The 72,089-nt window shown below is 40.1% G+C and overlaps 1 protein-coding gene across 1 annotated transcript; it reads left to right on the top strand.

The window, feature by feature from the left end:
• Positions 1 to 32,942: 32,942 nt before the first annotated feature.
• Positions 32,943 to 65,060, top strand: LOC115755583 (putative nuclease HARBI1). Its single transcript, XM_048284802.1, has 5 exons — positions 32,943 to 33,113; positions 58,461 to 58,640; positions 63,661 to 63,886; positions 63,962 to 64,284; positions 64,625 to 65,060. The coding sequence occupies exons 1-5, from the start codon at positions 32,943 to 32,945 to the stop codon at positions 64,736 to 64,738; spliced, it is 1,014 nt and encodes a 337-aa protein (XP_048140759.1). The 3' UTR covers positions 64,739 to 65,060.
• Positions 65,061 to 72,089: the final 7,029 nt, after the last annotated feature.

Raw genomic sequence — 72,089 nt, 5'->3', positions numbered from 1 at the left:
AGGAGTATACCGCTATTATCGGGGCCAAATTTGAAGAACGTATAGCTCAACCCCCTTTGGACATGGACTCCACTCGTTCTTTATCGAGTTTTCTCCGTCTTAAAACTTCCGAGATTGAAAAAGTTTACAAGTCCAATTCTAACAAGTTCACCTTCTCGTTCCTTTTCGACAATTATTCCTCTTTACCCACCGAAACCGGTCATAAATCGGGAAAGGTGTTCATCTTGGCTTTCTTTGCATTTGTCCTATTCCCAACTTCTAGAACTACCTTTGACCCTTCCATAGCCCATATAGCCGAGACAAGCATGTTGTCGCTGGGGATTATTCGTACATGATTCTAGCTGAGACCTTTCTTTCCCTAAATCGTTCCAAAACTTCGAAAAAGGCCGTTTTCCAAGCGTCTAATGGGCTACTCCACATGTGGTTCACCTCTCATATAAAGACATTCCAACTCCGAGTAGGGTGTTATGAGATCAATGAGCACGTTCACCCTCTTAGATCCTTCCTTAAGTGTCAATCCCTTATACCCAAATACTCGTTTAAGAAGTGGGTTGAGCTATTAGAAGATTTGAAGCCTGAACATGTTAGATGGCGTTTGACTTGGCCCAAGATTGTGGAGGCTCGCATTATGGGTGTTGAAGATAGTCCTATCCCCCTATTGGGATGTCTTCGCGATGTGGCATATTACCCCATCCGAGTGGTAAGGCAATTTGGAGTTTTACAAGAAGTGCCACCGGATGTTTGTCCCGGGATTTTCTCATTCGACATGACACGAGGAAAACTTACAAAAGAAGCAAAGAAGTTATATCGGGCTCGGATCAAGCTTATTCTTCATGCTTTGAAGAATTCCCCATTGCAACAAGTTGAATGGCCGGATTATTTGGATGATGAGATGAACATTCATAGAGCCTCCAAGGAGTATATCCAGAGATTTAAGGAGTATCGCCAATCAACGGTTGAGCCATATGTACCCGAGTGCGTATCTCCTCGGATTGAAGAGGTGGAGTCATATGAGCCAGAGTACATAGTACCGTACGTACCGGGGGTAGAGCCGTACATTCCCGAGGATCCGGAGCGGTGGATGTCGGAAGAAGGAGAAGACCCATACTTGTGGGATTCCGATGGATCAGAAGAGCAAGAAGAGTGGAAGCGTCCCCGACTTGGATAGATCCATTCCCCCATTTAGATTTTACATATTTGTTATCTTTTAGATACTTTTGAACAATTTGGTTTGTAATAGATACATATTATTCCTTTTATGAGCATTTCATGCATACATATAGAAAAGTCAATTACCACGGATCAATGTCTCCAAATCCTTTAATATTTTCCATACTGATTTGATGTTACAAAAACAGGTGAGTGACAAATACGAGGACTCGTAGCAAAACGCGCAAATTAAGGATGGAACAAGAAGAGCTCGCACCTCGTGTGGGTAATCTGGAGAACCAAATGAATGTGATCGCCACAATGGTGGCGGAGATGAAAGCGATGATGATCGCTAGCCAGGGGAGATACCCCGTTGATCCTAATTCTCAAGCCCCTGCGGGGTCATCCGATGGAGCGAACGCTAATCCGGCGCCCGCCGCTAATCCCACTCCGAATCCGGAGAGACCGCCTAAGGATCCTCCCGTTGTGATAGATTTGGAAAAGAAGGAGAAACAGGTCCTCAAAATGGAAGAGGAGATCAAAAGGCTTGCTAAGATCGAAGAGTGTTTGGCAAGTCGGGGTTATGAACTCTCAAGGTTCGATAAGGTTGCACCGTTCGAAAAGATAGAGGTTCCTGCCGACTACAAGGAACCGGACTTTGTAAGGAAATATAATGGGACCGGGTGTCCCAAGGCGCACTTGAAGTATTATTTGCGCCGAATGTCGCAATTCTCGGACAACATTCCGTTCTTGGTTAACACCTTCCCGGAAAGCCTATCCGGGGCAGCCCTGGCGTGGTTCATTGAATTGGAGCCAGAGAGGCTCGCCGATTGGGACAAGCTGGCGGACGAGTTCCTTCGGCAATACAAGTTTAACACTTTGACCGCCCTCACTAGAGAGGACCTTCCGAGAACCGTAAAAGGAAAGAGCGAGGCCGTTCGCGCCTACGCCCAAAGATGGAGAGCGTTGGCTGTGCGGGTAAAACCGCCCGTCCCGGAAGAAGAACTAATAGACCTATTTCTCAAGGCCCTTCCCTTTGAGTTTTTCGACAAGCCGAACACCTCCGGGTGTCGGACGTTTGCGCACCCGATCAAGGTGGCGGAGCGCCACGAGTGGGCACTAAGGAGAAAGAAGATACCCGAGGCGCCTTTCGGACGCCAATACCCTTTGAGAAGGGATAATAGGGAGCAAACTGGAGAAGTAGCCTTTGTCCCTAACCCGCCAAAGCCTAAAAATTTCTCACCTTCAATCCCTACCCAAGGAACGTCCTCCTGGACCGCTTCCAAACCACCGGAATTCAGAAAAAAGAACCAAATTGTTTTTACCCCACTACCCCGACCCTTATCCAAATTACTACCAATGCTTCTGGAGAACCGCTTAGTTGCAAAAGAGCCACCTAGAGCTCACCCGCCAAGATTTCCTGGGTATGATGAGACCTAGACGTGCATATACCATATGGGAGAAAGGGGACATAACGTGGACAACTGTCTCGCTCTCAAGTTCAAGGTGCAAGCATTGATCGATGGAAAAGTTCTAGAGTTTGATAAAGCTGAACCTAATGTGCAGCAGAACCCGTTACACGAGCATCGCGAGGTGAACGCGATTTTTGGAGGCGAAGAGGAAGAGGTTACGGAGTTCATAGTGGATATGGGTAAAATGCGGGATGTCTTGACATTGGCCTCACAATACCCGGAAGGAGAAAGTATTTCCCGGGAGCAAAAGGAAGCTTGCTTAGAAAAGTTGATCAATTTGGGAGTCATAGGAAAAATGGAAGATGTCGCTTTCAAGGGGACCTACGTGGCGGTGGACATGCTGTCTGAGGAATTTGCGATGAAACCTACGAGGGGAGACTGTTTTGAAAATACCCTCGGGATATTTGATGAGCATCAAAGATGGCCAAGAAATTGAAGAGATAGACGAATATGAAGTCCGTCTGGATAAAGCACGCAAAGGTGATAGAAGATTTATGCAGAAGGCCCTTGAGAGAGGCGAAATAGTGGATAATCTCGGAGAGGATAGTGGCGGTTATAACTTTAAAGTGCTATATTCGGCACCCCCAAGCTTTTTTGTCGATTCTGGAGATGTAGTCCCCGATGGGTGGGGTGGAATGGATGACCCCGAAAGTGAAGAATTTGTGGGAACGGTCGATGAAGTTAAAGACCAAGCGGCTCCTCAGAATGAACAGGAGAATCAAGGAGTCCAACGTGCGACTTTCTAATTTGGAGACCCATATGCGACATTTAACAACCATGGTAGCGGAATTATCGCAACTGATGGCTAAGAATGACGCCACGAGAGTAGAAGAGAACATGCAGATTCTGGAAATACGGCGGACCATGGAGACACAAAATCGAAAGATCGCCCTACTGCAAGAGCAAGGAGACGATGTGTCAAGGAAAATGGATGAGTTGAAAGAGCTGATTACGCCACTTACTCGGGCAAGAAATGTTCCGCCCCAAGGCGTGAACCCGAGAGTGACCTTCCGCACGAAGTATAATGGCGCTGGGTGTCCTCTGGCGCATATCTCATACTATCTTCGTCAAATGGTTGGCCATCATGAGGATGATGAAACATTGATCCGGAATTTCGGACATAGTCCAGCGGGCCCCGCACCGGTGTGGTTCCAATCAATCGATTTGGATTGGGTCCCAAGCTGGGAGGATTTATCAGAGCACTTTATACGGCACTTTGAAGCGGGAATCAGAGGTTATTTCACTAAAGCTAATTTGTTGAACATCCGGAAAGGTGAAGATGAGAGTTTTGAACTCTTCGCTAGGAGATGGAAGAAGCACGCTGTGATGGTGCAACCGCCATTGTCAGAAAGGGAAATGCTGGAGTTCGTGCTAAAGTCACTTCCGGCGGAATACTTTGATCGCATGTATGCATACACGTACTCGTCATTCCAACATCTGGTGGAGATTGGTATGAGAATTGAGGGGATTATCCCGAGAATTAGAAGGGAAAGGCAAAGGTGTCTAGATGAAGAAAATGCCACGTTGGTGAGGCCAGGTCCGAACATAACCCCGAAGGATGTTCATGAGGATGAAATGATCGGGATGGTAGATACCCCGATTCGTTTCGTGATTGATTTGAACAAAATTGATAGCTGGGAGTTGGAAGCTTCTAGTTCGGAAAAACCGTCAACATCTAAGTCATCACCTCAGGAAGAGATCATACCGGTGAAGATTAAGTTACCGCCTGTGGAAGAATACAACTCGAAGGCAGTTCATTGGGATTATGGAACGGGCGAAATCGACGCCATAATGAGATCGGGAAGGTGTTATCCACCAAGAGAGGCGGATTCCGAAAAGAGAGTCCCAACTGCGGAAGAGGTTGAGAAGTTGCAATCGGTCGTGAGGACCAGTGAATATGAGGTCGTTGACCAAGCGAGGAAAATGCCGGCACAGATTTCCTTATTGGATCTCTTCAAAAATTCTGAAAAGCACAAGAATGCCCTCTTGAAAGTGCTGGATGAGGTGCATGTTCCGGAGACAATTAACGAAGTTCAACTTGGGGACTTCGTAGGTGCTATCCTTTTGAAAGACCAGATATCCTTCTCGGATGAAGATTTCCCAAAAGAAGGGCGTGTGCATAACAAAGCTCTTTATATCGCCGTGAGGTGCCACGGGAAAGAGGTTCCTCACGTCCGATTGATAATGGCTCTTCTTTTAACCTATGTCCTCTGAGCACTTTGAGAAGCTTGGGGATCAATGAAGATTTCGTGAAGACATCCAAGGCCACCATCCGGTCATTTGACGGAGTCTCCAAAAATGTTGTAGGAGAGATTGAGCTGGACATTGACATTGGACCGGTAACTTTCTCTATACCGTTCCAAGTAATGGACATTCCTAGCGCCTTCACCTTGCTCCTGGGAAGACCATGGATTCATGTGTCCGGAGCGGTACCTTCCTCCCCCGCATCAAAAGTTAAAATTCGTGGTTAAGGGCCGGTTGATCACCGTCCATGGCGAGACGGGACATCGAGCCACTTTAAAAGGGATGGTTCCATACGTCGAGCCTTCAAAGGAGGAGGAGCTGAGTTATCATACCTTCGACATTGTATATGTCATGCATGTATCGCCGGATGCAAAAATGGCTACACCGAGCTTTCAAGACCTGCGACTATGGCGGGAAAAGTGCTACTCTCGAATGGTTTTATTCCGGGTGCTTGGATTAGGAAAATACGGTCGGGGAATCCGTAACCCTTTGAATTTGAGCTCAAACGACCACAAGGTTGGTGCGGGTTATAATGGAATAGTGAAGAATAACACGGGTCGAGGCCGAGGTCGAAACAAGTGTTATGGAGACCGTGGACGCCATGGACACCAAGGTGGCCGTTTTATAGGCACCAATGCATGGAAAGCTAGAGGAAAAATGTTCCTAAACCCCTTATTCGAGGTATTCTCTAAAGGAGGCAAATGGCTGGAAGATGAGGACATCTACGAGGATGCGAAAGCCGGACTTATTCAACCCGTTCCTTGGATAATCGGGTGAACGTGATAATTGAGTGGCTGGACGATGATTTCCCCACCCCCGAGTAAAAGGCTCTTTCCGAACTTTACCTTTTAATGCATTTTGATTACTACATTTGTTTTTGAAGCTTTTCGTTTTTTTAGCACCCTTTGGGTCGCATGTTGTGATCCAAGAAGTGCGATCTTGTATTGTTCTTAGTTGCATCTATTAATGAAAATCATCACAAATTTGATTACGAGACATGTGGAGCAACGGATTGGTCCGATGATGACAATTGATTCTACCATGAGACTTGAGGCCCGATCCGCCATATGATCTGGGGTTTTAAATAGCTTTTGAGAACCGGGATGTCCGGAAGATCGTGGACTAGTTCTCCTTTCTTTGTCTAAAAATTGGAATTTGAAAAATGTTTTCATGATAAAAATCATGCATCCTTCAATTTTATCATCTTTGAATACTAACCTTTCATGGTGCATTTCGGGCATGTCATCCCACCCATACATAATAGGTTAATATGTGACTCGGATCAGCTCGATGATTATGCGTGCGAAGTTGATATAGACGAGGTTGATGTGAGCGATATCAAGAAAGAATGGGATTGTTTTGAAGAATCTAAGCCCCCTATCTCCGAAGAACCCATTACTATTAATTTGGGAGATTCTGACTGCGTCAAGGAAGTGAAAATAGGAGGACACCTGTCCGCAGCGGATGTTTTAAGAATGACGGCATTACTCAAGGAATATCAAGATATTTTCGCCTGGTCATATGCTGACATGCCGGGTTTAGATCGTGAAATTGTGGAGCATGCTTTGCCTACCAATCCTTCTTGCACACCCGGTAAATCAATCACCCGGAAGAATGAATCTCGACTGCGCGATAAGATCAAGGAAGAGGTGATGAAGCTCCTTAAAGTTGGATTTATCGAGGCTGTCCCATATGCTTGATTGGGTCGCCAACATCGTACCGATTAAGAAGAAAGATGGGAGAATTAGAATATGCGTGGATTATCGGGACTTAAACAAAGCTAGTCCGAAGGATGATTTTCCTCTACCGCACATTGATGTGCTCGTCGACGATACTTCGCGGGCTTTGAATTATTCTCCTTTATGGATGGATTCTCGGGATATAATCAGATCATGTTGAAGGAAGAAGATAAAATCAAGACCTCATTCACTACACAATGGGGAACCTTCATTTACAAGGTAATGCCCTTTGGATTGAAAAATGCAGGGGCAACATATCGAAGGGCTATGGTGACCCTTTTTCATGACATGATACATAAGGAGATTGAGGTCTATGTGGACGATATGATTGCCAAGTCCAAGCCTGGAGAAGACCATGTTAAAGTGTTGAAGAAGTTATTTGATCGATTGAGAAAATACAAGCTCAAGTTGAATCTGCGAAATGCGTATTTGGCGCAAGATCTGGAAAAGCTGCTAGGATTTGTGGTGAGCGATCGTGGTATTGAAATTGACCCTTCCAAGATCAAAGCCATATGGGAAATAGGGACTCCTTCCACTGTTAAGGAAGTAAGGGGCCTACTTGGAAGATTGAATTATATATCCAGATTCATATCCCAACTATCAGAAACAGGCGAAACCCTTTCTTCAAGCTGCTAAAGAAAGGCGCGAAAGTGAAATGGGATTCAGAATGCCAACAAGCGTTTGAAAAGATCAAGGAATATTTGGTACAACCTCCGGTGTTGGTGCCTCCTATCCCTAACGTTCCTTTAACTCTATATCCGACAGTTCATGATGAATCCTTGGGAGCTTTACTAGCTCAAACTAACCCCAAAGATCGTAAAGAGCGGGCCATATATTATTTGAGCAAAAAGTTCACAACATCTGAAGCCAAGTACCCAGTAGTGGAAAGGACTTGCGTAGCATTGGTTTGGGTCCTCCACGGATTAAGGCGATATACGCTGCATTATCATATAGAACTGGTCACTAAAAATGACCCTATCAAATACCTTTTGGAGAAACCAACATTGCTAGGAAAGATGGCTAAATGGCAAATATTGCTTTCGGAGTTCGATATCAAAACCTCTCCCCAAAAGTCTGTCAAGGGAAGAGCAATTGCTGACATGCTAGCTGAGAATCCTCCTAAGGACGTTTTAGAGCAAAACAAGGGAGGTCAAATCCTAAACATATCCGAAGACAAATGGACAATGTACTTTGACGGCGCAGTGAACCTCACTGGATCATGCACTGGGGCGGTTCTGATATCCCCCGAAGATCAACATTATCCAGTTTCAGCCAAGTTGGTATTCCCCTGCACCAACAACATTTCCGAATATGAAGCACGCATACTAGGATTACAATTGGCCATCTCATTAAAGGTGAAGAAGCTATTGGTATATGGAGATTCCATGCTAATCATTTTACAAACTCAAGGAGAGTGGAAGACAAAGGATCCCAAGCTTATTCCTTATCATAAGTACCTCGAAGAGCTGATCCAACATTTTGAGGAGATCACTTTTGAATATCTACCAAGAACTCAGAATCATTTTGCCGATGCTCTGGCCACATTATCAGCCATGTTACAAGTGCAAGATGGCCTTGAGATAGAGCCGTTAAGGATTGACATCCTTGAGCAACCTGCGTATTGCATGGTCATTGAAGAAGAACCCGATGAAGAACCGTGGTATCATGACATCAAGAATTATTTGCTGAAGGGCGAATTCCCTCAAGATAGTCAACCGGAAGATAAAAAGTACATAAGCAAGATGGCATCTAAATTTTTCCTCGGCGGACAGATCCTATACAAGAGATCCTTTGACTCGGTCCTATTGAGGTGCGTGAACTCAAAAGAAGCAAATCTCATTATGAAAGAGATTCATGAAGGGGAATGCGGACCGCATATGAATGGCCACCTCCTCGCCAAGAAGATCATGAGACTCGGGTATTCTTGGATGACTATCGAGTCGGATTGCAACCAGCATGTTAGATCCTGTCATCAATGTCGGGTATACGGCGACAGGATAAATGCGCCGCCAACTGAGCTACATCAAATGTCAGAACCATGGCCATTCCGCATGTGGGGAATTGATATGATTGGCCCTATCAACCCAAAGGCCTCCAATGGACATCGTTTCATTCTGGTGGCTATTGATTATTTCACCAAATGGATTGAAGCTAGCTCATATGCCAATGTCACTGCGAATAGTGTGGCTAAATTCATCAAGCGAGATATCATCTCAAGATATGGAGTTCCAAGAGCCATCATTACGAGACAATGGCTCCAATCTGAACAACAAGGTAGTCGATCACTTATTGGAACAATTTAAGGTACGACACCTTAATTCTTCACCTTACCGCCCGCAAATGAATGGAGTTGTGGAGAAGCGGCAAACAAGAACATCAAGAAGATATTGGCTAAAACTGCCGAGAAATATCGAGACCGGCATGAGAGATTGCCATATGCTCTCATGGCCTACCGAACTTCGATTCGTACTTCAACCGGGGCAACTCCCTACTCTTTGGTATACGGTATGGAAGCGGTCCTACCAATAGAGGTGGAAATCCCCTCTTTAAGGATTCTATCTCGAGTAGAACTCACGGAAGATGAGTGGAACCGACAGAGACACGAACAATTGAATTTGATTGATGAAAAGCGATTGAAGGCTATCTTCCATGGTCAAAGTTATCGAGAAGAAAGTGGCCGAGCTTTTAACAAGAAGGTTAAGCCTAGAAATTTTGAAACAGGGATGCTAGTTGTGAAGAAAATGCTCCCAAATGCCCAACACCCGGGAGGCAAATTTATGCCAAATTATGAAGGCCCCTACGTGATTTAGAAGGTCTTATCCGGGGGAGCTCTTATACTTGTAAACATGGATGGGGAAGAATTGGCAAGTCCAGTAAATGCGGACGCCGTGAAGAGATATTACCCTTGAAATAAAATTGAGCTTCAAAGCGATTGATGAGCAAATCTGAGTCACATAGAATTTTGCATTCGCGTGACATTTGCATACATGCATTTGCATACATTTGTATTTTGCTAGGTGAACTGGGAATCATGAAGAACTTTGCGGAGTAACCGATCAAAACAGGGAAGTTATTTGTTATTTTGGATTACAAATTTTGAATATCTTTAACTGATTGTTTCCTTTTGTTTTTACAAGAAACGGGAGTCAACATCCGAAGGAGGTAGAAAGGAGTCGCCTCGGGATTTGAAAATTTTGAATATCTTTAACTGATTGATTCCTTTTGTTTTTACGGGAAACGGGAGTCAACATCCGAAGGAGAGTAGAAAGGAGAAGAAATCGCTTCGGGATTTGAAAATTTTGAATATCTTTAATTGATTGATTCCTTTTGTTTTTACGAGACGGGAGCGGGAATCAACGCCCGAAGAAATGAGACAAGAAGAAATCGCTTAGGGACTTAAAATTTTGAATATCTTGAACTAATTGTTTCCTTTTGTTTTTACGGGAAGCGGAAGTCAATATTTGAAGAAGACAGGTTTGAGGTTCTCCTCCTTTACAAAGTATTTTCATACACCGTCGTGCTTAAAAATTGAAAAACTTTGGATTTGTAAAGCCATAAGGCCCTTTCAAAGAAGCATTCATTCCAAATTACAAAAACATCTTTTGAATATATCTTTTGATGAGAACATTTTTGCAAACGATGAATTTTGATGAAAACGCCCTGAGTTTCTATAAAAAGGGCATGTTTTGAAAGTTTTTCAAAAGAATGATCCTTCAGATGAAAAGAGGCAAACATTATCCTCAAACACGTCCCTGATACACTTGAGTGATGAGTGAGAGTGATAGAGCGAAAGAGCTTAATTTTGGGACGTAGGGATCATTCGCGGTGATTACATGGATTGAAATGATGAAAGGCATTTCCATTTCAAAATTATCCATACACATTTATATCCCTTGATAACCAATTTGAGCCAAAAGGGAGAATTTTCTGAATATAACCATGTCAAGAACCACCCCACAATGGGGCATATTTGGAGGTTCATTGGATGATTCCTTGGAGAAAAGATCGGGTAAGACTTTATTGTGCTAACTTTGCATCAATCTTTTTGTGATAGCTTCGGGTGATTTACGGCGAGACTTGGAACACCTCAAAGTGAAGAAAAGCATTTCATTTCTATATCCCCAAACACTTACCCTTTGAAGAGCCAATTTGAGCCATTGAATATTCATTTCTAAACCCTTGTTGGTGATCACCTCCCCACGCTAGGGCAAAACAAAGGAATAACCAGCAATAAGTCAAAATGCATAATTTGGAAGAATTCTTGATACTAGCCTCAAAAGAGCCGATCGATGCAAAAAAATAAAGATTGAAAGGGCTAGAAAAAGCAAAGTGCCTGGTAAAAGCAAGGCCAAAGCCCATGAAAAGAGCACCCCGAAAAGGGGCAAAGTTTGAGAAAAATCATCAAGATGAAAAGAGGAAAATCCTCAAAGTCGATTGAAGAAAGAATGATCATGAATCTATTGCAAAAGCAAATGAATGCTGGAAAAATGTCAAGGTGATCACCAAAGTTCACCCCTCTTTTGAAAATATGGCCATTCTTAAAAAGCCCACCTTAAGCCAAGATACAACCTGTCACCAAAACTTTTCTGATCTAAGAGGTGTTTCGGGTTGATGCAAGAAATCATACAGGAAGCTACCGCTTAAAGAGGTAAGTACAATCCTCTCTTATCATGACTTCGGGGTTCTTGACTTGTAAACCCGAAGAAGCTATTGTTGATCAAGGTTCATTTCTAAGCCTCAAAATGAATATCCTTTGATGAGCCTTTGACCCGGCCTGAATTACGGTCCCTTTTAAAATGCCTTCTCCGATTAGTCGGATTGTATGCATCTCGAATGATCCCAAAACCTCAAGGTTAGGTTTCATGTGAGCGGATTTGAATTTTAAGAAAAGCCTTTCCAAAATGGTGAGAAGCCCTCTTGGATGAAGGAAAACCCTTTTGAAAAATTTTTAAAACAACCTTTTTGAAGAACACTCAAGGTGTGTCATTCAAAATCCATCCTCGATGGAAATTTGAACTTGTGATTGGATACATTTCCTTCGCAAATACACTTTGAAAATTTGTTTGGAATTCTTGAGTTTCTCTCCAAGACTTGAGATTGTCATTTTAATGATGTTTGAGTGAACTTTCTGCGGGTTCCTTGGTGATCCCAAATCCTCAGAAAAGTTGCATTTTAAAAAATTTGATTAACTTGGACTTCTTGTAGGTTCCCCGATGATCCCAAATCCTCAGAAAAGTTACATTTTAAAGATTTGATTAACTTGGATTTTCTAGGTCCTCGTGGCTTCCGGCATCCCAGTCCTCGAGATCCTCAACTTTGAAAATTTGAAATAGGGTTTGAGCTTCTGTAGGTACACTAGTAAACCTAGGTCCTCAGATGGCACCCTCTCGGACGGTGAGTAGCTTCCTAGATGAAAGCCGATCTGCTTTTTAGAAAATTTGAAATAGGGTTTGAGCTTACGTAGGTACACTAGTCAACCTAGGTCCTCAGATGGCACCCTCTCGGACGGTGAGTAGCTTCCTAGATGAAAGCCGATCTGCTTTTTAAAAAATTTGAAATAGGGTTTGAGCTTACGTAGGTACACTAGTCAACCTAGGTCCTCAGATGGCACCCTCTCGGACGGTGAGTAGCTTCCTAGATGAAAGCCGATCTGCTTTTTAGAAAATTTGAAATAGGGTTTGAGCTTCTATAGGTACACTAGTCAACCTAGGTCCTCGGATGGCACCCTCTCGGATGGTGAGTAGCTTCCTAGATGAAAGCCGATCTGCATTTTAGAAAATTTGAAATAGGGTTTGAGCTTCTGTAGGTACACTAGTCAACCTAGGTCCTCGGATGGTACCCTCTCGGACGGTGAGTAGCTTCCTAGATGAAAGCCGATCTGCTTTTTTTAGAAAATTTGAAATAGGGTTTGAGCTTCGTAGGTACACTAGTCGACCTAGGTCCTCGAGATGGCACCCTCTCGGATGGTGAGTAGCTTCCTAGATGAAAGCCGATCTGCTTTTTAGAAAATTTGAAATAGGGTTTGAGCTTCAGTAGGTACACTAGTCCACCTAGGTCCTCAGATGGCACCCTCTCGGACGGTGAGTAGCTTCCTAGATGAAAGCCGATCTGCTTTTTAGAAAAATTTGAAATAGGGTTTGAACTACAGTAGGTGCACTAGTCAACCTAGGTCCTCGAATGGCACCCTTCCAGACGGTGAGTAGCTTCCTAGATGAAAGCCGATCTGTGTTTTAGATGGTGAGTCCCCCCATAGAGGATAGCCAATCTCTTTTAAATAGGTGAAACCCCTTTGTTACAAGGGTGAACCTCCCTTCCGGACGGTGAGTAGCTTCCTAGATGAAAGCCGATCTGTGTTTTAGATGGTGAGTCCCGCATAGAGGATAGCCAATCTCTTTTAAATAGGTGAAACCCCTTTGTTACAAGGGTGAACCTCCCTTCCGGACGGTGAGTAGCTTCCTAGATGAAAGCCGATCTGCGTTTTAGATGGTGAGTCCCTGCATAGAGGATAGCCAATCTCTTTTAAATAGGTGAAACCCCTTTGTTACAAGGGTGAACCTCCCTTCCAAACGGTGAGTAGCTTCCTAGATGAAAGCCGATCTGCCCCTTTTTAAATGATGAATCCCCAGTGGATAGTCAAACCCATTTTGAATAGGTGAAATCCCTTTGTTACAAGGGTGAACCTCCCTTCTAAGTCTTCAAACCACCGCTCGACACCATATGGACGACCATTGCAAAATCTCGCCATTCATTCGAAAGGTAATTCCATACACTCAATCTTTCAACCTCGGATCAACAAATATCAGACTACCGACGGGTGAGCTACGGGTAAGTATCTCTCTCTTCTTATCTCTCTTTCACATGAAATGAGCATAAATTGAAAATAATTCCCCACGGAGTCAGAACTTTAACAACAAAGGTAAGGCAATTGGATGTTAAGACTAGTTTTCTTTAGATTTTTCCCCCGCAGAGTCGATTAAGGATCCAGGTGTCACCTTGTCTTTGAAAGCAACCTCTAACCGAGATTACTTTCAAAGAGGGGCATCTGTTGACACTCGAATTTTTAGTCGATTTTTCTTTAGTTTTATTTTCCAAAATTCACTAAAAATTCACAAAAAATCAAAAAATTAAAAAATTAGCATTGGAAGCCTTGGCCAAGCTTAAGGAACCAATTTGGAACAAAAAATAATTTTTCATATTTTTCACATTTTTTAATATTTTCGGAAAATAGGAAAATACTTCAAAATTCATAAAAAATACTTTTCGAGGTCACAAAAATACACAAAAAATTTCAATATTTTTCTTTTAATTCCCTTTTAATTTTGACCTCAAGAAAAATTGAAAATTGAGTTCAATTTTAGGTGTTTCTTCATAACGCCTAGAGTTGAATTTGCACAAAAAATACCAATTGAGTCTTTTTATTTGCAATTTTTGCACATTTAGAGTCTAGACATTCAATTGCAGTCCCTTTGAACTTCAATTTGATTAATTGCACCCTCAATTGCACGAAAATTAGACAAAAATCCCCAAAATTTTGCAATTTAGTCCCTCGAATTTTTCAATTTTTCAAATTACTTTTGATTTAGGGACTTTCTCTGCAAAAATTAGACCACCCCTAGGGTTTTGATACATTCTAAATCGATTGGCATAGGTCTCATAGTCCAATTTGATTGAATTGACGCTCAATTGAACTTTTCCCCAATTTGGGCAAATTGAAAAATTTGGGGTTTTTGTATAAATTGATGGGAAGTTTTGGGTAAAAACACATTTCTAGATAATATTCAGGCCCTAAAGTCCAATTTTGAGGTTTAATTGCAAAAATTCCCAACCAATTTTGTTTAATTTTGAAAATTGCATGAATTTCACTTGTGAACCGGTTCGGACCGGTCTGACCGCCCGGTCGGACCGGTCGGACCGGTCGAACCGGTCCAAACAGTGTCATCTTCTCCACGAGCACGCGCCAATTTACAGGTTTGAGCGCCGAGTTTCAATGGTCAAATTGAGGACCAATTCGTGCCTAATTGACTAATTGGTTGAGGGCTTTTATTCTTCGGGTTGAGGAGCGTCAATCCTCATCGGCGGCGAGGCCAATGCTCGCCGGAGACGGCCGGAATCGATGGTCAATGGCGCCGGCGTCCGAAAAGTCAACGTTTCTCAAACCGTGACAAATTCATGCTCGTTTGAGCTCGATTAAGGGTCTAACGGACGTTGACGGAATCATAATCGATTCTATCACCGTCCGGCGACCAAAACGCGTGAGATTGCCACGTGCGAAGCATCACCGACTCAAGCTCCAATGCGCGCGCGATTTCAAAAACCAATATAAAAGGTTGAAGAGGATTCTAGAAGAAAGGGGGGCTCATTTGATTCACGAGAGTAAACAGAATAGAGAGAGCGAGAGTTAGAGAGAGAGAGAGAACTCTCGACGTCCACCATTGACTAAGGTTCGAGCGCCTCCTGTGGATTGCTCGTCAAGCCAATCCAGAGCAAATCGAGCTTCGCGATCCACTTCGGAAGCTTCACAAGCTCCAGGAAGCGACCGAGCCACTTGGATTAGCCGGCGATCTCCAAATCGGGTGAGTTGAACTTCCAAACTCTCTACTGTGCTAGCATGGCATCTCACTTCTGTAAGTCTCATTAGTGCAATTATTGTGTGCGTTTTCATTCTCGAACCTCACCGACCACGTTCGCACTTCGTTTTTGCATCGATCTCACGTAAAACCCCGAGTCGGACCTTCAACCATACGCGGTTTGGCCGGACTTCGGCCGGGCGAATCCGGCAACTCCGGGCTCGATCGGAGCCCGAGGTAAGTGTTCTAGACTTGATTTAATTGTGCCGGAAGCTTGAAATCGTATTGTTATGCTCTATATTTCTCATTTGAAGTCCGGGATATAATGATCGTATGTGGTTCGATTCTCGCGATTTAGCCTATAGAAATCTTCGATTCTGAGATATGATGATCTGCGAGTTGAGGCGAGTTGAATCGCACTGGTTTGAGGTCATTCCGGCGAGATCTCACCGTTAGATCTCGCCGGAGGAACCTCGGCCGTTCATTAGGTTGTCGTCGCGAGGAAGACGACGAGATGACGTGGCGGTCAACCCGGTCAGCAGCCCGATGTGTCGAGCGCCGGTTGGTCCAGCTCGTCGCCGACTCGGCTCGGCGGTTGGCGCGGACGAGTTGAGTCGGCTCGAATCCGACGGCCACGGTAATTAGGTAGATTTGATTTAGGGCCGTCGGATCTGATTTTCTATTTTTCTATTATTTAGTATATTAGATAGGAAATCCGAAAATATAAAAACGGTGTCGCTTTACCTAGGTTGTGCGTCGTCGTTTAGGACAGATTAGGTATGGACGGTCCGAGTTGAGTCTAGGTTAGATCGTGGCCGTCCGAACATTTAACCAATTCGGCGTCGTTTTGAGCGGAGATAGGTCAACGGTTCAAATTAGATCTGGAATAAATCACAGCCGTTCGTTTGTTTAAAAGATGCGACACCGTTTAGGATAAGAAGTGAAGCGTCGTCGTTTCATGGTTTGAGTGAGCAACCGGCCGAGATCGACTCTTGAATCTAATCGTGACCGTCCGTTTGAATAGGCTATGCGGCGTCGTTTAGTCTAGTAGGCGTCGACGGCCGGGATGAAGTCCGGAGACCTAATCCCGGCCGTTCGTTCGGTGTTAATATGCGATGTCGTTTCGGTTGAGTTGAGTCGACGGTCGAGATCAAGTACGAGATTAATCTTGGCCGTCCGTTTATTTTCTTTATATCCGAATATTAGAAATCAATTTAGAAATTCATAAAATATTTAGAAAATATATACGGTGTCGTTTTGAGTGTTGCGCGAGTCCGGAGCGGTCGGACTGGGTTGACCGGTCGTTGACCAAGTTGACCCGGTCCGGTTTATTAATAAAAAATAAAAAATAAAAATAAAAAAAATTTTCCAAAAAATCCAAAAAATTGCAAAAAATACTTAGAAAATTCATAAAAGTTCCCAGATTTTCACAAAAAAATTTCTAAAAATTTCTAGATCGATTCGGGACTCATATAGTCTGGATCGAAAATTTTGAGACTTCAAGGGTCGATTTGTGTCGATCCGAAAAATTCTTAGTATTTTTAGAAAATAAATAAAAATTCCAAAAAAAATAGAAAAAATAGAAAAATTCTAGAAAATCACAAAAAATGGGAAATGGCCACATTCAACTGGCCCGACCCCAATTTTGTGATTTTCGGGTCCCGAACCTCAAAAAATGACCATTCTACCCTTACGGGCCTTCCGCCCCAAATTTTCACCAAATCACCCCGAAACCCGAATTTGATTTTTTGTGTGGGCCGATAGGGTCATTTTAGATATGTCAAACCTTGATTGATTGATTTGATCGCTTGTGATGATTTTGATTGCACATTAAATTTTTCTGATTGTGATTGTTAGGATAGAAAATCCCCATCTGCATGTACACTTAGAACTTTTAGGGCCTACCTCACCCGATATCGCATCTGCATGAATTTGTAGGTTAGAAAATCACTCAACATCGGTAACCGAAAGGACGTCGATGAAAATCTCGGCGTAACCAAGTCCCCGGACACAAAAATCTCTGGTTTTCGCAGAACCGAACGGTTTCTCCCGACCGCTCGGTAGGGTTTTCCGATCATACCCTCCAATAAATTGATCGGTGGCGACTCCAAAATTGCATGTACACCTCGCACATGCCACCCGACCACAAAAGGTCGATATCGATATTCGACGTAAATTTTACCCGACATCGCGATTCGAGTAATGGGTCTTGGGAGAGACCCGCGATCCTCTAAGTAAAAATATACCCCGCCGACAACCAGGGTTATATATAAAAAAAATTGAAGAGGGATCGGCTCGTTAACCTTCGCTCGTTGATAATTTCCGGGAGGAGGGTCGCGACATAGGGTCTAAGTGCCATTTCTCACGCAAGTTTCCTAGGTCTACGTCGTACCTCCCGGTCGCCCTTTCCCCTTCGGTTAGTCAACCCATGAGTGATCGGTTCGGGCGAGATATAAGCTGGAATACATCGTCGGATATTCATTCATTCATTAGTTCTGAATCGAGTCGAAATTTGGGATGTCACACCTTGCATAATCATATCCAATTGGTCACCGAAAATGATCCTATCAAGTATCTCTTGGAAAAACCAGCTTTATTAGGAAAGATGGCCAAATGGCAAGTGCTCCTTTCAGAGTTCGACATCAGAACCTCTCCCCAAAAGTCTATCAAGGGAAGAGCGATCGCCGACATGTTGGCCAAAAATCCTCCTAAGGATATTCCAGAGCAAAATGAGGGAGGCCAAATCTTGAACGTATCCGAAGACAAATGGACTATGTACTTTGACGACGCCGTGAATCTCGCTAGATCGAGTGCCGGGGCGGTTCCGATATCTCCCGAAGATCAACATTATCCCGTCTCGGCCAAGTTGGTATTCCCATGTAGCAACAATATTTCTGAATATGAAGCTTGCATAATAGGATTACAACTGGCCATTTCATTAAAAGTGAAGAAGCTGCTAGTGTATGGAGATTCTATGCTTATCATCTTACAAACCCAAGGAACGTGGAAAACAAAGGACCCCAAGCTTATCCCTTATCATAAATTCCTTGAAAAGCTAATCCAACATTTCGAAGAGATCACATTTGAATACTTACCAAGAACTAAGAATCACTTCGCTGATGCTTTGGCCACATTATCGGCTATGTTATAAGTACAAGATGGCCTTGAGATAGAGCAGTTGAGGATTGACATCCTTAATCAACCAGCATACTGCATGGTCATAGAAGAAGAACCTAATGAAGAACCATAGTACCATGATATTAAGAATTATCTACTGAAAGGCGAATTCCAACAAGACAGCCAACCGGAAGATAAAAAGTTCATCAACAAGATGTCTTCTAAATTCTTCCTCAATGGACTGATCCTATACAAGAGATCTTTTGATTCAATCCTGCTAAGGTGCATAAACGCCAAAGAAGCAAATCTTATTATGAGAGAGATCCATGAAGGAGAATGTGGGCCACATATGAATGATCATCTCCTCGCCAAGAAGATCATGAGACTTGGATATTCTTGGATGACTATCGAGTCTGATTGTAATCAACATGTCGAGTCTTGTCATCAGTGCCGGGTATATGGCGACAAGATAAATGCGCCTCCAAACGAACTTTATTAGATGTCAGAACCTTGGCCATTCTCTATGTGGGGGATTGATATGATTGGCCCCATCAATCCAAAGGCCTCAAATAGACATCGTTTTATTTTGGTAGCTATTGACTACTTCACCAAGTGGATTGAAGCCAGCTCATATGCTAATGTCACCGCAAACAGTGTGGCTAAATTCATGAAGCGAGATATCATCTCAAGATATGGAGTTCCACGAGCTTTCATTACAGACAATGGCGCCAATCCGAACAACAAGGATGTAGTTCACCTATTGGATCAATTTAAGGTACGATACTTTAACTCTTCACCTTACCGCCCACAAATGAATGAAGTTGTGGAAGCGGCAAATAAGAACATCAAGAAAATATTAGCCAAGACTGTTGAGAAATATCGAGATTGGCACGAAAGATTGTCATATGCTCTCATGGTCTATCGAACTTCGATTCGTACTTCAACCAGGGCAACTCCTTATTCATTGGTATACGGCATGGAGGCAATCCTACCAATAGAAGTTGAAATCCCCTCTTTAAGGGTCCTTTCTCAAGTTGAACTCTCGGAAAATGAGTGGAATCAACAGAGATATGAGCGATTAAATCTTATTGATGAAAAGCGACTAAAGGCCATTTGCCATGGTCAGAGCTATCAGAAGAAAGTGGCCAGAGCTTTTAACAAGAAAGTCAAGCCCGGAAATTTTGAAGCGGGGATGCTTATTGTGAGAAAAGTGCTCCCGTGTGCTCAACACCCAGGAGGCAAGTTTACACCAAATTATGAAGGCCCCTACATGATTCAGAAAGTCTTATCCGGGGGAGCTCTTATCCTTGTAAACATGGATGGAGAAGAATTGTCAAGTCCAAGAAATGCAGATGTTGTGAAGAAGTACTATCCATGAAATAAAATCAAGCTTCGAAGTGATTAATGAGCGAATCCGAGTAACACAAAATTTGCATCCGCATGCCATCTGCATACATTCGTTTCTATATGTTTATATTTTGCGGGGAAGCTCGGAGTTTTGAAGAATTGTGCAGAACAATTGATCAAACAGGGAATCATTTCTGATTTGAAAATTTTGAATATCCATGACTGATTGGTTCCTTTTGTTTATTCGGGGAGCAGGAGCCGACATTTGAAGAGAACAGGTTTGAGTTCCTCTTCCTCTGTAAAGAGCACTCACCTTCGCTAAAAGGCGTTATCATACTTGACACTAAAATTTTGATCGGAAAAAGCCACAAGGCCTTTTAAAGAAACATCCCTTTTGAAATTTCAACAAACATCTGTTGAATATATCTTTCGTGATGAAAATCTCTACAAATGATGAATTTTGATGAAAGCGCCCTGAAGTTCTATAAAAGGATATGATTTGAAAGCTTTGCAAGAGGATGATCCTTCGGATGAAAAGAGGCCAACTTTATCCTCAAACACGTCCCCGATATACTTGAGCGATGAGTGAAAGTGATAGAGAGAAAAAGCTTAATCTTGGGATGTAGGGATCATTTGCGGTGATTACATGGATTGAAATGACGAAAGGCATTCTCGTTTCAAATTTTCCATGCACACTTATATCCTTTGACAACCACTTTGAATCAAAAGGGAGAAATTTTCTAGATAAAACCCTGTGAAGAACCACCCCACACCGGGGCATATCTGGAGGTTCGATTGGTTGATTCCTTGGAGAAAAGATTAAGGTAAGACTTTATTGTGCTAACCAGCATCAATATTTCTGAGATAGCTTCAGGTGATTTCTCGCAAAAGCTTGGAACACCTTCAAGTGAATAAAAGTGTTTCATTTCTATATCCTCAAACACTTTATCCTTTGATGAGCCAATTTGAGCCTTTAATTTTCATTTCTAAATCATTGTTGGTGATCACCTCCCTATACTGGGGCAAAACAAAGGAATTACCAGCAATAAGTCAAAAAGCATAATCATAAGAATTTTCAATCCTAATCTCAAAAAGAGCCGGTCAATGCAGAAAAATGATAAGAGACAAAAGGGCTAGAAAAAGCAAAGTGCCCAGTAAAAGCAAGGCCAAAGCCCATTTAAAAAGCATCCCAAAAAGGGACAAAGTTTGAAAAACCACAATGAAAAGAGGAAAATCCTCAAAATCAACTGAAGAAAAACATTTATGAATCTTCCTCAAAGCAAATGATTGCTGGTAAAATTATCAAGGTGATCACCCATGTGTACCCCTCTTTTGAAAATATGGCATTTCTCTAAAAGCCCACTTGGAGCCAAAATACAACCTGTCACCTAAAACTTTTACGATCTAGGAGTGTCTCAGGCTGAAGCAAGAAATCATACGGGAAGCTACCGCTTAAAGAGGTAAGTACAATCCTGTCTTATCATGTCTTCGGGGTTCTTGACTTGTAAACCCGAGAAGCTATTCTTGATTAAGGTTTATTTCTTAGCCTCAAAATGAATATCCTTTGATAAACCTTTGACCCGGCCTAAGTTACGGTCCCTTTTAAATGCCTTCTCCGATCGGTTAGTTTGTACGCATTTCGAATGATCCCGTAACCTCAAGGTTAGGTTTTTTGTGAGCAAATTCGAGTTTCAAGAAAAGCCTTCCCAAATGGTGAGAAACCTTCTTGGATGAAGGAAACCCCTTTTGAAAAACTTTTAAAACAATCCTTTTGAAGAATACTCAGGTTGTGACATTCAAAATTCATCCCTAATGGAGATTTAAACATGGAAATTTGAGCTTGTGTTTGGACACGTCTCCTTCACAAATGCAATTTGAAAATCTATTTGGAATGCCTAAAATTTCTCTCCAGAATTTAGGAGCATCACTTTTTATTCAAGGGTCTTAACCCATTGGATTGCTCAGAAAGCAACTTTAATGATGTTTAGTTGAATTTCCGTAGGTTCCCTGGCGTCCCCAAATCCTCAAAATTAACTACATTTAAAAAAAAAAAATTGACTAACTTGGATTTTCCGTAGGTCTTCCGGCATCCCCGGGTCCTCGGATCTCCACCTCTAAAAATTGAAAATCGGGTTTGAGCTTTTGTAGGTTCACTAGTAATCCTAGGTCCTCAGATGGCACCCTCATCTTTTAAAATTTGAAAATCGGATTTGAGCTTACGTAGGTATGCTAGTAATTCTAGGTCCTCGGATGGCACCCTCATCTTTTAAACATTGAAAATCGGGTTTGAGCTTACGTAGGTACGCTAGTAATCCTAGATTCTCAAATGGCACCCTCATCTCTTAAAATTTGAAAATCGGGTTTGAGCTTCTATAGATACGCTAGTAATTCTAGGTCCTCAAATGGCACCCTCATCTTTTAAAATTTGAAAATCGGGTTTGAGCTTATGTAGGTACGCTAGTAATCCTAGGTCCTCGGATGGCACCCTCATCTTTTAAAATCTGAAAATTGGGTTTGAGCTTACGTAGGTACGCTAGTAATCCTAGGTCCTCAGATGGCACCCTCATCTCTTAAAATTTGAAAATCGGGTTTGAGCTTATGTAGGTTCACTAGTAATCCTAGGTCCTCCTAGGTACTCAATTGGCACCCTCAACTCTTAAAATTTGAAAATCGAGTTTGAGCTTTTGTAGGTTCTCTAGTAATCCTAGGTCCTCAGATGGCACCCTCAACTTTTAAATCTGAAAAGTCGGGTTTGAGCTTCTGTAGGTTCTCTAGTAATCCTAGGTCCTCAGATGGCACCCTCAACTTTTAAAATCTGAAAATTGGGTTTGAGCTTCTGTAGGTTCACTAGTAATCCTAGGTCCTCGGATGGTACCATTTCCTTTTAATTGGTGAACTCCTTCTTACAGGATAGCCAACCCCTTTTAATAGGTAAATCCCTAGCGGATAGCCAACTCCTTTTTAATCGGTGAATTCCTTCTTATAGGATAGCCAACCTCTTTTGATCGGTGAATTCATTTTTACAAGATAGCCAACCTCTTTTAATCGGCGAACTCCTTCCTACAGGATAGCCAATACCCTTTTAATTGGTGAACTCCTTCCTATAGGATAGCCAACCCCTTTTAATAGGTGAATCCCTAGCGGATAGCAAACTCCTTTAATCGCCGAACTCCTTCTTACAGGATAAGCTAAACTCTTTTAATCGGCGAACTCCTTCCTACAGGATAGCCAATCTCCATTTCAAACGGTGAATTCCTTCCTACAAGATAGTCGATCTCCATTTCAAACGGTGAATTCCTTCTTACAAGATAGCCAATCTCCATTTTAATAGGTAAATCCCTTGTTACGGGGTAAACCGTTCTTCTAACCTTCAAATTGCCGCTTAATATCGGACGAACGCTGAGCTTAAAAGAGACCTTACGATTCATTCAAAGGTAATCTCATAAACTCGTCCTCTCAACCTCGAACCGACAATCTTCGGATCACGCACAGGTGAGCTACGGGTAAATCTCTTTCTCTCTTCATCTCTCTTTCACATAAAAATGAGCCAAAATAATCTCTCCTTAGAATCTTGGGCTTCATTGGCAAAGGTAAAGTGATTGAATGTCAAGATTTATTTTCTTTAAACTTTTCCCCGGTAGAGTCGATTGAAGATACGGGTGTCACCTTGTCTTTGAAAGCAACCTCTAATCGAGAGTACTTTCAAAGAGGGGCAATTGTTGACACCTGATTTTTTTGGTCAACTTTTCCTTAGTTTTATTTCCTAAAAAATTCACAAAAAATCACAAAAAATGAAAAAATTGAAAAATCAAGTTTGGTAGCCTTGGCCAAGCATAAGGAACCAATTTTGGACAAAAAAAATAATTTTTCATATTTTTCACATTTTTTTACATTTTCGAAAAATAGGAAAATACAAGAAAATTCATAAAAATGTTCCATATTTTTCTTTTAATTCCCTCTCCATATTGGCCTCAAGAAAAATTAAAAATTGAATTCAATTTTAGGTGTTTCTTCACAGCACCAAGAGTGGAATTCACATAAAAAAAATACAATTTGAGTATTTTTATTTGCAATTTTTGCACATTTTGAGTCAAGACATTCAATTGTGGTCCTCTGCAACTTCAATTTAGTCAATTGCACCCTCAATTGCGCGAATTGTACAAATTGGGCAAAATTCCCAAAATCTTTGCAATTTAGTCCCCGAAATTTCTAATTTTTTAAATTACTTTTAATCAAGGGACTTTTGTGGCAAAATTGGACTGCCCCTTAGGTTTTCATACATTCCGAATCAATTGGCGGGGGTGGTTTGATCCAATTTAGCCATTTGGGTGTCCAATTGAACTTTTCCTCAATTTGGGATTTTAGAAAAATTTGGGGTTTTTGTAGAAATTGATGAAAACTTTTGGGCAAAATGACATTTCTAGATAATATTTAGGCCCCTAAGTGAAATTTTGAGGTTTAATTGTGAAAATTCTCCATAGATTTTGATTAATTTTAAAAAATAATCGTCCGAACCGGTTCGGACCGGGCCGACCATTGGTCCAAACAGTGTCATCTTCCCCAATTCACTCGCGCAAGTTGCAAGTTTGATAGATGGATTTCAATGGACAAATTGAAGGTCAATTTAGCTCTAATTGAATCATTTACCATGGGCGTTTTACTCCTCGGGTTAAGACGCGTCGATCGCTACCGGTTTCACGGCCAATGCTTACCGGAGGAGCTCCAGCGTACCAGTCAAAATCTCGATGGTGTAAAAAGTCAACACTTCCAAGACTGAGTGCAATTCATGCTCGTTTGGGGTTCAACGGAGGCTAAACGAACTTGGACGGAATCCCAACCGATTCCGTCACCGTCCGACGACGTAAGGGCACGTGTGGCCACGTGAGAAAGGCTCGACGAGCTCCTCCCGTGGCGCCAAGTTTTCAAAACTTGGTATAAAAGGATGAGGAAGATTCGAGAGAAGGAGAGAGGTTCATTGTGCTTGCTGAGTAACGAAATAGAGAGAGAAAGAGAGAGCGAGTAGTGGGAGAAGCTCTCACGAGCTTTATCGTCGTTCACCGGAGCTCAAACCGCACGTCGCTCACCAGGGTGATCCAAAGCAAATCGGAGCTCGCAATCCATCCCGAAGAAGCTTCATAGCAACTCCGGGAAGCGATTGCGCTAACTCGATTAACCTGTGAGCTCCAAAATTGGTAAGTTAACCTCTCAAACTCAACTCTGCACGATCATGGCATCTCACTCTCACATGCACAATTGTTGAAATTATCGTGTGCGTTTTGTTCCTTGAGTGCTCCTAATCATGATTACATCGTGTTTTTGCTTTGATTTTGCCGGAGCACCATGAGTCGAGCCTCCAACCCACCGCGGTCCGGTCGAACTTTGGTTAGGCCTTTCTAGCCACTGCGAGCTCGATCGGAGCTCAAGGTAAGTCTCCTAAACCTCCTATTATGTTCGTGTATGAGTTAATTGCTTTGATTTGTCCTAAATCTGCATGTTCGAACTCGGCCATGGCCGACTATGCGTAGTTCATAGCTCGTGATTTACTGGATGAAATTGCTTGATTTTTAGATATGTTGATCTAGATGTTGAGGTGAGTCGAATGGCATAGGTCTCGTGTCATTCTGACGAGTTCTCACCGTTAGATCTCGCCGGAGAAACCTCGGCCGTTGGTCCGCTCGTCGTCGCGAGGAAGAAGACGACGCTGATGTGGCGTGGTCAACGAGTTAAAGTTGAGGTGTCGTCATCCGGTTAGTCCAGGGTGTCACCCGGTCGGCTCGGCCGTTGGGGCGAGCGAGCGGCCTCGGCCTTGATCCGACGGTCCGGATAATTAGGCAACTTTGATTTTGGGCCGTTGGATCCGATTTTTTGTATTTTCTATTATTTCGTTTATTAGTTAGAAAATAAAAAATGTAGAAACGGCGCCATTCCGTTCAAGTGAAGTGTCATCGTTTTAGCCGTAGAAGGAATGAACGGTCTAGATCAAGTCTAGGATCAATCGTGGCCGTCCAAAGTATTATTCGATGCCGCATCGTTTTATTAAAGGATGAATTGACGATCCAGATTGAGTCTTAGGTTTAATCGTGGCCGTCCATTGTATTAGTTGATGCGGCGTCTTTTTAGCCCGAATAAGTCGATAGATGAGATTGATTCCAGGATCGATCTCGGCCGTCCATTCATTTTCTTTATATCCGAATAATAGAAAATGGTATTAGAAAATCAAAAAAATATATAAATAAAAGGAAAACATCGTCGTTTTGTGTGGTACGGGTTTGAGCGGGTCTGGATCGAGTTGACCAGTCATTGACCTGGTTGACCCGATCCGAGAAAATTAATAAAAAATTTCTAAAAAATCAAAAAAATTAATAAAATTCATAGAAAATTCATAAAAATTCCCAAATTTTCCCAAAAAATTTTTAAAATTTTTTAGGTCGATTCGAGACTCTTATAGTTTGGATCGAAAAATTTTGAAGTTTCGAGGGTCGATCCATATTGATCCGAAAAATTCTTGACTTTTAGAAAATAAATAAAAAAATCCCAAAAAATTTCAAAAATTTCAAAAAATTCTAAAAAATCACAAAAAATGGGAAATGGCCACATTCAACTGGCCCAACCCTATTTTGTGATTTTTGGGTCCCGAACCCTCAAAATGATTATTTTACCCTTCTAGGCCTTTCGCCCCAAAATTTTCCTAAACCATCCCGACACTTGATTGGATTTTTCTATGGCCGGATAGGGTCATTCTAGACACATTTATCTTGATTGATTGATTGATTGATTTGATTGCGATTACTTTGATTGCGCATTTAAATTCTTGATTGTGACCGATAGGTTAGAAAATTCCCGTCTACATGATATCTTTAGATCGTTAGAGCCTACCTCACCCTAAATTTCATCTGCATGAATTCTTAGGTTAGAAAATTACTCAACTTCAATAACCGAAAGGGCGTCGATGTAAATCTCGGCGTAACCAAGTCCCCGGATCCAAATCTCTGGTTCTCGTAGAATAGAATGGCTTCTCCCGACCACTCGATAGGGTTCCCGATCATACCCTCCAAGAATTGATTGGTGGCGACTCCATATGCATGTACACTATGCACATGTCACCCGACCACACTAAGGTCAACCCCGATAAAAATTTTCTTCACATCGCGATTCAAGTAATGGGTCTCGGGAGGGACTCGCGTGCCAAGATCCACTACCAATCGGGTTGAAAGCGCGGCTCGTTAACCTCACTTAACAACCCCGCTCTAGGAAAAGGGAAGGTCGTGACATCCATCCATCGACGTTGTCTCATATTCAACTCTTTCTTAGAGAACAGATACTTCAAGCTTTGATGGTCCGTATAAATCTAGAATCTTTCGCTACACGAGTAATGTTCCAAATCTTTAAAGCAAATACGATTGCAGCCAATTCCAAATCATGCGTCGAGTAATTCATTTCATGAGGTCTTAATTGTCTAGAAACATAAGCGACAACTCTTCCATGTTGCATTAATACGCATCCTAATCCCTTTAGCGAAGCATCGCTATAAATTTCATATCCTCTAGGCCCGGAAGGAATCGTCAACACCGGTGCGGTTGTCAATCTTCGCTTAAGCTCTTGGAAACTCCATTCGCACTCATCCGTCCATTCAAACCGTGTATCCTTCTTGGTCAACCTCGTTAAGGGAATAGCTATAGATGAGAACTTTTCCACAAATCGTCTATAATAACCTCCGAACCTCAGAAAACTACGAACTTCAATAACTGTCGTAGGCCTCGGCCAATTCATGATCGGCTTCGATTTTTAGGGGTCTACTAAAATTCCTTCTCCCAATATCACGTGACCAAGAAATGCCATTTTGTTCACCCAAAACTCGCATTTGCTAAACTTAGCGTAAAACGAGTGTTCTCTCAAAGTCTGCAAGACAACTCTTAAGTGTCGTTTATGCTCTTCGTTACTCTTTGAATAAATCAAGATATCGTCAATAAAAACAATCACAAAGTGGTCCAAATACTCCTTAAATACTCGATGCATTAAATCCATAAATGCAGTCGGGGCGTTGGTCAATCCGAACGGCATGACGGTAAATTCATAATACCCATATCTCGTCCTAAACGTCGTTTTTGGGATATCCTCTTTCTTTACCCTCAATTGATGATAACCCATCCTCGGGTCTATCTTAGAAAACATTGAGGCTCATTGCGGCTGATCGAACAAATCATCGATCCTCGCCAACGGGTATTTATTCTTGATCATTACTTGATTCAATTGCCTATAATCAATACACAATCGCAATGACCCATCCTTTTTCTTCACGAATAGCACTGGCGCTCCCCAAAGCGATGCACTTGGTCTAATAAATCTCTTGTCTAACAATTCTTGTATCTGAACCTTAAGTTCCTTTAACTCAGACAGGGATATTCTATAAGGTGCCTTCGAAATCGGTTCCGTTCCGGGGGCTAACTCAATTATAAACTCAATTTCCCTCTCTAGTGGCAAACCCGGCAATTCCTAAGGAAATACATCGGGAAATTCATGTACCACTGGTATACTCCCCAAGTTAGGTTCGGCGAACGTCGTATCCGCTACTACGGTCAAATACGCTTGGCACCCCTCATCTAACAACTTTGTCACCTCAAGTGACGAAATTAAAGGAATCGAGATTCCTCCTCGACTTCCTACAAACTCAAATCTAGGGCAATCATCCGGACAGAAACGGATTATCCCGCTACTACAATCAACTACTGCTTTTTATCTACTCAGCCAATCCATTCCAATAATCACATCAAAATCAAACATAGGCAGCACAACCAAATCTATCCTATCCTCATTACTCCCAACGACTATGCTACGGTTCTCACAACCTAGCGAAACAATCACTTTATCCTTTAACGGGGTAGTAACATGCAACATCACATCTAACGGTTCCAATTTGACATTAGCCAAATCACAAACCGAGCAGACATAAGCGAACGTGATGCTCCAGGATCAAATAAAGTATAGGCCGGATGACCGCATAATTTAACCGTACACGTGACCACGCCGGGCGCATTCTCCGCTTCACCTTGTGCCACCGCATAAACCCTTCCTTGAGCGGGTGGTTTATTCAAATTATCCCGTGGAGCAGCAACCTGCGGTCTCGCTTGTGGTCGCCGACCTTGAGGTCTAGGTCCCAGAGCTTGGCTCGGATAATTCCTTATCTTATGGCCGAACTAGCCACACTTGAAACATGCACCTGTTCTACTCGGGCAAGGCCCGTTCCCATGTCTTCTACCGCACGGATCGCAAATCTAGTTCGATTGATGCGGTGGTTTCCCAAGGTTCTTCTTAACGGGAGGGGCAAAGCGTCTATTGCTTAACATCGGCCTCTTGCCGAACCGACGATTATCTCTCGACGGAGCAAACCGTGATCCGGATGCGATAGCTCTTTCTTTCACGTCCCTCTCTATCATCTGGCTCCATTCATATATCTCTTTAGAAGTTCTCAGATTCAAAGCCACCATCCGACTGCGAAGTTTCGACCTCAATCCATCTCGAAACCTTCGTTCCTTCTCTCGCGGATCCTCAACCGATCTCGGTGCATACCTCGACAATCTGGCAAACTCAGCCTCATACTGATCCACCGTAAGTTGATTCAGGCGCAACCGCAAGAATTCTACTAACTTCCTCTCTCGTGCCATCTCCGAGAAATACTTATCATTGAAGGCGGTCTTAAAAGCGATCCAAGTCAGAGCAACGCCTTACGGAAATACTCTAGCCTTGGTGGCATTCCACCAGTCATTAGCGCTACCTTCCAGCTAGTAAATTGCTAGGAGTACTTTCTCCTCATCTATGCACCCCAAGACTCCAAAAGCCTTTTCCAACTTTTCTATCCATCTCGGTGTCAACTCTGGATCTCGAGTCTTGTCAAATTGAGTGGGCTTTAACTTTATAAATTGCTCCACTAACTTACCCATCCGTCGATTGGCATTTCTACCTCCTTGAACATTAACGGCCTCATTATTCCGGCCATTATTCCCATCATTTATATTATTCCCCTCGTTCCCAGCATTTCCATCATTCACATTGGCTCGATTGGCAGCAGCCAAAGCGGCTTGGACAGCTTGAGCAATATCGGTATTTCTATCTTGATTCTGCCGATCCATCAAATTGCCAATCCTTTCCACGGCCCTAATGACCCCAGCTACTCTAGGGTCTTCTATTACTTGCGGCCTTGAGCTGGATGCTCCCGATCCACTCGGTCTACCACGAGGGCTATTCATCTTGCTCAACTTATACTACTTGAATCACTATAATTCCACCATGGAATTAGAAACCTAAGTCACTACTCAAGTCTCGTGATTCTACGTTACATAGCAAGATAACAATTACTCATATAGACAACCAATCACTCAATAGCAACCAAGAGCACATCGATCGGGAGTTCACGTCATACCTCAAGTCCAAACGCATCCGCAACTTAGTATAATCACAACCAGTCATTGATTCACAAAACAAGCCACGAAACAATGACATTCGGTGCTAAGTACAAAGCTTGGTAACCTCTTGCACACCCACAATGATGCCACTTCAATATGCCAATCACATGCGCCAACTCAAATGACATGCATTTCTCGCCTAACTCTAGCGAATCTCCTAGGGTCTCGCTACCCACCAACCCAGAATTCATTCCTCCTTATTACTCCAATCCTAAATCACCTCGGATCAAGCTAACCTTGCTCTGATACCAAACAAACGGGGATGTCACGCCCGCATACCCTAGCGCTCGCCACATCCCATTACAATTGTCATACTCTAGGATCCGGACGATCACAAAACTCAAATTAGATGAACACGTGGAAGTAAATAAATAACCCTAACAAACAAATGGTACACCAAGGTACCCCACACATAAATAACATATGCATCAAAGTCTTATAGGAAGGTCAGGTCAAAATACAACAGACGTCCACTTGGTCCCACTAAAAGTTTTTAGCAAAAGACAACCAAGATCCCACAACCTACCACCACTACACCGAACCGTTGGTCTCGTCTTCATCCTCGTCTTGATCCGCTTTAGAGTCGTAATCGGAAGAACTATCGGATCGTACCTCAATGGCATCCTCCTCCTCCTCCTCAGAATCAAAAATCTCAATTACCTCTATGTCTTCTTCAGGAGTAGGAGTTCTCTCGGGGATGTTCTTTGAACCGATTATACTAATCTCCAGCTCAACCTCATCTCGGATCGGATGACACTAAGTGGGCACGACTCCTTTAGGAACCTCGGTTGGCTTCGGTGAACCGGTGGTAAAGTTTCCAATTCGGCGATACCACGCCTCAAAACGATGGGGTATCAAATGGTCATTCTCTTCTTCAACCCAGACGGCAGTACATTTCCTAATATACACAAAACCTCCGCCATCGAGAAACTCGTCAAAAGTAGAGGTCATCTCCTTGGGGTCACCCAGGCGAACATGTGGCATCTTCGAGGTGCGGGGTTTAAAAGAAGGATCCCACGATGGGGTGAGAATAAATCTCAGCAAATCAACCCTAACCCTAGATTAAGCCACTAGTACCTCTAGACTACTTCTCAAATCAAAGATGTCCGAACACGTCAATAAAATCAGTATAGATATGATGCGGGCGCAAACATAGACATTGGCAATTTAAACAATCACAATAACCGGGCATTTAGTAGTTCAGAACCAAGCTCTACGTGCCGGTACAAGAATCTCATTCTCGATATCAAGGCCCGCGTAATAACGCATCAGGCTATCCCGATGTACTTGGTAATACCTGCATAATAACGTATCAAGTTTATGTATAATTGCCAGGACCCGCGTAATAACGCATCAGGTCATCTTGATGTACTTAACAATACCCGCGTAATAACGCATGAGATTTATGTATAATTGTCGGGACCCATGTAATAACGCATCAGGTCAAATTCCGCGTTTGACGCCTCAGGATAATATCAAAATCCCGCGTTATAACACATCAGGGTACAAATAATCTCATAACCCGCGTCATAACGGATCAGGTTTATGTATAATTGCCAGGACCCGCGTAATAACGCATCGGGTAAAATCCCGCATTTGACGCCTCAGGATAATATCAAAACCCCGCGTTATAATGCATCATGGTACAAATAATCTCATAACTTGCATCATAACCCATCAGGTTAACACAACTCATATATTCACCAATCGATCGATCAAACTTAATATCACTCAAAATATTTCCCATTGGCTAAGTGTTCACAAATACGGTTCTCATTTCAAACCACTTCATGATCGAGTACAACACAAATTAACGAGCATTTAATCCATAGCACACGAGAATACTCAAGGCCACATTACACTAGGCCCAGCACAAATTGTACCATCATGCAATCAAGTCAACAAGCATAATTTTCGTCAGTTCAATCATAATTCCTTCTCGTACCATACAAAGGATTAAATATCACACAGTAATTCTATTCATTCGATCATGCATAATTCAACTCATAAATCGCCCAATTGGATCACAAATAGGTCCCTTAGTACCCTAATGTCTTAATAAAGGGTTATGGGCAATTTACCTATTCAATTGAGCTAGCCACGACCTTCCAGTCAAGTGTCCAAGTCCAAAATCAATTCTGTCTAAGACAGGGTAGAGTGCGATTTAGGTTCAATCGCGCTGTTTAGCCACAAAACTACCTCAAATCGTCAATCCACTGCACAAACTCCTCAATAACACATTCATATACGTCGTAGCATGTCTAAACGACAAATTCAAGCCAAGGCGACACCAATTCCAGCTTTGAACAGAACCGAACAGTACCTTCCCAGAACAGAGCAGAAACCAGTTCTGCTTATACCATTTCCAACAGTCCATAATTTCATCCTAAGCTCCAAATTAATGCGAAACCAACTTGCTAAAACCTTATTCTATATGTCTCATGAGTTCACCGAAAATTTGAAGTCAAAATAAGACTTTGAAGACCTCCAATTCTTTCAGACATGCAAACAGGCAATTTCTGCTCCTCAAAAACCATCTCCATTTAGCCATGATTACTCATCAATCCTCAACTAAATTTGCAATCGTAACTCAGCCAAGTCAATTACTATATGTCTAGAACATCCCATAAAAATTTTGAAGCAAAATGAGCTCTTAAAACCGTTGTAAGAGAGCTCTCTCTCAAACCGGGTCAGATTCAATCCCAACTGGACCTTTGTCCATTCAATCGGACCTACAGGAAAATATACTGGGATAAATTTTTCTCATAATATGTCCCTAGAAAGATAAGACGATAAGCTTTCAAATGGAGGTGGTCTGACCTTAATCCGACGTTAAACGAAGGAGATATGGCTAGAGCAGTGAAGGGCGTTAGGGCTGGACGGGTTGAGCGACTTTCTGTGAGTGAACAAAATGAAGAGGAAAATGGGGTTAACATGAAGAACAAGGGTGGGGATGATCTTCAGCTGAGCAAAAAGGATGAGAGAGAGTTAAATACCAATTATATGCTTAGTCCAAAGGTGAATAGTTGAGCACATGGGTCAATGAAGTGTAAATATCCAATTTGTCTCTTATCCAAGAATTTCTTCTAGAAGGTTTGACCCTCATTGACTCTCTCTCTCCAGTAAATTTTCAGCAGCTAAGGTGTACAAAATACCGGAATACCCTTTAGCTCACTTAAGGTAAGGTTAATGCTTGAGGGGTAAAATGGTCATTTTACACTTGTCGTCCAAAAATTCCGATTTTTCCAGACCAAATTACTATCAATGAGGCGACGTCCAACTCAAAACCAAAATTGGAATTCTTCATTTCCATTTTCCCAGTTTCAAGAATCCATCTCTTGATTCATTTTCCTTCGAATGTAACTTCAGTTCATCTCAAATTGACAAGCGGCTTTTACAGCGACATTACGCGTATTGACTCAGTGATTTTCATCACTCTTAGGCTTACTCAAGTCATGGTCATTTTGGTTGTCACGTAATTGGGAAGATTTATTACTAGTCCATTAGATCTCGATTGTCGAGATTCGATTTAGGAAAATTTCGCAAATTATACATTAGTTAAGCGGAATCACCCGCGCTCCAATTGTATAACACTAGCAAAGGATTCCATAGTCATTCATAGATCGATCTTTACTGGCTCTAAATATTCCCTCGGCAATCCTTATGGTCCAAATGCAAATTCTCATTCGAGTTTCCTACGTCCACGTACATTGTTGTGCTTTAACCTTTCCCTTTTTGGTCAGTGTACTCGGGATTGATCAAATCCCAAATAAATAAAACTGAAGTACATCGGTATATAATCTTCATTCAATAGTCTTGAAATGGTTTGAAATTCAGAATGTCACATGCATGATTACTAATGGATGGCTAGGATTGATCTAGCTTATCTTGTTTTAATCAAACGGTTGGTATTGAATCTTGCCTAGGAAGATTAATCTGACGGCCGTGATTAAATCCTGCTATATTGTAGATATATTGTGTGGTGGAGATTAATTGTGTGTTAGTATAGTATAATTGTATAGTACGTATTAAATGCCACGTTAGTACAGTATAATTGTACGATACGTATTGATTGCTATGCTGGTATTATTTCGATCGTGTGGCGTAGATTAATTTTTGTAGTGACAAAAATTAATTATGTGGCCCGATTGGCCGATGGTTCGAGTGTGATTTAATCGGGTGGTCCCGATTAATTATTTGTTCAATGTGAGTGATTTATGAGGTCCCGATCAAGTATTTGCCCAGTACAATTTAATCGAGTGATCTCGATTGGGTAATTGAGAAAAATTAAAAAGATCGTGTGGTCCCGATCATTTGTTGGAGAGAAATTGAGAAGCTCGTGTGGTTCCAATCTATTTCAGAGGAAATGGGTGAGACCGGGTGGTCTCGATCTGCTAATCAGGAAATTTGGCAAGATCACGTGGCAAATATTGATCAATCGAAAGGATTTAAGGGACTGTGTGGTATCGGATGAGCGATCAAGGAATTATTGTTGTTATATGGTCTTAAGTAGAATAATTGGGAGGAAGTATGGAAATATACCTTGAGGCATTATTACGCGGGGTTTGTGATTGTAAGACCATATTTAGCCCGAGGCGTTATGACACGAGCTCTGTTATTATTATTTTACCTTGAGGCGTTAAACGCGGGGTTGTGCTTATTATATTATCCTGATGCGTTAAACGCGGGATACCGACCCGAGGCGTTATTATGCAGGTCCGTCCCGTTATATTATAGCCTGATGCATTAAACGCGGGCTCTGGACCAACGTGAAATTTTTTATGATAGCCTGATGCGTTAAATGTAGGCTTTGGATCCACGTGGAAGACTAATATTATAGCTTGAGGCATTAAACGCAGGCTACGGAATAACGTGGAATATTTTATTTACATTACGAGGCGTGGAACGCTGATATGGGAGTAACATAGAATATTTGGGAAGGTGTGGCAATTTTTGGAGAAATAATGGAACATTTAGGAATTTATTTGTGGAATTTTTCACTGAAGAAGGATTTGTTGGAAATTGCTTACCTAGGACGTGTCTGGAGGCACTAGAGCCCTAACCTAGGATTAGAGACTTTCTTACTGAGATTTATTCTCACCCTGTCGTGGGATTAACATTTTCAGGACTCAAGTGACGGATCAAGTGATTGCCATGGAGTGACATCGGAAGCCATCTTTGGGAGGATTTACATATTTAGCTCTATTCAGATGTAACCTTTTGTAGCCTTAAGAAATTGATAATTTTGTATTGACTGCTTTGACTATGCAGCAGTTTAGTGAATACGAAGAGAGGTACTATCCTTCGTCCTAAGTCATCTTTGTCTATAATGAAAAGAGTTTTGCATTCGTTTCCGCATGTGCATTTCTTTTGCATTAAGCTTGAATTGGATGGCCAAGGGATCTTGGGAGACTAAAGGAAGTCAAACGGCCTGGTCGGATGTTCGCGTACCTGTTGGGTTCAGGGCGTGACACCCATGCCCCAAATCTACCCTTCATCAACATTCCACCCGATACTCCATTAAAATGATTAGGCATTATTAACATAGGTAATGAGGGACACATGCCTCATTTTTTTCTCAGCGATGGACATAGGCCTAGATTTTCCTTACTCCGGGACTTCATTCCAATGTGACACTGGCCGTGGACTTTTCGATTTCCACTCAAGCTTGCACGGGGTAGTTATGCGGACGTAGGCAGATATCAAGCATCCTTGTTGAGACATACGCCGATGGGGTTTCTCAGATCAATTACTCATTATCAAATGCAATACCAGCTTTAGCTCTATATCACATCATGCGGTTTCATACAGTAACACAAATAATCATTACGATGTAACTATTTAAATAGAAGAATAATTTTCCTAAAAATTTAAAGGCCAGAATAATGTTTGGGTAAAAAATCTTTCAAAAGCATATTGTCATTATTCAAGGAAATTAGCTAGCTATAGCATTTCTCTTGCAGGCGATTCAGTCCTTTTCCTTTCTCACTGGTAATACTGCCAAATGGTTCCCACTGTCACATTTCAACCACTATTCATTTTGTCCAAATGGCAAATTAGCCGCCAATGGCAAACTCTCTACCATCAAAGCCAAGGTCATCAACTCAAATGCCATCTCCAAGGTGGAGTTCCTTGTCAATTAGAAAATTATGTCCAGCGTATCCAGGGAGAATTATATCCAAAGCCTTTTAACAACCTTAATCACTACATTCAAGAAACATAATGATCGACATGTCATTTTTAATTAGCTTCAAAAGTTAAAACTACATATATTAGAAGCAATCCATAGTCCGACGTTTCTGTTGCTTCTTCATCTTGTCCAAAAGAGAGGTCCATGGAAAAAGACTTCTGTTACTCGAACTTGAGATGAATCCAGTTCAACTGATTTAGATTTTTAAAGAAAACCTCAATGAGTGAAACCCTCCTTATCCACAAAACTCAACTTGCAGTCTCAAGTTGAAATGTGCTCAAGCTTGCACTCAAATTATCAAAGTCAAAGACTACATTACTTGAATTACAATGTTCTTGAGTATGTACACACGCTACATATATAGATTCCCCACAACTTGAAGAAGCTCATGAGCTGACCAACTTGGCAAATTCTAGGAAGAAAGCAAAGTACCGGATATGTAATTCATTAACCGATGAATCCTGACATCACTAAAATTAGCACAAAAAGGCATACTGGCTTGTTGGGTAACTTTTGCTATTAACTTTGCACCTACTATTTTGGTAACTATTGCTATTAACTTTGCACCGACCCCATTTGTGCGACCGATACCAAGGGAAAGATTCACTTCCAAATTAGTTGGATCAGCCTCCTGAGCTCGCCTACACAAGGTTCAGTCAAACAACTTAAGATCTCTCATCTAAAACACATTGACATTAATGAATTTCTAGAAATACGTTGCACAGCTCATTAAAAACAAAAAAAAAAAAAAAAAAAACACAGGCCACTTGTTATTGCCAATTATTTCCATTCCACGTACTAAAGAATCTCAGCTATACACTTGGAAGTTCTTGTGCTTAAAGCAACTAATTGTCCCCCTCCCCAGGCACAACCGCTTTCTAAAAAAATGCACCCAGCCAAAAGTACTTCAGATTACCAGTAAGAGTCGAGGAAAAATCCAGGTATACGACATATTAAAGAGGTACGTCTTAAAAGTTTAGTAGCTCCAACAGGAGCAACTGGGTCAACAAGTCGTTTGACAAGCAAATGGTAGCTTTCCTGTAATATCACAGCATTATGTTGATAGGAGAGGGTTCAAGTGTGAGATCCATCTAGTCAAAGAATGGAGAGGAGATTGTGGGACTGGCTTCCATATTCGGCCTTTTATAATTTTTGTGCTTGTTTGTGAGCATGTGCTCATATGTGTTTTGGCTCAATCATGTCCTTGTTTAATTTACTCGACACTAATAAGGTTGCCTATTTATGAAGTGGTATAAGTTTTATATGTTTGTGTTGGTTTTGTCATATAACTATCACATTGGCAAAAGAGCATGAAAGTTTATATTTTCCACAATGTAGTGGTGATATTGACTACGTAGTTGTGATTTCCCAAAGTTGAAACATCAAATAGAGAAAATATCATTCCAACAGCTTTGCACAACAATCATTCGATTTCCTTATTTTACATCCAGAACTCTTGAATGGGATGACACGGTCATTTTGGTTCCTTATTGTTCATTCACATTCTGATTAGCAAGTTTTGATGCCCGCACAAGGCCTTAATGATGTAAATAGCGAGTATCTCGATATATGGTGGATTGCAAAAACCGTATTCGAATTCCTTTAAGTATTAACATGATAGAGCTCAGGATTCGTAATTATTAGCACCTTTTGAAAGTTTTAGGACTCAATTGCACTTTCGTGACGGCTCAATTGTCTACATCAATCATTTTTTATGTTTGCTCTGGGCATAGGGTCAGAGGTGGAAAATACAATGACTAGGAATACTCTCTGTGAGTTTCATGGGCATATCTGTGAGAATTTCTTGATTCATTTGTGAATTCCTCAAATGTTGAAGTTGGCTTGCTGTTGGGATTAAGTGTCCACCTACTTGTTTTAAGAAATAATGGATTGTGAATATCCAAACAGATTGTTGAAAACTTTCTTTTACAATGTTTCTCCTTTCTCTTTCATGCTTCAATCTGTTCTCTTAAATGTTGTTGTTGCGAATGAAATCTGTGCTATTTGAAATTTCGATCCAGATACTTTTGTTGTTCGTATTATTTCCTTAATTTTAAGTGTAATGTGGTCAGCATTTGTTGTTGCCCAGAACAACATCAATATATGCACTAATATGTCCTTGGATAGGAGTATTGCTAAAACAAAGGGCTGTGTCTCTAGCTTAGTTGGCTAACTCGGTATTTTCTTTTTAGGCAAAAGAAGCAAATCCGCTTACAGCAGTCACAAGGACTAACTGCCAATGTGCAGCGTGCTGAGGAGCTAATTGTGACCACAAGTTCTTTTGGACAAGCTGCAATTTGGTGAAAGACTGATTGGTGCGTGGGGGAAAAATTAGCTAAAAGTGTATGTTCTTGCGTCTCATCTTTACGAGTGACACAAGGTGTGCTCCTTCTCCTCATCTTTTTACACAAGAGACATTTGGTTACAGCCGTTTTGACTTTTGTCCAAAGCAGGCATTTCGAAGTTCGATGTTCTCAAATGAGTCTTATATTTATTTTCCTTTTTACGCCCTTTCATTTGAACAGCCATTTCCATAAAGTAATGATCCATCCGGTTTAGTCCTTTACCTTGTCTTTGCCAAAAGTGCATCTGGAGTATTGCATGCTGATAATCTTTCTATCTATTAAGTTTTTAGATCCTTTAACTTTGGGTTCATCGATTACCAACCCAAACTAATTTGGGATAAATGTGATGTTGATGTTGATGTCCTCACTTGAATTAATGTGGACACTTGTGACTCTCCTCCCTATCTCTAGAAGGGAGTTTGCTGAATGGTGTTTATGGTTATTGGCTCGTGCTGCATTGTGCGACGCTTGGAAGTCATGACCCTTCATGAAGTTATAATAGAAATTGGTTTTTTGAAGTCCTCATTAACTAATTTTCATCCAGAAATTCCGTTCTCTATTCAATTGTTGTGACATGTTAATATGTTGTATTTTGCGAACTTTATGACACAGTTCTCCCGACATGCTGCTGTGAAGCTACTGTGTGCACATATGCACTTGACTATGCATGCTGAGAGAGAGAAATTAATGTCTGATTGAAGTTGTTATAATATCAAACATGCATGACCAAGTTATTGATCAGACCTTAAATATGGAGTTGTAAGAGCTAGCACAACAGCATGGCCACTCAAGGATGATTGCTCTTGTTGAAGGTCCTGTTTTAGCAGTCGATGCATTCATCATTGTCTGAATCAGACAAACGAGCAGGACATACTGCCTACATTCATAGCTTGCAACCCCTAAACTCAGAAAGAAGTCTAAAAACTAAATAGTTAATGCATTTATCATTGGTCTAAGCCTCCTCCAGGTAATCGAGCAGGACATACTTCGCCTACATTCGGGTAGCTGGTAATCGCCCTAATGACTGCAGACCTGGAAAAAAAAAATATAAAACTAAATAGTGGTTCATCAGATTTATTAGAGACCTTTAGCATAGACATGGATGTTGACACACCAAATTGTGCTAAATGTGAATATACTGCAAAAACTAGTGTCCCCCCCACAAAAGAAAACTCTTTCCCAAGACCTCATATCTGAACAAACAAATCCAAGGGCTCAGGCATTCATTTATCAAAAGATTTTGTATCATTTAACCCATTAGAAGTAATAACAAAGGGCAGAGCAGCAAACTAAGCACGTCACCATATCAAATCAATGTGTGGCACGTAGGCATCCTTGGAATTATCATGCATATACTTAAGCCAGAATAGAAATAGAAAAGAACTAACCATTCGATATTCTGGGTTAGCACAAGCAGAATATTCGATTTTTCTCGCATTTCTTCGTCTTTATTTCTCCTTTCCTCTTCTTCTTTTTCTTTTTTTTTTCTTTTTTTTTTCTTGACATTTCTTCCTCTGTTTTTCTCAGTTTCAACCTCAAGCGTTTTACTAACTCTCTTGGAACCATCAGCCAGAAATTATTAGGGAAAATGGCATTCCACGGGAAAAGAATCCTTGCTGACCTGCAAGTAGATGAGCAACCAAGAGTAAGACCCGATCACGTTAATCTCCTAAACAGTTGGTTCAAAAAGCAGCGTGAAAAAACTGACAGCTTTCCTCTCCTAGTTCTCATTGCTAGTCGAAATGATGCACAAACCACATTTGGAATAGCTAGAACTGCTTTCTTGTTGAAAGGAAATGCCCTCATCTTCCGTACTTTCGTTTTCCGACTCCAGCGCTTTCAGCTGGCTTTAACATATCGGTCAAGAGCTGTTGGGTCGTTCACAGAGCCTGCTTCCTGTTGGCTTGACCTTTCTTTGTTGCTGCAGGTGGCTTTGATATCTTCACAGCAGCATTTCACCATAAGCAACACCGAGATTATACATGGCATTTTTTTAATTCCTACGTAAGTAACGAGTAACAAAAAAATGAGGCACAAATCTACAGCATTTCTATCAGTTTTGTTGTTGTTGTTTTTTTTTTTTGTTTCTAAATTAAAGAAAAGAAATCATTTGGTTGAGCCTTCATAGATCTCCAAGAAGAATATAAAGATAACACTAATGAACGTGGAAGAATTCCAAATAATATGAGATGTGTACGGAAGATATTTCATTTGATGAAAGTTAGTGAAGCTTGGGAAATTTCAAATTTCCTTAAATTTGGCCTCATGATTTAGTAAAATTTTCTTATGAACTCATAATTTAGGTAGCATTGCTTTTGACATCAATGCCACTTTGCATACTCTAATTCTCAATATACCACTTTGCATCCTCCCAAAAACCTTCGCAGCCAAAAATATTGCACTGTCCTTCCCTCTTCAACAACAACCCTCCTCCTTCCTAATCCTAATGTCTGTAGTTTCTTCCACCCAACATCACCCCCGCCTTCGATCACTCGGGTGCTCCCAAGTGATGGAGCCCAACTCTCTCTCTCTCTCTCTCTCTCTGTATTTTCTGTATTGCTCTCTTTAAGCTCAATGCCGCGTTGAGTTCCACCCCACCTAGTGGAAGCATCACCACCAAATCTGAAGAGACACCTTCAAATCAGGTCGTTTTAATCTTGTTCCCAAATTCCTCAAACGTCGATGTTTTGAACTGAACATGCGCTAGAATATGAGTCATTGCCCCACAAGATCATCATTTTAAAGAGAAGGTACGCTATAAACAGGCCACGACGCAGGCCTTGGCCATGCTCATCCGCCTAAACTGACAAATCGGGTTTTAAACGACTATTACAGACTGAATTATAATGAAATGTACTTTTGGGTAAGTGGTACGAGTTGAAAGGTTTTGACTAGTATTAACCTCACTTTTAAGGTAGGGTAGGAACAAAAAAAAAATGCAAAACCACAAGAAAGCAAAAGCAAAGAGTATTCTTTGTGTGAAAGATCTTTGGGTGCATAGTTTTGGGCAAATCAAAAAATTGAACGAAGCGGTCAGAAACTTAAAAGGCGAAATGAGTTTCAAGCAATACAATTCGAAGAGGAACTTTCAAGGTAAAGACGTAGTATGTTTTCAAGTAATTTACTAGAGTCATTTATGATGTTGAAAGGTTTTGGTTAGTCGTTTGAAAATTTAGGAGTTGGTGTCACTGGGAGTAAAGTTTATGAGTTTTGGTGGGATAAGCCCTTAATTTTTTTTAATGTCCAACATAGCGTTTTAGCCTATGTTAAGTATATTATGCTATCCACGTTCTTTCTCACATAATGAAAGAAGAGGCTTCACCCCACAAATTCAAATATCGAACAAAATCCGTCCTAAACGCGGAAATGTCCGATTTTGTTCTTAATAAAAACATAGTCAATCCAGAACATGGTTGAAACGATGACTTTAGGGTCACTTCTATGGCCAATTGCCAAAAAACATGAAAGGAAAAAACAAAAGAAGAAGAAAAAGATATTTTCTCTGAACACCCGTTAACCTTTTAAAGAAATTTTGTATTTTGAAATCTGGACTATTTCATTTTTCTTGGCACAAAGTTTCCTTCTTAATTATAGCGTACAAATACTTGCCGGACATTAAAAAGGAAAAAAATTTGAGTATGACAAAAAGAATTACGAGAACCACATGAACAAAAGACACTACGGAAATTTTTAATTTGATCATTCAAGTAATTGTCCAAGTGCTCTTTAACAAATTCTTTTTTGGGTTAATATTATGAAAAACCTCGAACCGATATAATTGTGACGAATTTACCTCGAATTATTTTTTTTTACCACGAAAAATCTCAAATTTATATACCTATAATAAATTTATCCCAGATTATTTTTTTAACCACGTAAAATCTCAAACCGGTACATCATGTGATAAATTTGCCCTCAAACTAATTTTTTGATTGCCAAAAACTCCAAATTGTTAGACCCGTGACAAATTTACTCTCCATTAGTTTCCGTTAAATTGGGTTAATACCTAAAAAAATCCTAAATTGATATACTTATGGAAAATAGTAGGTAAAAATCTTAAATTGATACACCCGTCAACTATAACGTGTCGTCTAACTCAGCAATTTGAAGGTAAAATTTAATGAAACTAACGAACGGTAAATTTGTTATAAGTGTATCGGGTTGAGTTAAATCTATAACGGATGTACCAGTTTGAGATTTTTCGTAGTAAAAAAATAGTTTGGGGTAAATTTATCACAAGTGTATCGGTTTGGGATTTTTTGTGATATTAATCCTTCTTTGTTATGGGCATAAGACACCTCAAGTGCCGGTATTTGTGTATGGCGCTCACTCGGTGAGCTTTGCCGAAAATCTTACGTGGTGTCTACGTGGGAGGATCTTAGTCAATAATAAAAGAAGCCAAAAATTAATAAAAAAATCCACATAATATTAAAAAATAAAAATGAGCTGAAAATCAACTTTTGTTCCCTTTTTTAGCTTTTAAGTTTTTTTAAAATTTAACTGACTTTTCTTTTAAAAAAAATAGCCATATGGACTTATTTTTAAAAAAAAATTGCCACATGTACTACCTTTTATAAAAAAAAATCCATGTAATATTTAAAAATTAATAAAAAAAATGCCACATGGATTATTTGGCAGGAATTGGCACTTAAGTGATGGTTTTTTCTTCGATTTGACACTTAAATGAGCCGGCGAAAAATATTGGCACCAAATTGAGCAACGTGCACAAATATTGACACTTGAGGTGTTCTTCTACCCTTTTTTATGTCTCCACTTCTGCAAGATGTATTTTCTTGGGAGGACTAGACAAGGGGTGGGTGGATGAGAGAAAGAGAGAGGAAGTTTGGGGGTGCAATGTCACCAGAAGATGGTTCATTTGTAGCTGTCGATTTGACTAGTGTCGTACGTTATCCATTAAAAAATTATTTTATCTTTTGGCAAGGATAGTTTTGTCTCTTGTTTCTTCCACCGTTCTACATATTGAAGGCATCCACATCATACGTTTCAAAATCATAGGCAAGACGAATCATTACTCCCCCATTTCAATACGCCACCATCATACCTGTTGGGAAATTTAACAAATGGGATAAACAACTAAATCAGATATTGAGGTGTAGTAATACTTTCTTTTAAGGATTTATCTGCCCTACAACATTGCTAATGATTTCTGGTAAATATCCTCAATGATACAACAAAGTCTCAATGAGAATAATAGATAGCAATATTGATATTTCTCTAGGGTCTCTCAAGAAAAACAATTGAAAACAAAGGTTGTGTTGAAAGAACAAAAATAGGAAGAAGTAAAGTTGAATAGAAAGGTTTAGTAATTTATAGAGAAATCATTTGAAGAGACACAACCTTTCAACGTTTAAGAAGTTATGTCCGAACAGACACAACCTTTCGAAGGTTAAGAAATTATGTTCGAAGAGATAGTACCAAATCGGAGAAAACAAAGTTCATTTAAGTGCCAATGACGAGAGATTCCGACCAAAAATTATACATCGTATTTATAATTAAAATTTTTTGGTGACATGAGATTTATAAGTAAAACATTTTAGTGACATGGCATTTATAATTAAAAAATCTAGTCCACGTGGCAAATTGTTATAAAAATAGTCTACGTGGTAATCTTTTTAAAAAAAATCAGTCCACTTGGACTATTAAACTTGAAAATAATCTAATTTTTTAGTGAATTTAAAAAGAAGCTAAAAAAAAAAAATGGAAAAAAAGTTTCAAAAAAGGGGGGCTTGCAAAAGCCCTTGCCTAAGATCAGCAGGGATCGTCGGGCATTGACCAAGGCTCGGTAACCCTCGCCGACCATCCCCTACACATCGCCAGGCATTTCCAACAATGGTGGAGCACTAGTCGTTGCTTTTAGGTTCTTCACATGGTACTTTAGGCAAGATGACCAGGTGTTAGGACCCTTGATCATAGAGGATGGCTGCAATAGAGGAGGCAATGGTGGAGATAGCGATGACAAGCCAAATGGTGTCTATATGTATGGGACAAATTTTGTGAAGACCATTTGATAGGAGGGGAGTAGGATCCTTTCTGTGTACCCTCGCTAGATAGGCTAGACCATTCCCTATATGCCTCGGATAGTAGCTCATGTTACGAATATGGCTAGAGTATGAACTTGTTGTTTTTCGAAGTATTAATGAACGAAGTATTATTATTATTATTATTATTATTATTATTATTATTATTATTATTATTGTGAAATTCTTCCGCTTGTACTAATAAACTGAAACCATTTTATAATGGAAACACGATTTAATGCGGTCAGACAGTCACAGTTAGGTTGATAAAAAAAAAAGGAAACAATAAATTGTAGAGGGAGAAGTGTATTTTGGTCTATTGATTGAAAATAAGAGTGCCTTGGCCAAAATGGAGATGTAAATGAGAATGCTTATTTTTGTGATTTAAATTAACTGTTCCTTTGGTCATAATTAAAAAGGAATTGTAATGGCAATCAACCTTAATTTTGTTATCATACAAAAAAGTTCAATAGAATTCCAAGTCTTCTTCGCTGAAGCATTAATTAGGTGGAAAATTGCGGGAAATTTTTTTCAAAAAGTAAAAAAGATAAAACAAATTCAAATGAAAACTCTAACTTGGTATATTTTGCGATGTCCTCTGAATATTTGATAATAGACTTGATGAAGTAATTTTAGAAAACTTGTGCTTTAAGTCACGAACCTATTCTTCTGTCTAATGTCACAACATCGTTTCATCTCCAATGATGACTTTATATATCGTAGAATTAATTATTATTAGTCCCTACATGTTACAAGATGGGTATTTCCATTTTATAAATTCATGTTAAGTGGTGGACGGAAAGAAGAAATGGGTTCCTTAAACAAAGTCAAATCGAGGAAGAGGTTCATGCTGTTAGTCCTGATTCTAAACAGTATCCTATTGCTGTGGAGAAGGGATCACCTGTACCCAATTCCTTTGAGGCATTAAACTCTTCGGAGGAATAGCCTGTTGTTGAATCTTATGCTGGTCATGAGATTTTTCAAGGGGTACTGGGAGATTAATCTTGCCCATATCCGATTCAAGATGTTACCTTCAGTACTAATCAAAGTTTATGAAAAATCCTAGGGCAGCTGCACTTGCCGGTAGCAAAAATCTTAAGGCTGTAATATCTCAAGCCAGAAGGCATGGGAAGTCCTGGATGAGATCTAGTCTAGAGCTTTGGTTCCTTCTCTGGGTAACTTATCGTGACTGATATCCTAACAAAGAATGTTATGAGGCCTAAATTGGTCTCGCAAGCAGATAAAAAACAAAACAAACAGTCCTGGAAAATGAAGCGTGTTGTGTTTAATAGAAGTGAAAGTTAGTGGTCCCAATGTGGCAGATTTTGTTGAGCTGAATAGGGAAGTGTATGTTCCTGTCTCCTTAGGTCTCGAGGGAACACCGATGCGAGCCTATAGAACAGATGGTGTTCAAATAAGGTGGTACCAGAATAGTTTCTGCTTCGACTGCGTCGGATTCAACCGCCCCGAATCCTACCGTGTTGGGAAAGTTTTAGGCTGTGTTTGATCGTCCGTATAAAACACGGGATAAGATATGTTTTATCATATCCCGTGTTTGGTAGGTGTCCCGGATAGTATAATGTCGGATATAGAGGGGATATAACCCGGATAAAAAAATCCGAGGGGAGAGGGTAGGACAAGGTCGGATAGGATTTCTCTTATCCGTCATATAAAAGTTAACTTTTAAAATGATGACAACTTTCTTATCTCATTTATTTCTATTTTCATTTTATTTTTTTTTTCTAAAGAGGTTTGAAAATCTAATAAAATGTGTATATTTTCAATTTTTTTTGTGTATGAGAACGTTATTTTTATAGTAATAAGATCGGAATATTTCATGAGCATCACGTAGGGGCATATATGTCCTTTATATTAATATACAGTTTTTATCAAATGCAGGATAGGATAGGAACAAGACATGGCAAACTCTCGTTGCGAAGTCGCCATTCTATTGCCCTTTGAATTTGAGGACTGCAGGTATATGCACCGTTCATCTGTAGAGGAAAAAGCATAGCCTTTATTTTCCACAGTCATTCTATTGCGAAGTCTTTATTTTTTGCAAAGTCATTACCGGATAATCGTAATTTTCTCAAAACCGTTGAGATCGGACAACTATGGTTAAAAGTTGAGATATCTGACGATTTGGACATTCAATTTCGTCAAATTAGGTACCAAAGGAAAGCTTTCGTAGAGCATGATCCAAAAGTACCCTTTGATCGAAATTTCGATAAGGTCGACTTTTGGATGAACTGTCACGCCCCGAACCCTACGAGCACGCCAACACCCCGCACGGGCCGTAAATTATAAACTTCCCAAGGATCCAACGGCAACGAACTTAAGCCTAAAATGAGAAGCACATGCGGAAGCGAGAACTATACTCCATGCAGGCGAATGAAATACAATGACTCAGGATGAAAAAGGGGGATTTAAAACTTACTCCATACATTTCTTAAAAACGTCAAATTGACTTCAAAAGTTACTACTTGATAATTCTCAAAATACAACTTCTCTTAATAAAACAAGGGAGATGAAGTTTAACCTTCCAGAGCTATACGGCGAACACAACCCCAAATATAAAAACACAGCTCTCTAAGACTACAAAAAGAAGTACAGTCAGGTAAGGTTAACGGTTCATCTACTTCAAAAAGGGCATCTTCAAAAGCCAATCCATGGCGGTCATGGGACTTCATCATTTAGGACCTAAAAATTGTTATCCCACGACGGGGTGAGAATAAATCTCAGCAAGTTATTCCTAAACCTAGACCAGGCCAGTAGTACCTCCAGACAATTCCTAAAACATGTAATTCTACTCAAAGGGACAATTGCTCAACAAGCAAAACGACAAAAGCACACTACAAACATAAGATAGAAGTTCGTAATTCAAGTCATACTTTACAGTTTTAAGGTCGAGCTTCGTACTTGGACATTTCACAAATCACAGGATCATAAAGGGTGTTTCCTATCACATATCTCAATCACATACCAATCATTGATATCAGATTGCCAAGTGCCCGCGTCATAACGCTTTAGGCCATTTTAAGCATTAAGACTCGCGTAATCACGCATCAAGTCGTTATAAATATTAAGACTCGCGTAACCACGCATCAAGTCGTTATAAATATTAAGACTCGCATAACCACGCATCAAGTCGTTATAAATATTAAGACTCGCGTAAACACGCATCAAGTCGTTATAAATATTAAGACTCGCGTAAACACGCATCAAGTCGTTATAAATATTAAGACTCGCGTAAACACGCATCAAGTCGTTATCTCGCGTTTAACGCCTCAAGATAAATTCCATTCCCCGCGTATCACGCTTCAGGGTATTATGTGATCTCATATATATAATCAATTCGCTCGCTTGGCCAAACTTGAATTCAAGGTCAATCATGACCTAAACAACACAAGCCATGCCAATTAACCATAGCACTTGCTCGAGCAAACATGAATTGCACAATCACAAAGGACATCTCATGGTTCGTCCACTATGCCCCAAACACATCAATTCATTCATGTTCCACATCATAATGTCAAACATACTAGGAGCAATTTATCAATTCAGTCAATCGATCATTTCAATCCCTCATGACTGAATACAAGGTACTTAGCTAATTAATTCCAAATGCTCAATTCACATTGGCAAACCATAGCTAAACATAATAACGATAAGTAATCAATCCACAAGGCACCTCAAGACCAAACACATATAGGGCAAACAAGTTAATTTAGCCACGCCCATGCATCCTCGGCGGTATCCACCTACTGATTTCTACATCCAGACCTACTCTCAGAAAAACTGACATTTTTATAATCTCTTTTTGAGCAATCCAAACTCACAATCATGTTCCTCATGATCTTACGGTCATGTGGGAGAAAACGGAGCTCAATTCGGACTCCAGACGACCTCGAACGAGCCATTTCAATTTCGACGCGCGTTGAAAAACGGGATTAACGGGTCTCTCGGGTTTCACACATTCTTCATACAAAACTACTCTAAAATCCTACCAATCCAATTCTAAACCATCCATTAGTAACCTAAAGTCCTAGACTAAGTTTAAGAGTAACTTACCACAAGATTGAAGCTTGAAAAACCAACCAAGGGGCGGCAAGACTTCACGACCAGATCTGGAACAGATTTGAGGGCTGATTCAGTCCAAGGAAAACGCTTGAAGTCAGCCACTTAAATCCTCTTAATCCACTCCAAACTTCTTCCACAAGTTGTATAACATACTAAGCGAGGTATATGGAGTTTCTTACCTTGAAACCACTCAAGAAACTCCTTAGAATAGCCCTACAAGTCCACAATTCCAGTGAAGGGCAGCAGCTGTTTTGGCTTGGCTTTGCGGGCTCTCAACGGCTCGCGGACGGCGGTTCAAGGCTCACGGTGCTCTTGCGGAGGAGGGTGGTCGATGGTGGTGGTGGCGAGGCATCCCGGTGACCAACGGACAAGGTAACAAGAAGGAGATGGTGGTGAGAAAGGGAGAGGGAGAGTGAAAATGAGCTCTTGCTTCTCAAAAGCTTGTTCCCAAAGCCAAGAGAAAGAATGAGAGATTGAGGTGATGGGTTGTCTTAGACTAGGCTTTTGACTTGAGGGGGGGGCTTAGTAGACTAGGTGGTTGAGGGTTTTAAGGAGAGTTGTCTAGGAGTCACATCAATAATTCAAACTTTTGGCTTCTTGCAAATAACAACAAGAGAGGCAATCTTGTAAATCCAACTCAAGTCTAAAGACTACTTTGCCTTTAATCTAACTTGAGGAATGAGCTTTAATCCAACGGTAAAAGAGAAATTTCTAATTCCATCTATATCTCACTTTTCTAATCATTTTGGGACGAACCGTAAACTTAATTGACTTTGGTGAGGCGACGTCCAAAATATTCATATTGTGATCCTTAAAAGTCCAATGCCCAAGTTCGAAGTCCAAATTAATGGCTAATCCCAATCGATTGCAACTCAGTTTATCTCAAACTAACGGGCGGCTCTTTAGGAGTTACGCGTATCGACCTTATGATTCGTATCATACACAAGCTATGGCGACCTTGGTTGTCATGTGATTGCGAGGGTCAATCATTAGTTCCGAAGGACGCGATCGTTAGGAAACGGTTTAGGAACGTTCACAAATTATACCGTGGTCAAACAGAATCACCCGCGATCCAATTATATAACGCTAGCAATTTGTTCCTTAGTCGTTCCCGGATCGGCCTACAATAGCTAAACCTTCCCTCGACAACCCTTATGGCCAAATTGTCGATCCATGGTCAAGTTCTTAGGTCTACGTACCCATTTCCCGCTTAGCCATTCCCCTTCGGTTAGTTAACTCAAGAGTGATAAATTCTGAGCGAGATTTACCGAAATACATCGATGACATTTCATTACTTCAAAAGGGTCGGATTTCAGAATGTCACATGAACTTTAATCAAACCCTAGTAGAACATTAGGTGTCTAGACTCAGCATGGAATTGGTGAATTGGTATCACTAAGCAGACAACAAAGGGAAGGACTCTGGCCTCACCGACCTCTTTGCTTGAGGTATCCAGCAGAATTTCCTTTCTAGGTATTTTCACGCATAGCAAAAACTCACAAAGATCAAAGGGAGTTTTGTCATCCTTTTTCAATTTTTGACCAACTTCAATATAGCACAAGCGGAAGTTACTAATTTCCATTGCACAGGCAAGGATAAAACGCGCTTACAACAAAGCCGTAGTAGTTATGCTAATTATGGGCTAAGGAAATTTGAAACAGATATTTCTTTGAAGGCAAAAGTACAGCAGGAATGCCAATATTTATGTATGACACTCACTTTAATACCAATATATTTTTTTATCACTTAAGTGCTAATTTTTTTTAAAAACGATGATTTCACTGCCAACTCCGGTGAGCATTACAGGAAAGCATACGTGGCATTTACGTGGCTCGCCGGAGCATCCAAATTAGCAAAAAAAAAATAAAAATCAATAAAAAAATCCACGTAATATTAAAAAAAGTAAAAATAAACTAATAAGCTAAAAATAAAAAAAAATTAAAAAAAAACTAACGTTTTAGCAGCAAGGGCCGAGAGCCCTCACCCCGGCCGCCCACTGCCGGTGATGGGTGGGGGAGTGCTCAGCAGGATTGCCGATCCCCGGTGACCCCCACCAAAGCCTCGTCCGGGGTCGGCGAGGCCCTATCGTGGCTAGCCGAGGCCTCGCAAACCCCACGGTGAGGCCAACCTCGGCTAGATCTAGGCTAGGTCGAGCCTCGCCATGGCTAGGCGAGGCTGGAATTGCTCAGCCACGACCACGCCTAGTGGTGACTGGATAATTTAGGGCTCGCCCAAATCCGGGCGAGGTCGGCCTCGCTATGGGGTCCGCGAGGCCTCGGCCACCACAACTGGGCCTCACCGACCCCCGGCAAGGTTGCGGTGGGGGTCACCGGGGATCGGCAACCCCGCCGGGCACTCTCCACCTATCGCCGGCCACCGCCGGCAATGGTGGGTGGCGACCGAAAGGGTTCACAACCCTTGCCACTGCAAATGCAAGCTTTTTTTTATTTTAAAGTTATTTGTTTGTTTACTTTTAACTTTTTTAAAAAAATTAACTTAATTTTTAGGTCCACGTGGCATCTATGTGGATTGAATTTCAAAAGAAAAATTGCCACGTGGATGCCATGTGGACAAACTTTTTTAAAAAAATTCCACATAATAGTAAGAAATTAGTAAAAAATGCCACGTATACTGTTTGGCCAGAATTAGCACTTAAGTAATCATTTTTTTGCCGAAATTGGCACTTAAGTGATTATTTTTCTCCGATTTGGTATTTAAGTAATCCAAAAAAAATATATTTTCACTAAAGTGAGCGCCGTATATAAATATTGGCACTCCTGCTATATTTTTGCCCTTCTTTGAAAAAGAAATGACTTTTCTTCTTTTTCCAAAGTCAACTGAAATTCACGACCCATAAGTCATCCTTCAACGATCTTTGAGAATTTGTCGTTTGCATGCTTGCACAAATTCACTGAAATGGTCACTTAATCAAACTACCTCAACATCCTCTTGCAGCAAATTTTGCCAACCGGAGATTGGCAGTCTGTAGCAACCCCGATTCCTAAGGCTTTCCCAAATTCTAGGTTGGAGTTGGCTATCACATCTAAAATGGAAATTAAAAACCAAGAGAATCATCACTAATCAATTGATTTAACCTAGGTCAATTGGACACATGGAATGTTTAAACAATTATAGACAACATAAACTACATAGGTAGTATATGCAAGGTGATTGGTCTAAGTGCGCTTACCAAAGGCTGAGTCCTGGGGTTCGGTTACATGGCAGACATAGCATTCCACAATGCCCTTACGGTACCAGAACTTACCGATCAAGTCGGAGTTCGCACTTATCCTGGATTTTCCTTAAAAGAGTTTCAAAATTGAAATTTTTGTCGATACACAATCAGGTTGGAAGATCACACATCCCTTTGCGCATTGGGTAACTCAATTGTGTGTAAATATGTATTTTGCAGATACGCTATGCAAAACATGACATCGAAAGAGACATTGAATAAGGCATGATCGAAATGACTTAGCAGTTGTAATCGAATTTGTAAATGCAATTTTTTGAAATCTGTGTGAAGTTACGTTTTGAAAAATTTATGAAATTTGCTTTTTCATGCAATTTCAGTACAAGCTAGCAGCATAATGACATAGTTTCCTTTTTTACGATTCTAAACGAAGTTTAATACGTCCTAACATTATGCAATTCGAAATTAAAATCAAGGGGGTGAGGACTTACATTCAAAGTGCAAGAACCTTGAAACCAAGAGAATTTCTAGGGAGTGTCGTAGGGACTGCAACTTTTATTTTTTCGCCCCTTCTTTCCCTCAAATGAGTAAAAATGATGGGGTATATAAGCATTTTGAGTCGCTTTAGGATGAGACACAGCTTCATTGAAGTAAGCTAGGTGCGCCTTGACTCGGGGCTTGCTCTCTCCGGGGATGTATATCTTCTCCGTCCGACGTCCGATTGTTGATTTTTGCATCTTCGGAATGCTCATGTTAAGAGCTTTTTTCAACGAGCCTAATATTATTAGGTGAAATTGTGAAATCACAAATCCAAACTGTCAACTTATATCGGGGCCTCAAACTTGGGTCTATGAACCACGGGTCATTCAATGAGATATCATCTTGAAAAATCACTATTTACCACAACTTGGGAGTCTAAAAAGTTTATTGCACTCCAAAATTTCTAGGTATGGTTTCAGACTTCGAGACCTTTCCTCATGTATCGAAAAGTTTGAGCCAAATTTGACCAGTAATTACTCCCTTAGTCCTCAACAACATTGCAGCCCGATTTTTATCGTGTTAGGATTCTGGTGATCCATAGTTTTGGGATTTGTAATCGGAATTGGGAAAGTCACAACATTCACAATACTACGAAAAATGGCCACCGGTGCAAACAGGTCAAAAGTTGACATGCAATCCGGACACAATGCATCATCGATGTTCTACTTCAGAAAAAGAATGCCTTTTGCCATCGTCAACAACTAGTCGCTTTTGACTTCAAAATTGGAAGGAAGCGCTGGCGATTGTTAATGGCATCATTCACATTCCATAAAGACATAAAAAAAAACAACTAATGGCATCCGTGCACTACTTAACCACAGACCCAAACCACTATTGTTAGGTTTGGAGAATGAATTTGTTCTCTCATAAAATGGTGTATGGAACAAGTACAAGGGAATCCTTTATATAGGCTCGGAGGAGGTGAAGAGTTTAGTACTATTCTTACGTGGGAATAAAGGGAAAGAAAAAAAGCCTATATGTTCTAATATATATATATATATATATATATATATATAATATATTTAATACCTCCTCAAACTCAAGGTGGGTCAACCAATGAGAACTTGGAAAGAAGACTAGCAAATCATTGTAATCTAAAAGATTTGCTGAAGAAGTTAGCAAGCTGGGCTGCAGAGGCTACAAAAGGAAGAAAAATGATGCTTGCTTGCAGCTGATGATGCGTGATGTGACAGTCAATGACGATGTGGTTGGTACTCTCATGAAAGACTGGATTTGTAGCAATGTGAATAGCACTATTGTTGTCATGATGAAGAGAAATAGGAACATAGGTGGCAACACAAGATCAGCAAGGAGACGACGAAGCTAAATAATCTCAATCATAGTGTTGGCTATAGCTCGGTACTCAGACTTAATAGAGGAGCGAGACACAACACTCCTTCTTGGCACGTTAAGAAATCAGAGAATCACCTAGGAAGACACAAAATCCTGTGATGGACTTATGGTCAATAACATACGCTGCATAATCAGCACCAGAGTAAGCATGAAGAGCAAGTGAAGAAGTCGATGAGAGAAAAATAGAGCGTGTCAAAGTACCACGAAGATATCACAGAATTTATACGCACAACAACATAATGAACTGTACAATGAGCCGTTACAAACTGATTGACAAGATGAGCAGCATATGCGATATCAAGATGAGTGATCATAAGATAGACAAGACTACCAACAAGAGTCATCCCCAGTAATAATCATATCATCAACATAGAGTAGTAAAATAGTACAACCAACACGAGAAGTGTGAAGGAACATAGCATGATTATTCTCACTTTGAACAAAACCAGCTAACCAATTAACATTTGTAAAACGTTCAAACCAAGCTTGAGAGCTTGTTTGAGATTATAAAGGGCTTGATGAAGATGAAAAACTTGACTAGGAGAATGAGCAAGACCAAGAGGTGGCTACATATAGAGTTCCTTTTGAAGGACTCGATATAGAAAAACATTCTTCACATCAAGCTGAAAGAGAGGCCAATTATGAACAGAGGCTACTGCAAGAAGAGTGCGAAGCATAAGCCATTTTGACAATAGGAGCAAAGGCCTCCTTATAATCAATCCCATCCTCTTGATCAAAATTACGTACGACAAGACGCGCTTTATAGAGGTCAATATTACCATCAGAGTAGGTCTTGATTTTGTAGATCCAGCGACAAGATATTAAGGACTTACATAATGAAAGAGGTACAAGATTCCATGTACCAATACATTCAAGAGCAAATAACTTCTCGGACATAGTGTCATGTCAATCGGCATGATGTATGACCATATGATAATGTGATAGTTCCTATAAAGTGTGGATAGCTACCAAACAAGAACCAAACTCATCAAAATAACTCGTTGCCGCCACATACCTAGCCATAGGACTTCGATCCCCATACAGGATTCCGCCGAGGAGACAAGGGGCGAGAATCGTCAAGAGGAGTTAGAGTAGCAGGTGAAGTAGACGAACAAGGAGGCCTAATAGAAGAATATAGTGACACTAGGTCAAGAAAAGAAGACACAAGAGGAGGATTATGATATGAATAAAGAGGAAAATTCATAAAAACAGATGGAGAGGACTATGAAGAAATATAAGAAGTGGAAAAGAACGGTAGGTGCTCAAAGAATTGAACACTATAAGAGATATGAATATGCCATAAAGAAGGATCATAACACCTGTAGGCTTTATGTTCTATGTTGTAGCCCAAGAAAGCACACCAAACTGACTTGGTGGATAGTTTGGTATGTAGATGAGGAGGAAGAAACACATAAAACATACAGCCATAAACACAAAGTTGATAATAAGTGGGTCGTTTAAAGAAAAGACATTGGTGAGGGTTGACTTTGGAGAGGACAATAGAAGAAAGCCGATTTATGAGATAGACAGTAGTACAGAGTGCTTTGGCCTAAAATTTAGGGAGAACAGAATTAAACAACGGGAGAGCACGAGTAGTATCTAAAATATGACAATGTTTTCACTCAGCAAGACCATTTTGAGCAAGGACACCAAGATATAACAATTGAGTTAAGGTTCCCCGAGAAGTTAAGAAAAAAATGAAAAACCATAAAGAGATACTTCCCACCCAATTCAGAACGAAAAACTTTAATAGTTTTAGAGAATTGAGTAAAGATCATGGCGGTAAAATTTTTATAGATAGAGAGAAATTCATCATGAGAACGCATGAAATAAACCCAAATATAATGAGAATAATCATCAATAAACAATACATAATACTTAAAACCATTTTGAGAGAGTAGGGAGGCGGGACTCCAAACATCTAGATGAACTAAATCAAAATAACTAGTTGAAACAAAAGAGCTAACAGGAAATGGAGGTGCAGATTGTTTAGCTAAATGATAACTAGTATAAGGACACATATCAATAAATGAAACATGCCAAAGTATACCCTATTAACACAAAAAGACAAACAAGATATAGATATATGACCCAAACACTAATGCCAACAATCAATATCAAAGATGGTGAGAATATGTTGAGGTGAGGGAAGCTAAAGATGATGCATCGTATACAATCCTCCATGTTTACTACACCTGCCAATTGTCTAGCCACTTGTACGATCCTATACAACATAAGAACCAACAGTAAATGTCACAATATAACCATATCACTAAGTTGCCAACAAATAAGAGATTAAGGGCTAAATTTGGTATATGCAACACATTAGGCACATAAAAGCTTCTAGGGATGGTAAGGTGGCCTTGCATAGTGGCGATAAGAGAGGATCTATTAGCTATAAAGAACCCTTATGGATTTTTTAGTGCAATCTGCTGAGTGAGATGATGAGCAGAGGTAGTCATGTGATGAACAACACTAGAGTCAAGAATACAGTAAGAATAATCACTTGAGGATTACGCAGTAGTTGCGGTAGCAACAAAGGAAGATGCACCAAAAAGACCAAGATGAAGCTGAACTAAACGGGGAAAAGTAGGCCTTAATAACAACAAGACGATCATCCGAAGGCAAGGATGAATTGGACGATCATTCGAAGGCAAGGATGAATTGGCACAGTCCGCTGATGGAGAAGTGATAGGTACAACCGAGTGCAAGGATATATTAGAAAGATCATGCAACTTCTAGAAACATTGATTGTCAAAATGTCCATTTTGTTTACAGTAGTTACAAAAAGGACGTGAGCTTCACCGAGTATAAGAACTTTGGGAACCGTATTGAGAATCATGCTAAGATAAGCTAGATTGGAAACTAGGACAAGAACCATGTTGAGAGGAGCCGGATTGGAAACTAGGCTGAAAACCACGTTAAGAGGAGCCAAACCGGAAACCCGGCTATGGAGTGGTCAATGCGGCATAGGAATTTAAAGGTGGAGGAGCACCAAGAATTCCTCATTTAGTTTTCTCGGCCTGAAGTTCTTTGATTGCATTAGAGAGAGATGGAGCAGGATCACGATAGAGAATCTAACCGCAAACTCCCTCAAAATCTCGTGAGAGTTTCATCAAGAATTCATAGAGACGATACTTATTCCGATCTTCATTCTTAGATGTAGCATATGTAGTGAAACCAACACACGTGTAACTACTTGGGTGGCACAATGAAGTTCTTGCATAAGCTGATAAATACAAGTGAAACTTGTCTTTGTAAACCTCTCAACAATCTAATCCCATAACTATTTCACACAAAAAATTTGAGAAAATTGGGGACGAAGATCGAGGCTAATTGAACCAAACAAGATTGCCCATGCTTTCCGATCAGCAACATGCCAAGCCCTAATTTCACATTCGCGTTGAGCAATCTAATCAGCACTAGGTTTGGGCTCAACAGTATCAAACAAAGATGTAGGACAAGAACAAGTACCATTAACATGCTCATATAAATCACGACAACCCCGAGCAGCCATTACCGAAGGTTTCCAAATAACATAATTAGAGCCATCCAACTTAACATCAATATGATCACTACTATCAGCCATGATTTTGAGATCAACAAATTAAAGCGGAAGTAAGAAAATGTATAGGTGACGAAGACAAAAGCTGAGGTCAATCACGAGATTGAGGCGAAAGATGAAGTAGACCAGATTGATCGAGATAAAGTCGAAGAAGATCTTACCACGATGAGGATGTCGGATGGATTGCAAAAGCAACGTGATGAAAATAGTGCTACACGATTGGCGCGGAACCACCATAATTGGGGATTGATGTACAATACTCATAAGAAGCAAACCCTAGCTTTGATACCATATTAGGTTTGGAGAATGAATTTGTTCTCTCATAAAATGGTGAATGGAACAATGTACGAGAGAAGTCTTTATATAGGCTTGGAAAATGTGAAGAGTTTAGTACTTCTCTTATGTTGGATAAAAGGGAAAGAAGAAAAGCCTATATGTTCTAATATATACAATATATTTGGCATAAGGACATTCCAAGTGCCAATATTTGTGTACAACACTTACTTTGGTGCTCATATTTATTTTGGGATCACTTAAGCATCAAATTGGAGAAAAAACGATCACTTTAGTGCCAACAATGAGAAATTCCGGCAGGTTGGCACTTAAATAATTGTCTTTTAAAAAAATTGGCACTTAAGTGATCCAAAAAACAATCACTTTAGTACCAAATCGAAGAAAAAATGATCACTTTAGTGTCAATTCTGGCGACATCACCGGAGTTGGCACTTAAATAATCGTTTTTAAAAAAAAATTAACACTTATGTGATTCAAAAAATAATTTGGCACTAAAGTGAGCATCGTACATAAATATTGGCACTTGAAGTGTTCTTTTGCCCAATATATCTAACACCTATAACATAAAACGCTGATGCTAGTGCTTCTTCTTCTCCTCTCTCTCATTCTTACATAAGCACATGCCTTGCAAATGGGGAATCTCTATGCATTGCTCTCGCACCGAACTAGTGAAGAGCAAAAGATCCACAACGCCGAAACCCCTAACACCGTCACTTCCTTTCGCGATCGCGAGTTCGAGTAATTGTTGGTTGAAGCTATGGTCACTGTAGTTGCGCAAGGACAAGCTCGGCGATCATTCAATCCAAGAGCAAGCTCTCACCGCTGCAATCATCCTCCAGTGCCACCGCCAGAATGGGAAATCTGCGCCTGTTGATCACTTCGCTCCAGAACACGAGCCTGAGCGATCCCAAGAAGCAGGGTTTGCTCAGGAGCTACAGCTTGCGGGCCAGGTCGGTCACTGATCCTCTGTTGCAGCCTCACCCGCTCATTAATCAGGTATTGTCATTGTCTTATTTGGGATCTATAGGAGTGATTCTTGAATTAGGTCATGTTCTATTTGAGGTTCTTGAGCTAGTTTGCTCTTTTTGTGCTCTGCTTTCGTTTGTACTTCGTGATGTCGAATTGGTCTGTAGTTATTTTGAGTTGTTCTTAGCTTGAAAAATGGAAAAGTTATCCATCGGCCTAAGAGAGAGTTTTGTTAGTTGGGGCTTCTTTGGGTTATTTGAGAAAGGATGGGCTACGCTAAATCAATAGTGGGAATTAGCAATCATCATTATCTCTGACAAAGGCTACATTAGGTAGTGATAATTTCTTGATCGACCAATCAAGGGTAAATTAGACTTGCCACTTGGAGTAAGTTTGACGGTTTTTACCGTAATATCCAACCTTCGATGGCTTGCCTTTTGTGAACATGGATCAAATAAGTAATTTTTTTTTTTTGTCATGATTAAGGTTACGAACATCTGGCTTAATGGGTCAATTTAACTCAGTAATTGTCTTAGATAAGGAAATCACACTATAGTAACTATCCTTTGATCCCGATTGAAGATATTTCTAGTTTACCCATGAATGCTGCCCTCCAACTATATGGAGTAGAAGGAAAGTAGAAAAGTCTCTTATATAGTTTCGATGATGCTTGAAGACATACAATGAACAACAAAATGGGAAAGCAAGAACCAGCCGAAAACGAAATATACAGTTATCTGTGGCTAGATGCTCAAATAATCATCTTCAGAAGATCAATGCTGCAACTTGTTCTCATGCTGGATGTGTGAATTCAGTGACAGCGTGAGAGCATGGGAATTAATCACTTGAAGTTAGTTTCACCGTGCATGATACTTTGGCTCAAATACAAAACCCCTATGTATCAGTTAAGTATCTAGTTGATTTGCTCCATGGATTTACTCTTTCTAATCGTAGATTAGCTCTTTATACTGAAAAGCACAGCCAGAACTGATAGTAAAGCGAGCAGCTTATGCTATTTTTGGGGCTTCGTTATTCAAGCACATTTGGGCTTCCTGAGAAGTATTTCTATTCGCATGTCGTAACAGTTGAAATATGACTTCACTTGTGTTGCCTCTTAAGAGCTTGCAGATAGTTGCACGATGATTATTTTCTAGCAAGATTTGGCATTGCTAAATCATTGGAATTGAGAAATTTTGATTTCTTTGATTAATCAATGAGAGTATTAATTGATTTATAACCTCAATAAATTTATTGCTCAAATAAAGCCTGTGAACTTCAGGGGATTATCTCTTGATGGCTCCTTGGCGACCATCCGTCCTTCCAAAAGCATGGGTAAGAGCTTCGAAAGAGGATGGAGAAGTGGAGTAAATTGCTCCGGCGGAAATTTCCTTGAGTAGGAGTTGAATTTGAAAGCTTCTTCTATTTAGGGGGATTCGGTATACTGCCGGAGTAGGCTCTTTATCTTTTCTAGGATATTTACGTTTAAACGGCATTTCAGGTGATCTTCTCTCCTTAATAGCCCATTCAGCTCGTTCAGTCACTTTCAATAAATGTGTGAACGTCTGGCACCCAGAAATTTGGAGCTAGTCAAAGAATTCAATGGGAAGTGCCTTTAGGAATATCTCCACGAGTTCATTCTCCGAAATTGGGGTTTGACCTGAGTGACCAAAAGCTCTCCGCCTTTGCGCATACATCTAAATAACCTCATTCTTCCCTTTACTTGTTCTGAGAAGATCCTCCTTAGTCGGGGCAGTTATTGCATTGAACTTATATAGGTGAAGAAATTCATCCGAAAACTCCTTCCAAATCGAAGTCTTTTATATCTAACTCAATGTACCAAGACAAAGATGCTCCCGCCAAACTTTCTTGGAGTATATTTGTCAATAAGGGAATGTTGTCAAAGTACTTAGCCATATTACGAAGATAGTATTTCAGATGCGCCTTTGGGGCAGCCTATTCCTTGATACTTCCTCACAAAGTTTTGTTCTTTATAACCCCCTGGGACTTCAATTTCCGCAAATGGAGCGATCCTATTGAAACGAGCTAGTTCATATCCCTAGCTGTTCAAATACTTCTCAATCCTAGCGAGTCGCTTCGACCATTCTTCCCCTTTTCGAGGTCGATCACTACAGGTGTGATCTTAGGAGGAATTTCTGCACTCGAGATTTGATTAGCACTCGGGTGTTAAAAGAGCTCGGTTGAGCCGTTGGATTAGGGTTCGGCACTACTGGATATAGCCCTTGTGAGGCGAGTAACATGGCTTTCATCTCAACTGCCAAAGTAGCTATTTGGCCCATCTGATTCTCCACATTAACCGTATGTTTACCCAAAATTACTTTGTTAATTTGATCTTTTTCTTTTCATGGTTCAAGTTTTGTAGATTTGGTGTTCTACATAATTTTAACAAAATCTGCACAAAATTCCAATTGGAACGATTTTATTCATCTGCCGATTTGAGGTAATGTCAGATCACGTAAGCATGTAATCCATAAATGATTATGGAACTATTTCAAATTTGGGATGGGAAAGCAATAACCAGTGAGAATAGGCTAGTGCAATGCGCTAATCTCTATGTTATCTTTAGCCATGCGGCTTTAGGAAAGCCTTCCCAAAGAAATTCTTAGAAAAAAAGGTATTTAGAGAGAGAAACTCTCAGGAAAACTTGTATTGTTTGTTGATACCCGGTTTTTTAACCAGTTTTTCTTTAAAAAATAATTTAAAATATATAAAAATTCATAAAATTTGAAAATTAGTTTTGGAAGCTTTGACCTAGCCTAAAGAACCAATTTTGAAAAAAAAATATTTTTTTGGTATTTTTTGCATTTTTTAATATTTTTCACATATTAGGAAAATATCCAAAAATTACAAAAAAAAATTTGTGGCCATAAAAATACGGATAAATAGTCAATAATTTTCTTTTAATTCCCTTTTCATTTTGGCCATTTAAAACTTGAAAATTTTTAATTTGTGATCACGCAAGTCATTTTGTTTTCTCTTTTCACATTTTCCAAGCCATGACATTTGCCTCTATCGCCTTGTATTGCATTTTAGTCCAATTATTTACAAAATTGTTCAATTTTGGCGAAAAGGACTTAATTGCACTTTTATTTTTCAATTTAGTCCCTAAATTCACTCTCAGACTCCGTTTATTTCATAGAAAAAATTTTCCCGAAAAATATTTTTTCTCAATTTCTAGTATTTGGAGGGCGGAAAATATACGACAAAAAAATATTTTCTAATTAATGAAAAAAAAACCTTTTAAAATTAAGGAAAATGATTTCCATCAAAAATGAAAATCGTCTCTCGCATTGCGCTTCTTCCTCTCTTCTCGTCTCCAGAGCTTCGTTTCCCCATCCATGGCTTCTTCGTCCGCTACAACCTTCTTCATTTGTCCCTATCAAAGCTCCTCCTCCTCCATGGCTACCTCGCGCTTTTATTCTAGATAGCAGAGTAGAGAGGGTGTTCATCGTTCTCACTTTCAGTCAAATTCCAAATCTAGGTCGGTTTCTACTTCCTCATCTTTAGCTGTGTTTGTGGATTATCATGGTATGGATTGACTGTCGTCGTTCTTGGGGCTAAGGTGGAATCAATTCAGTGCATCCTTTCCTCAAATCTCTCATGAAGTTCGATGAATAATGTGATTTCATGCAATCCAGAGTAGGAGTAAGAGCTGCTCTTCTTTGTTCAATCACGAAAAATCTATGAAGCACAAGTGTTTGTGCTTATTCCTTACTAGGCAAGAGTATAGTGTTCTAGACTTTTTTGATGAGGTTTCGAGATTTGGTTTTGAATCGTTTACGTTCATAAAAGTAAATTACGACAAAATGGAGGAAAGTTGTGAGACGTGATACTTACAATTTTCGCACTGTGGCCAAGATAATAGACATTAAAATTAGACTTCTCTAAATTAGCAAATAGGTAGAGACAAGGTAAAAGGGAGCTCATTCTCTGTCTAAAATGTCATCTCCCACTTCTCTGGCTTTTATTCGTATTTGTATCTCAATGCTTCATTTCTTGTTTGGTTTTGTGTGGCTGCTTTTCACTGCTTGTGGAGAGAATTTGATAGTTGGGTTCTCTATTGTTACCATAATTCGATCGGCAGTCTTTTCACTTTGTATATAAGACGCAGGTGTTGGGTCTCAGACTGTGCTAATTTTTTGGATAAGTTTTTAGGTTACTTAAGCCTTTTGGGAGTGACGAAATATGTAAGATTGATTGGTTATTCACTGCCAGTGGTTGTTATTGTTTGCCGAATCTTTTAATTAAGAAATTGTAGAAGTGTTTCTTATCTCTATGAATGTTGTTCATACTTGTTCTTAATGTGCCGCTCTAGAAAAGTTTGCGAAACAATTTTCTCAGTTTGAAGTATAATTGTGACTTGGCAATCACATTTCTATTGATGTTGTTAGAAGCTAATAGTAACATGGAATTTACAATTTACTGTGTAGATGGATAATTATAAAATCCAAGTGGCGATAGCGGCGGCCACTAGAGCGATTCTGACTGTTATCATAGTAGTTATGGATAATGATGATAATTTTGAGAACTAGATACCGAGAGAGTCTCGTGTGAATCGAGAACATGATAGGGAAATATATATATATATATATATATATATATATAATGGATGACCGATTACTTTTTAGAACTCTACAAAACACTTAGTGCGAGAAACTTGTTGCGGTCTACAGTATATGTTTCTATCAAGGATCAACTTCTAGTTTTTTGCCATATCATTGGACATAATGTGAGGTTTAGAGTCATTGAGGGGAGATTCCATAGGTTGAAGAGATTGTGCACAGATATTTCAAAACCGTCTTGTAGGCAATCTTGAAATTGTACACATATGTTGTGAAAGAACCAAGTTATTCGACTCCTCTAGAGATAAGTAACAGTAGAAGGTTTTATCCATATTTTAAGGTATGAAATTTGGAATGAAAATCTATGTATTTTGCTTGAAAATTTTCATCAGTATTTGGTTGATAACTACATTGATTATCTTAGGATTGTGTCGGAGCAATAGATGGAACTCAAGTACGTGCATCAATTCCTCTGGAAATTCAAGGAAGATTTTGTGGTCGAAAGGAAGGAACAATACATAATGTATTAGCTGCTGTTACATTTGACTTGAGATTTTCTTATATATTAGATGGCTGGGAGGGAACCGCACATGATTCATGTGTTTTAGCTGATGCACTTTCAAAGCCGAATGGATTGAAAGTTCCTAGAGGTAAGAAAATGGAGTTCAACATGATGGTTGAATTGAGCTTAGTATGTTCTTGATAAGGTTATTTATATCTTGTAGGAAAGTATTATCTTGCCGATGTTGGCTATGGAATCCAAAGTAGGTTCATCTCTCCCTATCACGGTGCTAAATACCATTTGAAGGAGTTCGGTGATCGCCCACCTAAAAATGAGAAAGAATTATTCAATCTACGTCATTCATCTCTAAGAATGACTGTTGAAAGAGCGTTTAGGGTGTCAAAGAAGCATTTTTTAGCATTGGATTCTAAACCTTTTTGGTCTTTCGAAACACAAGTTGATGTTGTCCTGGCATGTTGTATCATTCACAATTTTATCATGGGATTTGATCCTAATGACCCTATCATGGAAGAGATGAATAGCCAAATGGGGGAAAAGTACATTAGAAGTGTCATAACTTGTGTACGGTGTTCACTTGAGTGCCACAACTTTCAAAACATTCATTTAAGTGCCATTACTTTCAAAAGTCGCTTACTTAAGTGCTACATCAGAGTAAAATCGTTCACTTGAGTGCTACAGTAACTTTTCCGGTGTGCCACGTCAGCTTTCCGGCGTACCACGTCAGCTTTCCGGCATCCACGTCAGCATGGCACTCAAGTGAACAATTTTGAAAGTTATGGCACTTAAGTAAACGTTTTGAAAGTTATGGCACTCAAGTGAATGCCGTACAAAAGTTATGGCACTTCTAGTGTACTTTTCCCGCCAAATGGAATCTCAAAGAGAAAATCCAAGAGTCCAACTTACTCAAAGAGAGGAAAAGGAGGAAAATAGAATATGGGCATCAAAAAGGGATAGGTTGCGCATGCAATGTGTGGATTAGTTATCAAAGGATTAGAATAAGCCAGTAGTTTTTTCTTTTGTTTCTTTTTAGTGCTTCATTTAGAACATGTGTTCTTTCTTTTCTTTTCTTTTTTATTGTAAGTACTTTGAGAATGATTGTAGTATGGATACTATTGGACCAATTCTCTCTTTCGTTTTCATATTTGTAATTCTTTCTCTTATTAACGTTGCTTCAAGAATCTATATATGCTAATATTGAGTCCAGAATGTGGGTGAATGTGTTGCCTCTATTGCTAATATTTTGATTAATGGAGTCTGTTTGTAGGCAGTTTTTAGTTACTTGGTTTGAATGTACATGGAAAGATAGTTATATAGCTCCCGACCAATGTTCAGTCATTTGGTCGATCTTTTAGTCCGTAAATGGCAGACAATATGTTGTGAAATTTTACTCTCTTGTTGAATGTTTTGGTTGGTTTTTACTCCAGTGTTGCTAAATTTTCAATTTCTCTTAACATGATACACTCTGGATTAGGAATTTGGATAGGTCTGTTCTTGCTTGCTTTTGATGGGTACGGGTGAGTACCTTCACAGCTCATTTGCATGAATTTGACTTGGAGATGTGACGTTTCTGCAGGTATTTTCCTTCCATTCAAAGCTCTTCATTTTGATTGGATGAGAGCCTCTCAATCCCTGCTACTACCCACACTTTTTTGCCATACTTATTCTTAATTTGTTTTAGATGTGAGTTTTCGTAGGGTCTCTATCTCTGCATTCTCATTTCCAAGCCCAATTCCTCTGTCTCTCCCTAAGCTATTTGTGTTGTTATTTCTTGCTACTTTTAATCTTGAGGAGCGAAACGAACCGTCTTCCCCTGCTTTAGCATCGGTTTATCTTGCTTGTCCATTCTTAAGGAATTGAATATACAGTCCTCTTTTAGTTCATTCTTGAGAGATTTGCTAATGTCTTGAAGTACATGAAAAACCTTAATTTGAATCCCACAAACTTTCTAATACTATAGTTTTTTACTTTGATTCTTTGCGTTCATGTAGTTGTCACGGGTGAAAAGGCAAATTAAGAGGCATGTTGATGTTAAAATTGAGTGTATTGGCATGTGATTTTCGCTTGAAACTACAAGGTTGTCGATAATTGGAGCAAGATATTATCCAGTTGGCCATGCTCTATGGTTTTCACGATGTATTTACATATGCTCCTGTCCTATGGAAAAGAAAAAAAGAATAGTAAAACGACAATTTCAAGAGGGGAGATAGGGATATATAGATAGAGTATGGGCGGGGCTCGGGGCTCGCCGACCTTGGGCAAGTCCGGATAGTCGAGACCGGCCGAGCCTTGAGCTAGTCTACAATCGGTCCCCAACAGTCACCATTGTCGACGATCGATAGAAATCAAAAAGAAAAAATAAAAAGATAAAAGATAAAGATAAATAATAATAAATATCTAAATTTAAAAAAAATCAAAAAATGAAAACAAAAAAATAAAAAAAAATTATTAGAATGAGTTTATGGAGGAAAATCAAATTCGAATTTTTATACTAAATGACGGAAAATATTTTCCAAGTCTTTTCAAGGTTTAGCCAAACATCAAAAAATAATGTTATTTTCCTAGAAAATGACTTCCTCAAAAATATTTTTCGAAAACATTATATTTTCCACGTGAAACAAAAGGAGCCTAAGTGTAATTAGTCAACTTTTAGAAAGTTTCCTTCAAATCTAAACCATAACTCCTAGGTTTTTAAGCATTACGTATCCATTGGTGGGGTTGATTTTATCTGATTTGGTCATTTTGGGCCTCAATTGCACAATTTGGGTATTCATGTCAAACTAGAAATTTGAGGATTTGCATCACATTAAATCAATTTTCCCCTTCAAACTTGTCATTTTTAGATGTAAGTCATGATGAGAAAATCGATTTTGGCCTCAATTTGATGAATTTCATTTGTTTAAAGGGTCAATTTGACTAAGAATTGGGTATTAGGGTCGGTCGGGTTGGACAAACCCAACCCAATGACTCGAATTATGCACACTTCATCTTCCTCAAACCATCGCATGCACACAAGGAACAAGCAATAAAAAGTAGCCATTGGATACTTGAGTTTTGGCAAGCTGGATGACCCAAAAACGATATGGTTAAACTCATCGGAACAACCCGATGCCAACAGAAGCTTTTCCCCGTGGGCCCAACTTTTTGTTGGCTAGATTGGGTATAAAAAAATTGGGGGGATTTGGAGGCGGTTAGGGATTCCATTCAATTTGGGGGCGATAACGGACATGTAACGTTGGGCTATTGCCATTCATCCCATCCGATGACAATAGTGATGACGACCAAGGAGTGTAGTGGTTTAAAGGCTAGAAGTTAGGGAACAACTAGTTGTACGGTAGGCTTTTGGTGTAGTGTTGCGGCAAGTACTTTTTGGTTGGGTCACAAAGTAATGTGGTGATGGATGGGGTAGTAGTGGTGGAGGTACCTAGTGTTGGTGGTAGTGACCCTTTTGTTAATGTCCTAGATATTTGTGAGTAACTTGGATGTAAACATAATAACATATATATATATAATCTATAAATTGCTATGTGTGAATGTGTAACTATATGGCAGGTGTGCAAAATAAACCCCATTAAGACCGACCCTAACTATATGTGTAGCTGTCCTCGGACTCTTGTAGAGTGCCCTTCCTTAATAACTCCATTGTGTTTTTCGTAGGCACCCCCGATTTATAATCTATAATATAATAATGTGAGACCCGCTAGTACCACGGTGGCCCAAGACATCGCGAGGGGCCTCACATTCGATGCACTTTCTTGGGCTACAGCACATAACATAAAGGTTATTGGTGTTATGATTCTTCTTCACTAGCATATTCATTTCTCTTGTAGTATTTAGTTCTTTGAGTACCTACCATTCTTTTACACCTCTTCTACTTCTTCACAGTCATCTCTATATGTTTTTGTGAATTTTCCTCTTGATTCATCTCTTGTTCCTCCTCTGGTGTCTTCTCCGTCTAACCTAGTGTCACTACCTTTTCCTATTGTGCCTCCTCCTTCATCTACTTCACCTGGCACTCCAACGTCTCTTGATGATTCTCATCCACCATCCCCTTAGCGAAATCCTTTATGGGACCAACGTCCTCTGGCTAGGTATGTGGCGGCTATGAGTTATTCTGATGAGTTTGGTTCCTTTATGGTTGCTATCCACACTTTGCAGGAGCCATGACATTATCATATAGCCCTACATCATGCCAAGTGGCGGGACGCTATGTTTGAGGAGTTGTCTATTCTTGAGCGCACTAGTATGTGGGATCTTGTACCTCTTCCATCAAGGAAGTCCTTGATATCTTGTCACTAGATCTATAAAATAAAGACTCGCTTTGATGGTATTATTGAGCGTTATAAAGTGCATCTCGTCTCACAAGATTTTGACCGGGAGTATGGGATTGATTATGAGGAGATATTTGCTCTTGTTACCAAAATGGCTTCCATTCTCACTCTTCTTGTAGTAGTTTCTATTCGTAATTGGCCTCTCTTTCAACTTTATGTGTAGAATGTTTTTCTTCATGGGGTCCTTCGGGAGGAATTCTATATGCAACCACCTCCGAGCCTTGCTCATTCTCATGGTCAAGTTTGTCGTCCTCGTCGGGCTCTTCATGGTCTCAAAAAGGTTCATCTAGCTTGGTTTGAATGTTTTGCAAATGTTGCTCGGTCAGCTAGTTTTGTTCAAAATGAGAATGATCATGCTATGTTTATTCACACTTCTTTAGCTGGTTGTATTATTTTGCTACTCTATATTGATGATATGATTATTACTAGGCATGATGCTACTCATATTGCTTATACTAAGCAACATCTTCATCATCAGTCTTCTATGAAGGATTTGGATTTTTTACGTTATTTTCTCAATATTGAGGTTGCTTACGATCGATGTGGTATTCTTCTCTTCCAGTAGAAGTATATTGACGACATTCTCGCTTGTGTTGAATTATATGATACTCGAATCGTAGCTACTCCCGTTGAACTTCATTTACAGCTTCGTCCAAATGATGGTGAGCCTCTGTTTGATGTCACTCAATAAAGAGCTCTTATTGGTAGTCTTTTCTATCTCATGACCACTCGTTCTAATATCGCCTATGTTGTTCATCTTGTCATTTAGATTGTAGAGGCTCCTTGTACAGTTCATTATGTATATGTACTTCGGATCCTGCAATATCTTCGTAGTACTCTGACATACTCTATTTTTCTCCATCAACTTCCTCACTTGCTCTCCATGCTTACTTTGATGCTAACTAGGCGGTGGATGTTACTAATTGCAAGTCCATCATAGGATTTTTTTTTTTCTAGATGATTCTCTAATTTCTTGTCATGCCAAGAAGTAGCATGTCGTGTGTCGCTCCTCTATTGAGTTTGAGTATGAGCTATGGCCGACACTACAATTGAGATTATTTGGTTTCGTTGTCTTCTTGTTGATATGGGTGTTGCCTCCTCCACTCTCATTCCTCTTCATTGTGACAACACGAATGCTATTCACATTGCTACAAATTTGTTCTTTCATGAGCGTATCAAGCATGTCAACATCAATTGTCCCATCACTTGTCATCAACTTCAGGTACGCATCATTTCTCTTTCTTTTGTGGCATTTGAAACCCAACTTGCCAACTTCTTTACCAAATCTCTTACATCACAATAATTTGCTGCTTTTCTTTCCAAACACTCGTTCGTTGACCCACCTTGAGTTTAAGGGGGCGTTAGATATATTGTATATAGGTCTAGGCTTTTCTCCTTTGTTGTATGTATTTATATTTATACCCTTTCTTATATGTATATTTATATTAACCTTGTGCCAATGGTAAAGCAAGTATTCCATTATCTTTTGCTCACTTCCAAACAATTCTATCCAGATGTGCAAAGTTTTGGCTTTTATTGCTTTGGCGTTAATTTTTTTTCCTCTTGTACCTTTTATCTCTTTTATAAAATGCTTTTCAATTTGATAAGTTTAGATTTAAATCTTTTGATGATTTTTAACTATAGCCATATTGGAAAATTTTTAATCAAAAATCCGATGTGGCTATTGACCGTCTACTTGACACAATCAACGCCGATTTGAACGCATTTTGAAATTTTTATGAATTTTCTAAAAGAATTATAATTGTTTTATTGCTTTTCTTTTTTGGGGTTTTTTTTTTTCAATTTTTCACAATTCATCTTCCCCAAAAATATAAAGAGCAGAGAATGAGAGTGTATGCATAGGAATGTGAAGATTAGGACCACTTTCTTGGCCGGAGCATGCTATCGAGCTGGCTTCCGACTCTCTTTCCCCACTTCATACATCAATCCCCACGTCATGCAACATCACGACACGAATCTCGTGAATATAAGCCATTCGCCTAGGAGACGGTTCAAATTACATCGTAAACGCTGTCGCTAAACCTTAGTTAAAGTTTTTTGGTAATTAGGAGTGAAGGAGCTACTTTATTTCACAATGAATTGCTTTCAAGCAGAATACATATGGGTTTTGCGTCAATTTGGAATTATTGTAACAGCCTGACTCGCTCCTACTGAGTTATGTCCTCTGAAGAGCATTCCGTGGCCACAGAGGTCGACCCACCAAATCTTCAGGCATATCGTCCTCCACGCGATGTCTCCCCGCCGATTTGTAGTGAGAGTAACGTGGTGAAATAAAATGAGAGAAAATAGAGGGAAATTGTCCATAAAGTCATACATTTATTGCACTTTTGTTAATTGAGTCTTAAATCTTTTCATGTTTTGTCAATTGAGTTTATCTAGACAATTTTGACTAGAAACCACTGACACGGATGTTGGTCATCCTACGTGACATGGCCAATGAGGGTTGTAGGGGCCTCACTAACCCATTTTTTATTTTAGTTTTCCATTTTTTGTCATTTTCCTCTCTTTTCCTTCTTTAAATTTTTCTTTATTGTACCCATCGAGTGTCGCCGGGCCCTCCCTAACCACTGCACGACGGTTCTCGAACCCTCGGCCGATCGCAGGAGAGGTCATCGCGGGTAACCTCACCTAGATCCGGGCAAGGTGGCCTTGCTCGCCGTTGTGATGGTTTGGGCAAGGCCGGGCAAAGGTCGCGTTGCTTGCTGTTGGCAAGGACTTCACGACTCTCACCGACCACAATTAAAAAAAAAAGAGAATAAAAAAGAAAAAGAAAAGATATTAAAAAATTCAAAAAATTCAAAAATATTAAACTTTTTAAAATTATTTTTTACATTAACGTCGGTCGTGCTACATTGAATGGACAACATCCACATAAGTGATTTTAAGTCAAAATTGGTCAGATGGATTCAATTAAAAAAATGTCAAAATGTTTAGGATAATTAGCACAATAAAAAAATTTAGGACTGAATTAGAAAAAATAAAATAGATTTATGACTTTTTTCACACTTTTTTCGAAAATAGAGAGAAAGGTGTTGGGGTGACATCCGAGGCGGGGTGGAAGAGAGTAGGCTTCGATGCTTTGCGGGTGTCGTGAACAGTTAGTCAATGGAGTTTTGTGGGATGTTGAATAGTGGTACTTTAAGATATGGGGTATGCAAAGGGATCTTAAAGCCAAAAGTGAGGATTATAGTTGGTATTTCACCGATGATCTTTCAATTGGGTACACAAAATAAGTTTAGTTAGGGATTGCCTTATCGTATTATCGCGCTTTTCCTGAAGCAGAACTTCCCATTAGTGCTACTTCATTTGCTTCTTGATTTCAGTTAAACAGCTTGTTAAATACTTGTATTACAAGATGCTTTCATTTTGGACATCATATCATTGCGGGTTAGATGCTAGTTTATCGTGGCGACTTAGTATGACCGGTGATGCTCTAACATTAACAATTTCCCCCACAAATAGACGTTAGATATGAATCAATAAAGAATTAATAAGTCCATGTTCGTCAGCCGCCCGCCAAGAGCTCTTAGAGCAGTCTGCAAGAACTATACATGCCCTTGTTCGTGCAGGCCATGGATATCACGGTAAATAAAAATCAGTCAAAAGATAAGAGAATTGATTTTTGTGTCAGAAATTATTAAAGTAGTGATTAAAAAAGAAACCAAATAAATTTTGGTTCTAATTCAGATAGGAATTCGTAATTCAGAACTAGTTGGTAAATTAACCATAGAAAATGGCTGGGAAGAAAAGGAAACAAAAGAGATTGGTGTGGGGACGGGGGGTGTAACAGGTACAGGATAGCTATACTTGAAGAGTTCGAAGTTTCAAAGGTGAACACCTAAACATTGATAAGCAAAGTCAGATACAAAACATTAGTTTGTAGTTTAATCGAAGAAAAATTAGTATGCCACGTAAAAATGCTGGTGTATACTAACTGGTGAAGTTGAAGTGTTGATATAAATGGTAAAGTTGGTAAAAGAT

This window comes from Rhodamnia argentea, chromosome 9, assembly GCF_020921035.1.
Source record: "Rhodamnia argentea isolate NSW1041297 chromosome 9, ASM2092103v1, whole genome shotgun sequence".
In the NCBI taxonomy this organism is placed as follows: domain Eukaryota; kingdom Viridiplantae; phylum Streptophyta; class Magnoliopsida; order Myrtales; family Myrtaceae; genus Rhodamnia; species Rhodamnia argentea.
Note: the sequence above shows the minus strand (reverse complement) of the source record. Positions and strands in the feature narration are given on the sequence as shown.

Coding starts and splice junctions, on each gene's coding strand:
- LOC115755583 (XM_048284802.1), top strand. CDS start 32,943: ATGGCTAGAGCAGTGAAGGGCGTTAGGGCTGGACGGGTTGAGCGACTT. Junction 58,641..63,660: donor AGCTACAGCTTGCGGGCCAG/GTCGGTCACTGA, acceptor TGATTATCTTAG/GATTGTGTCGGAGCAATAGA. Junction 64,285..64,624: donor TGGAAGAGATGAATAGCCAA/ATGGGGGAAAAG, acceptor TTTTCCCGCCAA/ATGGAATCTCAAAGAGAAAA.